This window comes from Natrix helvetica (genome assembly GCF_964273705.1).
Source record: "Natrix helvetica genome assembly, chromosome: 1".
Lineage (NCBI taxonomy): Eukaryota > Metazoa > Chordata > Lepidosauria > Squamata > Natricidae > Natrix > Natrix helvetica.
Genome location: NC_138548.1, coordinates 343,131,621 through 343,202,221, shown reverse-complemented (window position 1 = coordinate 343,202,221; position 70,601 = coordinate 343,131,621). Strand labels below are relative to the sequence as shown.

Sequence of the window (70,601 nt, the reverse complement as noted above, 5' to 3'; positions counted from 1 at the left end):
TTAGCTGGCTTTACAAACAGCATACTTTATTAGGGATTGCTGAGGGATATCAATAAACTTTGCAGTTGACCTATAAAAGATCAGGAAGGACATATAAAGTGATATGAAAGCATTTCCTTTAATAAAGTTAGTTAGGTGCCGTCAAACAAGATTATTGACTCCTCGTGATTCTAAGACCGAATGCTCAGCATCTTAACCTGCCTTTGGCAATATCTGAAAGTTAATCCAAAAATCTTCTTGATCCTGATCGTCTATTTTCTCTGTCTTCCTTTTCTGCTTCTCTTTTCACCCTTGTCAAGCATACTAACCCTATCTATCCTTTCATCCCTCACATCGCCTGTCTAAGTAAGTGAGTTTTTCCCTGTTGATCTTTGCTTCCGGAGATCAACAACTGGCTTTTGTTTGATTAATGGTTGATCAACAGCTGTTGATCAATCCATGTGCTTTAAATAATCGCTTCCAAAAACCATAATGCAAAGGCATTTATCTTCTTTCACTCATTCCTTCCCTGAATCCAACTTTCACAGCCACTCCCAAGTATGAAGGTGGACGGTTCCAAAATATAATAAATCAAAAACAAATTACCACTGGAAAAACCAATGTTTTACGTGTTCTGATCTTTGTTAATATTGAAATGTCCTCGTCCTTCATAGTCTTGTTCATGATTGGTTGTTTATGTAAACCATGTAAGACACAATCTAAAAACAACAACCAAGTTTTAATAATACCGGAGATAACAGAAGGCATAACTTACCCAGGGACAATATATGCTTATAGTTTTCCTGCATGACATCCTTGTAGAGGGCTCTTTCACTCACATTCAGCAAGGCCCACTCTTGCTCAGAGAAATGCATGGCCACCTCTTCAAATGAGACCTATTGGAAATAGGCAACATCTTTAATTCCTGATAGACCCTTCTAGCAACTTCACAGTCATACATTGCCTAGTCCCATGATGGCAAACCTATGGCACACGTGCCGCAGGTGGCATGCGGAGCCATGTCTAAGGGCACGCGAGGCGTTGCCCTGTCAGCTCCAGTGTGCATGCGCATGCTGGTCAGCTGATTTCAGCCTTGATTTTTGGCCGTTTTTCTCCCTCCGGAGGCTTCCCTGAAGCAGGGAAGCCTCCGGAGGGAGAAAAACGGCCAATGGGCAAACTGGAAGTCAGTTCCCAAACTTCCAGTTTGCGCGTTGGGCTGTTTTTCGCCCTCCAGAGGCTTCAGGAGGCTTCTCTGAAGCCCTCGGAGGGTGAAAAACGGCGCAACGCGCAAACTGGAAGTTGGAAAGTGGGCCATTTCTGGCCTCCAGTAGTGTGGGGGAGGCCTGGTGAGGGCAAAAAACGGGTCCGCTATGCCATTGCGTGCCAAAAGCAGGGGTGGATGGGGTGTCACACGCACATGCACGGGGGAGTCACACGCATGTGTGTAGGGAGGGCGCATAGGATTAATGGCTGTGGGCACGCACACCACTACCCCGCGTTCCCCCTGCTTTTGGCATGCGGTGGCAAAAGGTTTAGCCGTCACTGGCCTAGTCTGAAAACACATGGAAATTTGGAATGGGGCCCGGAACTGAAGGAACAAACGATCTGGGTAGGGTGCTCAGGGCAGCATCTTTCTCCTGCTCATAATGACTGACAGCAGAGTATGATCCAGTTTTTCTGGGCTGGAGCCTTTGAGTGATTTGGGGCCACAAAAATCAAAAACCAGTGAGGCGCACCCAAGATTCTATTTGACTGCGTTTCATGTACATATGTTCTAAATTTAATACACATATGATCAATTCCCAGTCATGTATTTAATATTATTATATACCATATTAAAAATTAAAATGTGGCTACTGGGGTTCTTGTAGTCTTCCAGTCTCAGGCTGCGCACCTCTAATATCAGATTATTACTAGAGAAAGGAAGATACCGTATTTTTTGGAGTAGAAGACGCACCATGATTTTGAAGAGGCAAATTTTTTTAAAAAAGTTTTTGCACTCTGCAGACCTCCCCAAAACGGCCCATTTTTTGCGAAAACGGGCCCGTTTTTTGTCAAAAAAAAAATGGCCATGCATAGCCTTTAGGTAGCTTCCAGAGTGCTCCTGGGGGCTGGGGGGGGGCAAAAATGATCGAAAAACCGGGCCATTTGTCGCTCATTTTTGCCCAGCCCCCAGGAGCACTCTGGAAGTCTCTTAAAGGCTATGCATGGCCATTTTTGCAAAGGGGGCGGGATTTCAGGAGGCCAAAAATGTTGTATTCAGTGCATAAGATGCACCCAGATTTTCACCCTCTTTTTGGTTGAAAAAGGTGCATTTTATACTCCTTAAAATATGGTAAATGAATACGCTCTTAACACTACTGAATAATATAGTTCAGCTGCCATATCTTTTCTTTCCTTTTTTTCCCGTCCTGCCCCACAAACTGAACAGCACCAAGAATCGAGGCTATGATTTCATAAGCTGAAAACATAGCTCCAATTAGAGTATAGGTGGATAACTATTATTTATTTATTTGGATTATTTTTATCCTGTCACAATCTTGGCAACCACAATTAAAAAAAACTACAGGATTTAAACAATTCACCATAAGAATTGCAAACACAAAATCAAAGCTAGGGAAAATAATAATAATAATAAGAAGAACAAGAGGCATGGGGGATTTTACTGAAAGTTTCCCTCCAAAAGCTGTTTTTAATCACTTGAAGTCACCCGGGAGGTAGCTTAAGTATCAATGGAGAGCCCATTATGTAGTCCTAGGGCTGCTACATAGAAAGCAGCACCTTTTAACTTTGTCTCTTCTGACATTCCAGAAATGTGGGTCAACAACCAACCCCTGGTGTAATGATGTGTAAGTTTTATGTTATATTTTAAGTGCAATTGCCGTTTCCTAGCCTTCTTAAAGAGCTAAGCACAGCAATTGCACTTAAAATATAACATAAAACGTACACATCATTACATCTCCCCTCTTAAGTATAAAATACCTGGTACACAGTTTACACAGTGAGAGTGAGTAAAAATATTAATAGCGCTTATTTTAAATAACCGCAGCCAAAATTGCCAATTAAAAAAAAAAACAATTAGTGCAAAGGAAGGAAAATATCCTCTAGTGTTCCCTTTTCAGATTGTTGAGCCTTGTTAACTGCATTTTGTTACACAGAGCACATTTCAACATTTTTCACACGAATAAAGCATATGACACACACAAACGTTTTCTTCTACATCTTGTGTTTGCATTTTTGTTCTCCCAAATACAGCCCAAAGGTGGCGTTCAGCCAGTTCTGACAGGTTCTGGAGAACCGGTAGCGGAAATTTTGAGTAGTTCGGAGAACCGGCAAATAGGCTGTCCTCGTCCCCACTGCCTGCTAGCTGATCTTCTTTTGTTGCCTTCAACAGAACGGAGCTGGAAAGCAGATTAGTGGGGTGGGAAGGGAATGGGGATTTTGCAGTATCTTTCCCCTGCCACACCCACAAAGCCAGAGTCACAGAACCGGTAGTAAAAAGAAATTGAATCCCACCACTGGTACAGCCTCACATATATAATATGCCTACCTGTCGAAAAGTCACAGAGCTAGAATAGGGTGTTACCAAAAGTAGACAAGGCGCGATTTTGCTTTCTTTCAGAGCAAGAAGGATGCCTGGAAATTACAGAAAACATTAACTTGAGACAGAGACTAGTTCGTCTATTCCTCTCTAAAAGAGGAATGCATCTAGAATTCCTGGTGTTTCATAAATTCTGTAATAATGCAGAAAACAAGAAGATGGCTCACCCAACGACATCACATGTTCAAAGTTCTCCTTCATGACATCCCTGTAGAGGACTTTTTCACCGACATTTAGCAAGGCCCACTCCTGCTCTGTGAAATGCACAGCAACCTCTTCGAATGCCACCTACACCACAAAGTAATGGCAACTTTATTTCGTAACAGAAGAGCTTCTGTTCCCACCCTTAACACAATCACAATTCACCACCGAGCTTTGCACAATTATGAAAGCTGCAAGCGAGGCTAAGCACTAGGGCAGGGGTGTCAAACTCAAGGCCCGTCGGCTGGATCCGGATGCTTAGATCTGGTCCCCGGGCCCACCCTGAAAACAGCAAAGGATCGGCCCATGTTGGCTCTGCCAGGAAAAACAGAGCTCAGGGAGGCCATGGCCTGCCCAAGCTCTGTTTTCGGCCACAACAGCCTCCTGCAGCCCTCTGCCAACACAAACGGAACCCGGGGAGGCTGTGTCTGCCCTCGCTAAGCTCCATTTTGGCTGGCAGAGGGTTGCAGGAGGCCATCCCGGCTGAAAATGGAGCCTCAATGACTCATGTCAAGTTGACCACGCCCCCTGGCTATAGGACACACGCGCGCACGCATACACACACACGCACACACACCCCAAAGTCAAATACAATCCTGATGCAGCTGTTAATGAAGTAGAGTTTGACACCTTTGCACTAGGGCTTATATAGTTCAGGCCAAATGATTGTTTGTCTTGCTCTATCCTGATACAGGCAGGATATAAGTTTATACTTTGCAAACGAACGAACTAAGAATGAAGAACTGTGGAAGCAACTGAATAACAATAGCAACAACAAAAGTCATATAATTACACAATTGCCCAGGTAGTCCTTGACTGATAACCACAACGGAGCCTGCCCATCATCATCATAAGTTGTGATGGTCGTAAAATGGGTCACTGCCATGAAGCGAACACGGCAGTAATAAGCTTATTCACTAATATTCCTATTAATTTGCTAGAATGTGAAATTAAGGGTATTGTACAATATAGGTGTCATATAATACCTGTATTGACTTATGCAAACAACTGAACTATGTTGCTAAGCAAAACAGTTGTTAAGTGATTTTTGCCCATTTTACGACCTTCCTGGCCACAGCTGTTAAGTGAATCACTGCAGTTGTTACACGGTTGTTAAGTGAGACTGGCTTCCCCATTGACCTTGCGTGTCAGAAGGTCGCAAAAAGTGATCACACCAACCCAGGACACTGCAACCATCATAAATACACGCCAGTTGCCAAGTGTGCAAATTATGATCACATTAGAATGGGGATCTTCGCAACAGTTGTAAGTGAAAAAGGATTTTCAGTGGCATTGTAAGTTTTGACCAGTCACTGAATGAATGGTTATAAACCAAGGACTCTCTGTAGTTTACATACTATATTAAGTCTCTTCTTTTGTGTGTTGACACATACACTGACTTCTTTCATGACTTTGGCCACTGTGTCCAGATATGCTGGAACAGTTTGATTAAGAATCTTTAACCGTCTTTGATAGCTTGCTATATTTCTCTAGCTTTCCAACTTGGTAACGAGTGCAATGTTGATTTAACTTTGTCTCCTAGTACTAGAGATTCGGAAAACAGGGAACATCTTGAATGTTGACATTTCTACTGTACATAACATTTCAATCAATTCCTTTATCTGACCTTCAATGAACCAATTATTATCTCTATATGAAGAGTCCTTAGGATGCCCATTCAAGGATGGAATCTTCTAAGTTCAGAGATCTTCTGGAAGGCTCTCCTTGTTTTCCCATGTATGTTTCCATCTTTGATGTTGTAATGCAGGAGTCCCCAACCACCGGGCCATAACCCACTACCAGGTAGTAGCCTATATGGGACCAGGCCGCATGAGAGGCAAGCCAATGTTTGTGCACAACTCCACTCACGTCAGTGTTGCCCCAAAAACTTCTCTTCTCGCTTATGTGACTGGAGCGGCACATGTATGGGCCAGCTCACTGCTGGTGCAGCCTATTCCCCTCTCCCCACCCCCAGCCAGGCAGCAAATCCACAAAGTTTGGGGGCCACTGTTGCAATGAACCTCATCTAACAGTCTCTGAAATGTTTTAAATTTCTTCCTGAGATCTTTGTTCTTTCTTCCCCTTCGTTTTTCTTCTCTTCTTAGCAATTTTCACTACCTATTCTGACATTGTTTGCTTTGTTTCTTTTTCTTCGACTCCCTCTTTTCACATTCAACCTTTAACAATTTATTTGATTTCATTCCATAGTTCTTCCTGTTCCCGACCAAGGAGATTGATGACTTCAAAGCAATTCCTGATGTTCTCCTTGAAAATGATAGATCAGTGATCTGGATCATATCTCAAAACTAGTTGGTTTTGTTCTTCCAATTTAGCTTGAATTGGAACTTGCACAGGAGCAGTTTATATAGATATATAGATATAGATAGATAGATGATAGATAGATGATAGATAGATAGATAGATAGATAGATAGATAGATAGATAGATAGATAGATGTATTGTTCTATTAAAGCGATAAGGCAATACATTATTTTTATATATTCTGTCTCACAGAGTGTATAAAAATATACTCTTTTTGTTGGGAGTATCATGAGACTTAATATCTGGGGTTAGTATACGCATGTCAATTTTCTTAGCTAAAAGAACATCGCCCATGAAGCCTCTGTTCTGCTCTCATACGCAAAAAGGATAAAAGAAGGACAGCCCCTGTGTTCCCCTCTTAGGCATTTTTGCTCTCCAAAACAAGGCCAAATAAAGACCTATCGAAAGCTACCTACCTGAGGAAGTTCCATCTTGCTAGACAGAAGAAGAGGAAGAATTCCAGGGAAACTTTTTATCTGCCCAGAAATTAGAGAAGAAACAATTTATTATATCATAGCTGATGAATCCCATTAGTCTTATAGTAGTACTACAATTCCAACAATCAAACTCAGATGCCAAAGGAGGATTTTTAAACAAGGGAAATTTGCATTCCCCTTAAGAATGCAAAAGAAATTAAGGTATTCGTGTACCATTAAGCCCATTAATTGGTATAGGACACTTGCTCTAGATTACAGTGTTTTTCAACCTTGGTGGCTTGAAGGTATTTGGACTTCAGTTCCCATTCTCAACACCAAGGTTGAGAAACACTACTGAAGAAGCTAATCTACAGTCCATAAGCAAGTCTTAGAGGGCAGAAGGGGCTTGGGCCCAGAGGTGGGTTTCACGTAATTTTACCACCGGTTCGCAGTACACCAAAAATATGAGCGTTTGCACGCACTCGCTCGCTGTCAGACTTGCGAGGAGAAGGAATAAACAGGTGATGGTAGGAAGGTAGAACCTGTTACTTCATCTTTAACATTTCACATCTCAGAAAGAAAACAAAGGCCTAACTGGCCACTGTTCTTGCGTCACAAGTGGAAAGAAGGAATTACAAATCAAGATACACAAAAGGATGGTAGGAAAACACTGAGCTAATTTGACAAATTTAAGCTTTCCAGAACTAGGTGAATCACTCCCTAGAATACAGAAATTAAACTGCTAACTGTGGCTCTAATGACCTCCTGTAAAACTGGTATTCCGGGAAACCGGAAGGTAGCATATATCTCTGTCCTAAAAAACAAAAAAAGGGAGAAGAGAATCTGGGAAATTACAGATCTGTAAGCTTGATGTCTATATTGGGCAAAGTTTTGAAGCAGACGAGTATTTGGATAGAAATGCAATAATTAACTAGAGCCAGCTTGGTTTGCCAAACTAGTATTTTCTTCTTTTCTGACAGAGCTATTATTTATGTATTATCCTGCCTTTATCTTTATAAATAACATCATTATATTCTCATTAATAAAATGGTCAAATATGAGCTAGGTAGATAGATGATAGATAGGTGACTTCATTGGCTGAATAATTGCATCTGGAGAGTATCTCCGCTGGAAAGGGATATCAGGTGGATTGCCAGAGGGCTCATGTCAGCCTTCAACCTTTTTATTAATAACTTGAATGAATGGGTTCAGGGGATGAGGATTACAACTGCAGATGATCCAGAGGTGCTTTTTCCAAAAGGCCACTGGACTTTCTTGGGGTTTTTTTCCCTTCGAAAACATTGCACTTCTCATCCCAAAAGCTTCTTCTTTTCAATTCTTCAAATCCTTCAGATTTAGAAGCAAAATGTTTTCAAAGGGGAAAAAAACCCACCTTGTCTTTTGGAAAAAGGACCTTTCGGACAATCCTGGCCACAGCTGTTAAGTGGATCATTGATGATTGAGAATTTCTATAAAAATATGCAGAAGACACACAAGGCAAGGAAGAATGTCTAACATTCTAGATTCTAGAAGATAATAAGAGGGGTGTGTGTGTGTGTGTGTGAAAACTTGGCTTGGTGTTAATGCATGGATCTTGGTCTTCTAGAATACATTTAATAAATACATATGCCCGCCCAGGGACTCTGGGTAGCCTATCAAAGGTTTAAGCACCTTCAGAAACAAGCAACCGCACAAGACGGACAAAAGAAAGAACCGAGAAATGCACAAAGCAGCCCTTCTCTCCCCGCCAAGCCAGCAAGCAAGTCAAGAGCAGCGAAAACCAGGGAGCGCGGAGCGATGAAAATGCTGGATTAGATCCAGAGAGACCACTTTGTGCAGTGTGACGCCCTCTTTCTTGCCCAACCGATCTCCCTCACCGGGCTGTTGTGTGCAAAAGGCGAAAGAGAAGAAGCATCGCCTGGAGGAAAGTCCACGTTTAATGCACAACCAACGCACCAAATAAGCAACCGTAGCTTCGACACACACACCCCACTTGCCCCCAGCGATCTCCCACTACATTGCACACATATAAACACAACCCCAACCAGGCTGGCTTCTGCAATCACGATCACCCCGCTGACGACTCTAAGGAGCCTTTTAACCAGCCGGCAAATCTAGTTCCCCTGAGCTCCCCATCCAGTTCCCTGCCTAAACCCGGTACCTTCGCCTCTCCTCCTTTTTCCCAGCAGCTGTGAACGATCCAGACGGGGAAGCCGAAGCGCCTCCGGCCCGGGACAACCAGGCGGCGCTGCGTCTAAAATGGTCGGTAATTGACAGACGGAGCGGTGGGGGCGGCGCCTCCTTTCGTTAGCCACGAGAGCGCGGCGCCCTCTGCTGGCCGGCTGCCTCCCTGCCATGACTTGACTCATCCCGGGCTTCTGCCTTGTACGAATCGGGGGGGAGGGGGATGCAAATATTAAATATGATATTTGTAGAAAATAAATTTGTGGACCCAGATTGGAACTCGTAATATTTGCATTTAATCTCCCTCTGCTGCATCAGGCAGCCCCAAGCCATGTTGAAATCTGGATTTCTGTATCGCATAAATTTTAGCAAACCTGTTTTATAAATGCCTTTTATCCAGTAAAGCTGTCCAAGTAGCAAGATGTTTGAATATCCCCAAAACTCCAAATGCTTCTTTCTTTTTGAGGTGCAATGTTTTCTTTTGATCTTCATCTTTCTCCATGTCTTTGAATGGCCTTAGTTTCATTTCTATCTTCTATCTGCAGGTTCAAAGGGGCATGCAAATGTATGGAGCGTGGGACACCCCATTTTTGCTGCAGGGAGGCCTACTAGACCCAAAACGGGGTGCGGGGGGGTCACACACATGTGCGCTGGGGGTCGAGGGGGGTCGTGCACACATTGTATTATGGATGCGGGCGTGGAATTTTGGCACACAACGACAAAAAGGTTAGCCATCACTGGCTTAGGATGTTAACAGTTGAGTTTGACAAACTGTCTCCAAAACATTTGCTATTAAAATGGTTGCTAGTGCCTGGACATATTCTTGCAAAAAAAGATAATACACGTACATAGAGTTTAATCCTCTTCACCTTCCAATCTCCCTTAAAGACTTAGGTTCCAGCACATTTTACAGCCTAATCTCACATAGGAATCTAGTCTTGTTCACTCACAATATCAGCTGCAATTATCAAGCATCTATATTTGTGTTATCTTAAACTGCAACTAATAATGATAGAGTGAGAATTGCTGAGTTCCTAGAAGGCTGGAGGACAGCAAATGTTTTTGTCTTTAGAAAATAGAAGCAGGGTGATCTAGGAAAGGACAGATTTCTCAGTTGACATTGCACTCGGGCAAAGCCCTTGAACGAATGATTAAACAGTGAGATAGGAATGAAAAAGTTAACAAGAGCCAGCATGGGTTTGTCACAATAAGTTAGGCCAGGCAGACCTTATCTCCTGGACAGTTACCACCTTAATTGTACAGAACATAATGTACCTTGACTTCACCAAAGCCTTCAACAAAATCACTCATTAGATCCCTACAGGCTACAGGTGGCAACTGAGAATGACTGAATGGTTGTACTCAGGAAATACCCATAAACTGATCCAGATCAAGCTGGTGATGGATACCAAGTTGGGAGCAAAAGGGATCTTTTCCTGGGCCTGGTGATGTTCAACGTTTTCCCCTGTCCAATCATGTCCGAGTCCAAGGAGCAATTGCTCATCTCCATTCCTTAGCTGAGTGAGACAGTGTTGTCCAAAGACATTTCTGTGGTCATGTGACCAGCATGACTCTATGCTGAGACTCACAGAAAGCTGTTATCTTCCCATCACTTAAGTGGTACTTATTTATCAATTCCCATTTGCTTGTTTTCAAACTACTAGGTTGGCAGAAGTTGGGGCACTCAGGTGTTGAACCCTGGGCTGTCAGCTCCAGTGTCAAGCTCAATGTCTTTAACTGTTGAGCCATCGAGCCTCCTAGAGGAGAGAACAGACTTGTTCTTTGTTGACCAGAGGGCAGAACTACAACTAGTGATGTCATCATTCCGAGTAATGAACTCAGGGTAGTCAAGACTTAGACATTTTGTTCAGGTTCAAGAGATCCTTTTTTGAGTACATCATATCGGCACTTAGAAAGACGAAACTAGCTCTGAATTATTCCCATGCTTAGGGATAGTTAAAAGAATGAAACCTCCCCACTCACCTTTGTCTCTCAGGTCACATGGGCCAATTAGACAAGATGTAGGTTCCCGCTAAACTTCAACAGATGTCCATTGACATGACCTTGGTTCTTGTGGTATATGTTATGATGTTATAGATGTTTTGGCTTAGTGGTTGAAGAATGCTGACACTTTGATTTCACCCAAGGTAGTAGACAGTGTTCCTTGTTATCTGTGATCAACAAATTTATGTATTGACCTAAAGCTATCATTTGTTGAGCAACTCAGAGTTAGCTACATTCCATTCATTGTAACTTTTTTTGTTTACTTTACATGCATTTTGTTTTTGTTTTCTATACTTTGGTGGCTGTGAGCTGCCAGGAAACTTTTTGGTCTGGCAGCACAGCACACCGAATGAACGGGGGGGGGGGGACGACGACGACGACGACTATGAATCAATGAACATTGTTTCAAAGGATTGACTTTGTTGGTTAGGGAATTCTGGGAGTTGAAACCCACACATCTTAAAATTGCCAAGTCTGAGGAACACTGGTCAGCATTCTAAACCTGGAATTTTGTGATGACCTCTCAAATTTTAATATTCACCCAGTACCAGTAGGAACCTGCTTAGCTTCCAAGGTCAGACAAGGTCAGACAAGAGCTTATCCCGCAGGCCTGCTTTTACCTAATCGGCTTTTTTCTCCCCCGGAGACCCGTGTTCGAGCCAGCGGAGTGTCTTCCAGGCCGCGACCACTAGGGGGCTCCGCACCTATGAAAACAACGGTTCCCTTCCTCCGCTCTCTCGCCTCCTCTCGCTTCCTTTGTTCCGAAGCTTCCATCCCCGACTACATCCGGTCTCTGCAGCTGTTCGGCCACCATATTGGGGTTTCTCGCCGTCCATCAGGCCTCGGCGCTATTTCTCCTTGCGGCCGCCCGACCAGGCGACTGCCCGGGGTCCGAATCCTGCTCCGACTGGCTCCTTTTCGATCCCTGATTAGGCGGAGGAGGTCGCGAACGAGGGTTGGTCTTCCGTGGGTTCCCAAACCCTTCGCTCTCCCTGCCTCCCAAACCGCAGGGCATGGGGACGGATGGGAAGCGGGTGGGAGGTCAGGGCGCGGAGCGGGAGTGGAGGGGGATCCGTGCTCCGTGCTGGAGTGGGCAGCGCAGCCAGGCGGGCCAGAGGGGGTAGTAGCCCCCTCGTCCTCTTCTCGGGACCCTCTGCCCGGTTGGCGACTCTGTGGATGGGTTGGACTACAGTTCAACTGTAGCAAGAATGAGCAAGAATGAGAAGTAGGCATACTTTTGAATGAATATCATATGAATTCAAAATAGCAATAAAGAGGAACAATAAGCAGTAAACTTAGATATTTGCAGTATGGTGGGCAGGATTTCACATAGGAAATGAGAGATGGTGTCCTGCATTATTAGCTGATGAATGGTAATTTTTGTATATTGCAAACATAAGCTACTTTTGTGCCTAAATCCATGTAATGATACCGTAATTAACAAAGACACCTTTTGTCTAACTACAATAGGCAAGCCAGCTTTTTTTTTTTTTGCTCTTTTCATGTTGTGCTAAATTGAGAGATTAAAAACTCCCTACATTTTGTTCACTACGTCCATATGCTTTATTTAGTTTTGTTAGCAACACAAGGGAAATAGGTTGCTCAAGATTCCCCCGCCCCTCTATTTCTCAATATAGTCCCTGGTCCTGTATTTTCTCCCATCCAAGTCCAGGAAAATCTGACCCGCATGAACCTTTTCAGAAATTCAAAAGAGATTGATGCTGCCATCTGCTTAGGAGAATTATAGGAATTGGTCATGGTCGACTTTTTTATTTCTTTGTTGTAGGGCCTCTCAGAATAACAGTTGGAAGGGACTTTGAGGTCTTCTAGTCCAACCCTTTGCTCAGGCAGGAAACCCCATACAGACAAATACTTGTCCAATCTCTTCTTAAAAACCTCCTGTGATGGAGCACCCTCAGCTTCCAAAGGGAAGCCATTCCGCTGGTTCTAACAGTTAGATCTAACTATCAGAAAATTTTCCTCTTATTTCTAGGTTGTTTCTCTCCTTGATTAGTTTCCATCCGTTGCTTCTTGTTCTGCCCTCATGTACTTTGGAGAACAGCTTGACTTCCTCTTCTTTTTCACATGTGTTGCCAGCCACAGAAAGAGCCCAGATTTTGTAAGTGCCAGTTGGGACACCATTACTGCAGTCATTGGTGTTTAATTAGTTTGTGGGTACAGCGTGAACAGACAGCCAGTCTGCTGACAATCATGACAGTCGGTTTCAGCCCAGTCATGCCCTATGCTCAGGGGTGTATCCCCAAGTGAGCTGTGTCGTTTTTGAGGCATTATTCACCTAGCACAGAGTTGTCTGCTTTTGCATTTGAATCAAAGGATGTGAGTTCCTCTTCATGTTGAAGATTGATGAATTCTTCTGCATGGCTGCATTAGTGCCTAGGGCATTGGGGGTTAACTGACTTTCTCCTTCGCAGGGGCTGAATTCATCTTGAGGCCTTAGCAGTGGGTGAGATCATGGAGGAAAACGGTGAAGATGTGGCTTCCTTGAGTAAGGCTCTCTTCTCTATCATTGTATTATCGTTGTAATATTGAATGCTAAGGTCTGTTGAAGAAGTTGTTGTAGCCCTGGTTGTGAAACCCCTCATTGTGACTAAATTACCCCTTTCTGTAAAAACAAATTGTAAGAACTTCAGTAGACGCAGATGAAGTGAGTGTAGCATTGACTATGCTATGACTGGGCCTTCTTTTTATGGGTCCTTTGGGCTCTTTTAAGTTAAAAAGGAACGTATTCTCATTTCATTCAGTAATGTACTCCAAAAATTGGGAACAGGAAAATATGTCGGGGGACGACGACGACAAATTCTGTGACAATTGTGTTTGTGAATAAGTTATTAAATAATATTTAATTACAAACTAAATATGAGCCAGCAGTAAGATGTGGCTGCAAAATTAGCCAAGATAGGTTTAGGCTGCTTCAGTAGGAGTATACAGGAATTTGGGATGGAAGATCCAGAGGGGCTGAGGACATGAAGTCGATCTGGAGAAATACTTTAGTAGACTTTCAAGATCCTGCCACTTTATTAGCAGTGAAGTTGTTTCAAGAGAGCTAAGTAGTTCTTGTTTCCTGAATGAGCCAGCTCAAGGGTTAGGCAGAAGTAAAAATTCCACTATTATATTGGGTTGGTTGAATCCATGTTAAATATTATGGAACTGTAGTTCCAGAATTACAGTTTTTGGATAATCTAAAGGTCCATTGGAAGTCTTAAATTAGACCAGAAGTCAGTTTTCGTTGTGCTAACATTGTTGCCCCTTAATATTTCTAGAGAGTTGAGCAACTGCTTGCCATTATACATTGATCCCTGTGGTTCATGTTGTGCCAACCTTGGTGTCCCTTTAGCTGCAATGGACATTATGCTTGCTTGACATTGAGAGCAGGGCAAGTTGCTTGTCTGTGTGTTTTCAAGGTCTGTGTTGGTCCAGAGTTTACATAAATAATGATTGAATATCCCATCATTTATTCAGTTAAAATAACTGAAAGTTAGAGATAGTTCTGAAATAATAGTCTATCTCCAGCATCCTCCCTTGGGCCCCGGGTTTTGAGTGCAGTTTCTTGCCCCAAATTTATCATTTCTGTGGGCATCTGGTTCCCATTCCATTCTTTGATTATGCGGAGATGAGCTTTCAGCCTTAGTTTGCCTTGGCCATTAATTGGCTGGAGCAGAGACAGAGAAGATGGGTTCAAGGACAGCAAAGATGTCCATTGCTGTGGAATTCTGAGTCTTTTCTGTTGTATCTAGGACTCTGAATTACCTCCGGTAAACGAAATACAGTACTGAATTAGAAATCTGGTTGAGAGGCTGGCTTGGGAAAGTAAACTGAATCCAAAGGTCTATGGACTTCCACACTGAATGAGGAAAATCTGAAAGGACCACCATAGAATGCCGTAACCTTGATTCAGTTTGTCAAAACCTGGCCAACTTGTTGAAGTCGTTTCAAAAGTGAAAATGGGGAGAGTGCAGCATGCAGATGAGAAGGGCAAGGGCTTTCCCTAAGGTTGTAAGTCACTTTTTCCAAGGCTGTCGAACTGTTGTTAAAAACAAACTGCTGTAGAAACAAAAAATCAAGGACTACCTGTAGAGAGATTGTCTGTAGGAGGGAGGCAGCTTGGCCCATAAAAGCTCTTTTTTTAAAAAGAAAGAAAGAAAATGAATATATTTATGTCAATCATTTATGGCGCATAAATGACTTACAAGGGAAATAAAGCCTACATAAGTCACAATATTACCGTATCTGTTTCTGGGGGCTAGCATTTAAAGTAGTTTCAATCTAGCTTCAGAATCTTTTTCATCTTTTTTTTTAAAGCCAAGTTTCCACTTCTCATGGTTTAATGGGTACAGAACTTCATCTTTATCCCCTCCCCCAATGAATGCACTCCTCTTGCAATTAAGGCATTTAAAAATGACTGCCTCTAATTTTGTCTGTTTTTCTTCTCTTTGAGCAGCCTACATTTCAACAGATGGCAGCTACACAGGTAAATAATAGTTTTGTATGTCAATCCATGAAACTAAATCTAGTTTTTGGGACTATTCATTGAATTTGTGATTGTACACTTATGGTTCTTGCCACAAAATTTTGGCATTTTTGACTCTTGATGGGGTTGAAGGTGAGGTGTAGGTACGGGGAGAGACAGGTAAAACTGGCGGAAAGATAATTTGATCCCTCTTATTCTTTTCAACCCCTTGGCTCTCTTATCTCTGAATGCTGATTGGGAAGAAAGACGTGCCTCCCCCTTTTTCCCCCCTCTCAGGGCAAGTGAGATTTATCTCAGTGTCTTGGATGCTTTTTAGTTTTGCTCCAAGTGGGGGAAGTTGTAGATCTTGTATTCTTGAGGAAGTTCAGCTAAAACATGGGAGCTACTGGCTGTGAAGAGGGACATTCCTTCTTTCATTATCTGATATTTTCCTTGCAGTGGGTTTTTAACCTTACTTAAGCCCTGATCCTTTTTTGTGCGTTAACTTGACTAGGGGATAAACGCAGTGATGGTAGCAGCTGAGGAGGATAGAAGAAAATGGGTGTAGAAGTAGATCTTGATAGGTAGATCCCAATCACAATTGGGACCAGAATTTCAGTCGCTAAGCATTGTGGTCATTGAGTGAGTCATCATGGGACTCGAGCCAATTTTTTATGACCATTTTTATCCTGGCTTCTGAGTAAGTCATTGGAGCTCTTAAGGAAGTCATGTAGTCAATAAACGAACCATGGAATCTTTTAGCAAATTCACCTACCTCAATTGATTTCGCTGGTCAGAAGCCTGCAAATTGCCACCATCATAAATGCGAGCCAATTGCCAAGCCCCAAAATGCAATCATGTAAGTGAGGGGGACATGTCACAATGGTAACTTTGAATCGTAAGGTTGTAAGTCACTTTTTCCAAGGCTGTCGAACTGTTGTTAAAAACAGACTGCTGTAAAAACTATCAAGGACTACCTGTAGAGAGATTGTCTGTAGGAGGCAGTCAGCTAGGCCCATAAAATTCTTTAAAAAAAAGAAAAAGAAAACGAATATATTTATGTCAATCATTTATGGCACATAAATGACTTACAAGGGAAATAAAGCCTACATAAGTCATAATATTACTGTATTTGTATATGAGGGCTAGCCTGCAAAGTAGTTTCAATCTAGCTTCAGAATCTTTTTCTTTTTTTAAACCTAAGTTTCCACTTCTTTAATGGGTACAGACATTCAGCTTTATTTTTCCTCCATGAATGCCCTCCTTTTGGAATTAGGGCATCTAAAAATGACTGCCTATAATTTTGTGTGTTTTCTTTTCTCCTTGAGCGGCCTACATTTCAACAGATGGCAGTTACACAGGTGAGTAATTGTTTTGCATGTCAATCCATGAAACTAAATCAGCCATGTCTATAAATCTACTCTGAAACCTTGCAATTGGAATATATTATCCAACAGTGATGTATTTTCTTTAAAAGTATATCTTTGGTCAGCGGCTAAGCTAGTGAAGGTTTAAGGAGGGATGGAAATTTACAACTGCTTCACACATTACACTAGACATGCGCATTGCACCATTGTCAGCTCTTGGTTTTTTTTTTCATATGCAGACCATCCCCCCCCCAGTTATTTTTGCGGTCACACAAGCTTTCTTTGCAGGCCAACGCATGAGAGGAAAGATGTGAGATGTGTGTCTCTTATAACATTTGTGTAAGATGCAGTGTCTCAGGGGAGGGGGGAAGATTTGCCAGCATTACCATAGAGTACATTGTAGAGAGTGTCCCATCCGTCTCTATCCGCACTCTATCATTAGGAGCGTCTTTGTTGCACCCTCCCCACTAGCACTCCTGTTCCTGCTACCATTGTAAAATTCCCTGCTCCCAATAATATCATCTCTGCAGCATACCATGTTGTCTGATACCCTTCCAGAGAATGTGCCCATGCCAAATCATGGCACACTGACAGCTTCCTCGCAGGGCTCTTCCTCGGAGGGCTCTTCCTCTGCCCCTAAATCAAGCCGCCAGCCAGTTTGGACTGACGAGGAGACCCGGGCCTTCATTCAGGTGTGGGGTGATGACGCGGTGCAGAGTGCCCTGGCATCGAACTATCGCACAGTTGCACAATTCCAATGGATATCGGATGAAATGCAAGCCCGGGGTTACAACAGGGATTGGGAGCAATGCCGCGAACGTGCAAAAGCCCTTCGACGGGGCTTCAAAGTGATAGTGGATGGGAACACCAACGCTCGCCATGGACGCCGCGTGTGGCCTTATTTTGAAGAACTTAATCGATTTCTTTGCATCAAGCGAAATCTGGTCGTTCCACGGCTTTCAGGCAGCAACCAGAAGCCTCCTGTGAACTTCCGGCATCGCGACCACAGAGAAGCGCAAGGTGCCCCCTGTAAGCCATCCCCAGTAGGCAAGAGCAACAAAGGGACTTTTGAAGAGCCCGACGGGGACTGCCTGTTATTGCCCAAACCAGGATCTCAGCAGAGCAAAACCAACATGGAAAACCATGGATACAAAGGCAGGTGACTTAATGTTGTATTTGAAATATCAGATAAATGTCAGAGTTCCTAAGAGAGACTTGAGTAAAACTGCATCATTCAGGGCAGCAGTCTCTGAAATGTTTTAAGTTTCTTCCTGAGATCTTTATTCTTTCCTCCCTTTGGTTTTTCTTCTCTTCGTAGCAATTTTCACTACCTATTCTGACATTGTTTGCTTTGTTTCCTTTTTTCTTTGACTCCCTCTTTTCACATTCAACCTTTAACAATTTATTTGTTTTCATTCCATAGTTCTTCCTGTTCCCGACCAAGGAGATTCATGACTTCAAAGCAATTCCTGATGTTCTCCTTGAAAATGATGGATCAGTGACCTGGATCATATCTGAAAACTAGTTGGTTTTGTTCTTCCAATTTAGCTTGAATTGGAATTTGCACAGGCGCAGTTGAGCTGTTTCACCTCTTCGTAACAAAAATACACCCAATCTTTTTCCAGTACAGGAATCATATTGAAATCGTCTCCAGTGGATGACTGGCTAGCCTCTAGTGAATGTTAAGTCTATTATCTTTTGGCATTATTCCCACTGTTAAACTTCACTGGAATACATCTGCAGGGTACATGCAGCTGAATAAAAAATAACAAGACTCCATATTGTCATATTCAAGCCATTGGATTTATTATTCTATTAAAGTGATAAGGCAATACATTATTTTTATATACTCTCACACACTTTGCTTGTGCACACACCTTCTGGGCATCCATGCATGCACAGGGCTTACAAAATGTAGCTAAATAGGGTGCAGGTCGCGATTACCAGTTTAATACAATACAATACAATAGAGTTGGAAGGGACCTTGGAGGTCTTCTAGTCCAACCCCCTGCCTAGGCAGGAAACCCTATACCGTTTCAGACAAAGTTTGCCTGAACCAGTCCCAACTGGCTGAATACCACCACTGCTTGGGCCCCAGTAAACTGAAAAATCCTTTACAGAAGAATTCTGGTGGTAGCTAATTCTCTAATGAGAGGGAGCAAAGCTGCAGTACAGACTTGCCATGACCCTGCAGCCAGGGTATTGTCTTCCAAGATGTGACGGACAAGATGCCAAACCTCTTCAATCCCCTCTTTCCAATAATTCATATGGGGATGAGCAGCCCTGACAAAAGAGGCCCCAAACAGATCTCCAAGGGCTACACAGCCCTGGGAGCACAAAGTATAGTAATCCTTGATTTAACAACCACAAATGGCACCAGAATTTAGCACACTACTACAGTAGAAGGGAAAAATATGAGAGACATCTAAAGAGATCTGTGGGCATTTTTTTTAAAGGTACATTTATAGGAAATTGGAAGAAGGACATAAAACCAAAGGATACAAGGCAGTCAGCAAATAGTGCTGGAAGTACTTCAGCTAAATTCAGAATGTGCTGAAGTTTGGGAGAAAGGCCAAGAGGCTGTCAGACTTGCTAGGAGAAGGAATAAACAGGCGATGGTAGGAAGGTAGAACCTGTTACCTCATCTTTTACATTTCATATCTCAGAAAACAAAGGCCTAACTGGCCACTGTTCTTGCGTCACAAGTGGAAAGGAGGAGTTACAATTTAAGGTACAAAAGAGGAGGGTAGAAAAACTCTGAGCTAATCTGACAAATTTAAGCTTTCCAGAACCAGGTGAATCACTCCCTAGAATACAGAAATTAAGAACTGCTTGAAGTTTTGAAGCAGACGAGTATTTGGATAGAAATGCAATAATTAACTAGAGCCAGCTTGGTTTGCCAAACTAACCTTTTCTTCTTTTCTGACAGAGCTATTATTTATGTATTATCCTGCCTTTATCTTTATAAATAACATCATCATATTCTCATTAATAAAATGGTCAAATATGAGCTAGATAGATGATAGGTGACTTCATTGGCTGAATCTGGAGTGTACCTCCATTGGAAAGGGATATCAGGTGGATTGCCAGAGGGCTCATGTCAACCTTCAACCTTTTTATTAATAACTTGAATGAATGGGTTCAGGGGATGAGGATTACAACTGCAGATGATCCAGAGGTGCTTTTTCCAAAAGGCAACTGGACTTTCTTGCCCCCCCCCCCCCCAAAAAAAAAACACATTGCACTTCTCATCCCAAAAGCTTCTCCGGTTCAATTCTTCAAATCCTTCAGATTCAGAAGCGAAATGTTTTCAAAGGGGGAAAAAACATCTTGCCTTTTGGAAAAAGCACTTTTGGGACAACCATGGGCCAGATGATTGAGAATTTCTATTAAAATCTGCAGATGACACACGTGGCAAGGAAGAATGGCTAACACTCTAGATTAGAAGATAAAATGGGGAAAACTTGGCTTTCCCCATTTAAAAGGATCTTGGTATCCAAGTAAACATTTAATAAACTTTAAGCTTATCAAATAAGCTTATCAAAGGTTTAAGCACCTTTAAAAACAAGCAACCACACAAGACGGACAAAACAATCGAAAAACCTGGAGATGACACAAGCAGAGGTGAAATTCAGCAGGTTCTGACAGGTTCTGGTGAATTGGTAGCGGAAATTTTGAATAGTTTGGAGAAATGGCAAATGCCACCTCTGGCTGGTCCCAAACTGGGGAGGGAATGGAGATTTTGCAGTATCTTTCCCCTGCTGCACCCACCAAGCCACGCCTGCAGAACCGGTAGCAAAAAAGAAAATTGAATTTCACCACTGCACACAAGGCAAGGAACAATGGCTAACACTCTACTTTAGAAGATAATAAGATGGGGGAAACATGGCTTGGTGTTAATGCATATTAAAAGGATCTTGGTGGTCTAGAATACATTTAATAAATACTAGCTGAATACCTGTGCTCCGCTATGAAACTATGTGATGGAGGTTGATAAATCGACAGTTTGAAAATTAATGAGTAGTTATGATCAGCCTCTCCCTTCTCTCCCTCAGGCTGGCCCCACAGAAACCTCTCCTATCCCCTTCTCTCCAAACTCCCAGCCAGCAGGCGGGAGGAGTCACCCGCTGGCCACGCCCAAGTGGCAGTTGGGACAGTTATTTTCAGGTAGAGAGGGAGGAGTAGAACTCCTTAACCTCAGAGCGCGTTCATCTGTCTTTTTAACTACTGTATAAGAAATACTAATGATCTGATGGTCATTTCAAAAAATAATTTCTAAGCGAGAATCTAGAAGCCAAGGGGAACATAGTGTCAAATTTCATGTTTGTAGGCTTCACAGTTCCGGAGGTTTCATGATGCCGCGAGTGGTTTTCGCTTATATATATATATATATATATATCGGCCAGGGGCTCTGCGTAGCCTATCAAAGGTTTAAGCACCTTCAAAAACAAGCAACCGCACAAGACGGACAAAAGAAAGAACCGAGAAATGCACAAAGCAGCCCTTTTCTCCCCCCCAAGCCAGCAAGCAAGTCAAGAGCAGCGAAAGCCAGGGAGCGCGGAGCGATGAAAGTGCTGGATTAGATCCAGAGAGACCAAGTCCACTTTGTGCAGTGTGACGCCCTCTTTCTTGCCCAACCGATCTCCCTCACCGGGCTGTTGTGTGCAAAAGGCGAAAGAGAAGAAGCATCGCCTGGAGCAAAGTCCACGTTTAATGCACAACCAATGCACCAAATAAGCAACAGTAGCTTGGACACACACACACCCCACTTGCCCCCAGCGATCTCCCACTACATTGCACACATATAAACACAACCCCAACCAGCCTGGCTTCTGCAATCACGATCACCCCGCTGGCGACTCTAAGGAGCCTTTTAATCCAGCCGGCAAATCTAGTTCCCCTGAGTTCCCCATCCAGTTCCCTGCCTAAACCCGGTACCTTCGCCTCTCCGCCTTTTTCCCAGCAGCTGTGAACGGTCCAGACGGAGAAGCCGAAGCGCCTCCGGCCCGGGACAACCAGGCGGCGCTGCGTTTAAAATGATCAGGTAACTGACAGATGGAGAGGTGGGGGCGGCGCCTCCTTTCGTTAGCCACGAGAGCGCGGCGCCCTCTGCTGGCCGGCTGCCTCCCTGCCCCGAGCTTGACTCATCCCGGGCTTCTGCCGTTGTACGAAGCGGCTCTCGGAGGGAGTGGGGGCTGGGACGCATTCGAGCTTACGGACAAAAGGGTGCATTTACCTCAGCCTTCCCTGTATGGGGGTTAATTAATAATGGCTACAGTAACTCTATATGCTTTATTCTAAAGGACAGCCCTATATTTCCGAAAACTGTCCTTTACGTTTACTTGATTCCATTATTTTGTTTTTAGGGTTTGCCCTCGAATTTTCTCTTACAAAACAAATATTTTTTTTATCCTAAGGAAGTTCTTTCAGGTTTGACCTTTATTTTTTCCCAAGAAGATTTGGTCACTGTAGTTGTAGCTGCTATATTCTATAGTTTTCCCTCTGATCCGTTGACTAGGGGGCGCTGTCCTGGCTCCTGATTGGTTACCTGTTTGACAGCCAGTATATATAAAGAGCTGTCAAACAGGGCTCAGCTGTTGCCAGTTAGCTGAGATGCACGAATTGTGAAGTGCCGCATTTGGCAACCTGTTAGCATTAAAACTGTTAGCCTTTTGAAGTCCTGGCTCGCCTCCGTTTATCCTCCCACATTCTCCTAACTAGAACATTAGCGACGAGGATTGGATACTGAGGCGGAGCCCAGGCAGAGCTGATAAAAGTCACTAATCACAGAGCTGAGTCACGAGAGCTGAATTCCCTCAGAGGAATCACTTGAAGAGAGGTCGAGCAAAGTCACAAAGCCTACGAGTACTGCCGTCTGATTATCGACTGAGCAAACAAGTTACCTCAGAATGGCTTCAATGAATACGCTAGCAGTTTTTAACGGGGCCACAGAAACCTGGGACGCATATATTTCCCGGTTTGAATGTTTTTTAGAAGCCAACGATTACACGGAAAAAGTTGTGTTTTCTAATTTTGGGTGGCATGGAGATGTTTAATATTGCGGGCACGCTAGTGGCTCCCCAATCCGTACAAACTGTGTCATGGGATGTGTTAATGGCAAAAATAAAGAATAATTATGCTCCAACACCATTCTGCACAGCGCGCCGGCATGCCTTTTATAGGAGAAGCCAGGTGAGGGAGAAACAATTAATGAGTATGTGGCTGCTTTTAGGGCCGCTGCTCTACATTGTAATTTCAGAGATTTAGATGATGTCCTTACGGACCAAATTGTCGGTGGTGTACGAGACCTCCGCATACAGCGCCGCCTCCTGGCCAAACCTGAACTAGATCTGCAGACTGCGCTAGACGAGGCCAGAGCAATGGAACTGTCAACACGAGCGACAGAAGCCTCAAGTCGCAGGAAAACCTCTTGACGTGCATCATGAAGATATCAGCAATGAAGAGTTGGCTACTGAGGACGACTGAAGGCGGAGCAGGCCAGAGGTCGGCAGGGTAAGCCCCCAATTACCTCGAGTAATTGCCCTGGGTGCGGAAGTAAACACGATGGAGCGGAGTGCCGCTTTAAAAACACAGTCTGCCTCGGTTGCGGGAAACATGGTCATTAGCCAAGGTCTGCAGGGCAGCTGCGCCTTGCACTAGTGCACCTCACCCAACAATAGTCAATATTACAGGAAGCCATCCAAATACGTTAAGGGGGCTACGTCCAGTAAAAGGGAATCCTGTTTCTCTATCAATGAGAGCAGGGAAGAGACTGGAATTGACCAGATTACCCATAGTCCGAGGGGAAAAATTTTTATAACAGTAAAATTGGAGGGGCAGTCCTGCTCTATGGAGGTAGACACAAGATCAGCTGTCTCCATAATTTCTTGGACGACTGCTAAAAGACTCATGCCCAATTTGATTCAGACAAGGTTGACACCGTGCCTGTTAAATCTAAGGGATTTCCAGGGAAATCCCATTCCGGTTTTAGGTAAATATTTTTGTAGGGTACAATTTAAACAATTTTGCAGGGAGTTACCTTTAATTATAGTCAAAGGACCACAACCAAGCCTATTAGGGTTGGAGTGGTTCGAAGCCCTGGGATTGAGAGTGATGGGAATTGACCAGATTCAGTGTACCCCATATCTAGATATGTTGATTATAGAGTTCCCAGAAGTTTTCGGGGAAGGTTTAGGAAGATACACTGGCACCCCAATTTCAATTAATTTAGATCCGCAGGTTCCTCCACGGCGTCTTAAGCCGTGCAGGGTGCCTTTTGCGTTAAAGCCTAAGGTTGACGTGGAAATAGATAAGTTACTGACTCAAGGGGTGCTAGAACCTATTGATCACGTCTGTTGGGAAACACCTATTGTGACCCTGATTAATAGTGATGGGGTCTGTGCGCATATGCACTGATTTTAAATGCATTTTTGAACATGGGTTGCAACAGAGCGCATACCCTGTACCGTGGTGTAGCATCTGCTGCATTCTCTGGGGCGGGGGACAATATTTGCTAAATTGGACCTAGCACAGGCATATCAGCAGTTGCCTGTAGATGAGGCAACTGCTGAGGCCCAGACTATTGTCACGCATAGGGGCGCATTCAAGTGCCACTGACTCCAGTTTGGAGTCAGTGTGGCTCCTGGACTTTTTCAAAATCTCATGGAAGGATTATTGCAGGGCATACCAGGCATCGTCCCTTATTTCGACGACGACCTGGTCTCGGCACGTTCCCTAGCCGATCTACTGACCCGCCTCCGTACCGTACTTTGCCGGTTCTGAGACGTTGGTTTGAAGTTAAAGACAACCAAATGCCAGATCACGGTGCCTCAGGTCGAATTACTGGGATTTTTTAATAGACGCAAAGGGAATCCATCCTACCCCTGACAAGGGGCAAGCTATATGACAAGCTCCGACGCCAACCACTAAAGCTGAGCTACAAGCTTTTCTAGGACTTTCAAACTTTTACAATATTTTCCTACCGCATAAGGCATCACTGGTAGAGCCCCTACACGTTTACTAGCTACATCAGCAAAATGGGTGTGGGGAAAGCAGGAAACCGCGGCTTTTCAAGCTGTATAAAACTTCTTCATGTCCAAAAGCGTTCTCCTGCAATACGATGAATCTCTACCTTTAGTGTTGGCATGTGATGTGTCCCCTTATGGGGTTGGCGCAGTCCTGAGTCACCGAATTCCGTCAGGACTAGAGGTTGCATTTTTCTCTCGCACTCTTTCTTCGCCAGAAAAGAACTATAGCCAACTTGATCGTGAAGTATTGGCTATAGTGGCAGGAATGAAACATTTTTACGGCCGCCATTTCCACTTAGTGACTGACCACAAACCGCTATTAGGCATCATTGCTGGGGACAGACAAACTCCTCAAATTCTGTCTCCACGTTTCACCAGATGGACTGTCTTCCTGGCGGCCTATAACTATACTTTACATTACAAGCCAGTAAACATATTTGCCACACCGATGCTTTGAGCAGGTGCCCGTTGCTGACGACCCGACGCCAGCCTCCACAGTTTTGCTGATTTTGCAACTGAGAATGACTGAATGGTTGTACTCAGGAAATACCCATAAACTGATCCAGATCAAGCTAGTGATGGATACCAAGTTGGGAGCAAAAGGGATCTTTTCCTGGGCCTGGTGATGTTCAACGTTTTCCCCTGTCCAATCGTGTCCAAGTCCAAGGGGCAGTTGCTCACCTCCATTCCTTAGCTGAGTGAGACAGTGTTGTCCAAAGACATTTCTGTGGTCATGTGACCAGCATGACTCTATGCTGAGACTCACAGAAAGCTGTTATCTTCCCACCACTTAGGTGGTACTTATTTATCAATTAACATTTGCTTGTTTTCAAACTGCTAGGTTGGCAGAAGTTGGGGCACTTGGGTGTTGAATGTAAAGTCTTAGGCAAGAAAAACCAAAAGTATACATATAGATTGGGTAAAACCAGGCTGAATAGCAGTAATTGTGAGAGGGATCTTGGAGTCTTAGTGGACAACCAGTTAAATATGAGCCAGCAGTGTATTGCAGTAGCCAAAAAAGCCAATGTAATCCTAAACTGCATTAACAGAGGAATACAATCAAGATCAAGTGAGGTACTAATGCCACTCTATAAAGCCTTAGTAAGACCACACCTAGAATAATGCATCCAGTTTTGGTCACCACACTATAAAAAAGATGTTGAGACTCTAGAAAAAGTGCAGAGAAGAGCTACCAGGATAATTAGTGGCCTGGGGACTAAAACATATGAAGAACGGTTATACAGGAACTGGGCATGGCTAGTCTAGTGAAGAGAAGGACCAGGGGAGACATGATAACAGTGTTCCAATATTTGAGGGGCTGCCACAGAGAGGAGTGGGTCAAGCTATTTTCCAAGACACCTGAAGGCCAGACAAGGAATAATGGATGGAAACTGATCAAGGAGAGATTCAATCTAGAAATAAAGAGAAATTTTCTGACAGTGAGAACAATCAACCAATGGAATAGCTTGCCTTTGGAAGTTGTGGGAGCTTCATCGCTGGAGGCTTTCAAGGGGAGATTGAACTGCCATTTGTTGCCGATGGTGTAGGGTCCCCTGCTTGGCCAGGGGGTTGGACTAGAACACTAGATGACCTACAAGGTCCCTTCAAATTCTGTTAATCTATGTAATCATTCCAATCTAACAATGAAGGGAAGAAGGATTGAGACCTGAAGTTTGAAAAAAGCTTGTCAGCTCCAATGTTAAGCTCAATGTCTTTAACTAGTGAGCCATCACGCCCCCTAAAGGAGGGAACAGACTTGTTGTTTGCGGACCAGAGGGCAGAACTACAACTAGTGATATCATCGCTCCAAGAAAAGAACTCAGGGTAGAGAGGCGGGGCCTGATGTCACTACGACACGACATGCAATCTTGGGGCTTCAGGATTGCTGTCGATATCTCTGTTGCTGAACATCCTTTTGGATCTAAACCGTTCTGAAGGAACGGTGATAGAGAAGGGCATGTACTGCTGATCTCAGGGGCATTGCAGAGCCTCTGATCGATCCAGGAAAAAGCTCTTTTTGCCAGCTACAAGAGAAGCAGCCAAACTGGCTGCAGAAGGTTGGGACAGACCCCTGAAATGGAAGCAGAATAGGAGAGACAGTGTGTCGGAATGGTGAGAAAAATCCTTATCATTAGAGAAGAGAAAACCCAAAAGACTTAGAATTAAAATAAAATTGAAGACAGAAGGAAGCAAGCAGCGAATTAGCCCTGGTTTAAAACTATCATGTTATCTTTTTCACTTTAATTTTGTTTGTTTTCTATGGATGAACTTTTTACAAATGCCTCTTACTTTTAAACTGGACTGGTCTTTTTTCCCCCTTCTTCCTCTATACTTTTTCCATTTTTTGTATTTGTGGATTAAAAGTTTCTTTCCTCGCAAGGCTTGGCTGGATCGTAATCTTTAAATATTTTTTTTCTTCTCTTCCAGAGTTTGGAGCTTAGAAAGAGTGGCAAAAACAGAGGGAAAGGATGTAACACTGCCATCTAGAGGCTAGAGGCTTGCCAACATCTGATAATACAAAGCTATTGGCTTTGTTTACTGAAAGGGTCAGTGGAAAACGTCTTATTTATACAGGTGTTTCTTTGAAGGAAAGAGAAAGCTTTGACCTGAAAAACTTTACTGAATTTGTTTGAAACCTAGCAAAAGCCTTGGATGTTTTAGTGGCAGTGTTTATAACCTGGAAAAATGGCCCAATATGAAGAAGAAAAGGGACTAACATTGCAAAGAATTATGCTAGAAATTCAAAAAGTCTTAATAATCACAGAGAGAATTGAAAATAGACTTGAAATTATAGATCAAAATACAGAAAGTACGGAGGGAAGAGTAGAGAATACGTATAAAACAACAGTGAAATTTGAGGACAGAGTTCAAAAAACCACAGAGACATATGAAAATGATAAGAAAATTATTGACACTGACAGCAAATCGAGAGTGGAGGGAAATGATAAGTGCGAAATACGGAAAGGAGAGATCGATGAACTGGAACTCTATCTCAGATGTCAAAATATAGATGAAGAAAGGGGAGAAAATTGGCAGAAACAATGAGAGTAATTTCAGCAGAAGCACCTGTGATAACAAAAGTCAAGCTGATGAAAGGAACAGATAGAGGGTTTCAAATCTTTATAAGATGTGCAATGAATAACAAGTTGTCAAGAGAAATCCACATAAGACTTATCAAGAAAACACTTAGAATGCAGATTCTACAAATGGCAAGAGATATTGGACTGTATTATTTCTGGAAGGATACAGGATGATGAAATGAAATGTCACAATAAAATTTAGTTAAATGTAGTTAAATTCTGAGTAGTATGTGTAAGACAAAGTCTTAGCTATAGTCAAATAAATGATCAATAATGATAATAAAGCATTTATATATACTAGATTGATAATATGAAATTTTATACAAACTGTAAGTGAGGATGATGGAGATGATGTTGAAAAACCTTTTTATAAAAGATAAATAATTCTATATAGAATAGAATATAAAGATGTAATATCATTGGATGATTTCAGGATGATATAATGAAATGCCATAATATAAATTTTCTTCAAATTTAATATGTTTCATATAAAAAGGATGTAATAATAGCTATGCTTAATGGATGTTTAACAATTATAACAATTTGTATACATGTATATTAGATTGATGATACTAATAATGGAAAAAACATAGAATTGAAAATTATTAAAGAATGTTATCAATGTTAAAATAATAGAGTGACTTAGAAAAGGATATAAAAATTCTTTATTATTGGATATATTGAAGATGATATAATGAATCATTATAATATAAATGGATACATATTTAGAATACCTTGTTTAAAATGGAGAAACAATAGTGATAATCAAGTTAGATATTAGGAAGAATCTTTGAATGGGAAGAGGTATTAATCAGTGGAACAGACTGACTAATGAAGTGGTATGTTCTCCTTCCCTGAAAGTCCTCAAACAGAAACGGTCCAAATTGCATTACCAAGTATTGCACTGAATGGAAGGTTGGATCAGATGACCTCTGAGGCCCCTTCCAACTTCATGAGTCTATGATTAATACAGGTGTAAGCGAGGGAGAACAAAAAAGCTTTAGAGGCATTAAGTAGATTGACAAGAAAGCTGCTTGTCTGACAGATTTAAAAACAACCTTAACCACGATGGTTGCTAGAAATCTCCATGGATTTGTCAGAAAGAATCCTCCCCTTTTTATTTTATTTTACTTCCTAATTGGATTAGAGGCTTAATGGTTGGTTTGAAGAATGCTGACACTTTGATTTCACCCAAGGTAGTAGACAGTGTTCCTTGTTATCTGTGATCAACAAATTTATGTATTGACCTAAAGCTATCATTTGTTGAGCAACTCAGAGTTAGCTACATTCACAACATTCTCCAAGGCTTTTTTGAGTTGTGGCTGTGTCTTCATCCCTCACTTGAAGGTTGGTCCAGCCTTCAGGATGAAACATATTACACTGTTTAATAAACAGAGCAGGACGGGGTGGTAATTTTACATGGAAATAGCAGATAAGAAGAGAAAAAGGGAGGCCAAAAAATGGGATCACCCAAACTTGTGTAGTCAACAGTTTTGTCAATGGGAGTGAGGGAATTCTGAATGAATGAGTAAAATTCAGATTCCTGGTGTTTTGCATTTCTGAATGTAATTTCCATTGCAACTTGCAAGCTTTAGACTGATGAACTACATCTCTGAGAAGGAAGATTGGCTCTTTGTCACATACAAATGTCAGAACCCCCCCCCAATAGCTCTGAATGTTATTTTATTTTTGATTTATTTATATATCAAACATCTTAACCATCCATCTCCCTCCTGGAGGGGTTCTTGCCCTCGCTCTGAATCCTTTATACAGAAAAAATGTTTTTTTTAAAGCTAAAATCTATGGAAAGTGGCTGGGTAGGGAATAAGGTCTCCATCTTCCAAATAGTTGCTGATGGGAACCTATTTCAGTCCATTGAAACCCACACAACTTAAAGTTGCCAAGTTTAGCATTCTGTCAGCATTCTATGATCAGCTGTCAAATTTTAATATTCACCCAGTATTAACTTCCAAGGCCAGGCAAGGTCAGCCAAGAGCTTACAGGCACACATCTTCTTTACCTAATCGGCCGCTTTCTCCGCCGGAGACCGTTGTTCGAGCCAGCGGAGTGTCTGCCTGGCTGCGACCACTAGGGGGCTCTGCACCTAGGAAAACAGCGGTTTCCCCCCCCCTCCGCTCTCTCGCCTCCTCTCGCTTCCTTTGTTCCGAAGCTTCCATCCCCGACTACATCCGGTCTCTGCAGCTGTTCGGCCACCATATTGGGGTTGCTCGCCGCCCGTCAGGCCTCGGCGCCACTTCTCCTTGCGGCCGCCCGACCAGGCGACTGCCCGGGGCCCGGATCCCGCTCCGACTGGCTCCTTTTCGATCCCTGATTAGGCGGAGGAGGTCGCGAACGAAGGTTGGTCTTCCGTGGGATCCCAGACCCTCCGCTCTCCCTGCCCCCGAAACCGCAGGGCAGGGGGACGGGTGGGAAACGGGTGGGAGGTCAGGGCGCGGAGCGGGAGTGGAGCGGGACCCGGGCTCCGTGCTGGAGTGGGCAGCGCAGCCTGGCAGCCCAGAGGGGATGCCCTCTTCTCGGGACCCTCTGCCCGGCTGGCGACCCACAAGGCGGGGAGACGAGTGGGTTCGTCCAGGAGAGTCGGCCGGGGCTGGGAATTGGGGGAACGGGGTGTCCTGCCCTGCGGGGAAAGGGGAAGCTTGGGTGGGCCTTGGCTGCCTCTCCCCCCGGGTAGGATGGTCACTTTCGTGCCCTCCACCCTCACTTCCTGCTTTTCGGGAGGCTTTCCTGGCCGTCCCCCCTTCCCCGGTGGCGAGGGGAGAGGTGGGCCGCCGGGGGCGGGCGATGAGTCATACTAACCGTCCGCCTTGGCATCTGGGTTCAGCAAGCGAAAACGATGAGAACCGCTCGATTGTCGTTTCCCTCGTTGGAGGTTCAACAAACGGAACGGGTCAGCGTTGCAAAAAGCTACGAGCCGTTTTGACATCTGGAAACGACGGCTTAGCCTTTCCGCAAACCGTCTTCCTGCCTCTACCCTGTGGATGGGTTGGACTACAGTTCCCCCTGATTGCGCGGCCCAGCAGTGTTCGGGTTAGCTGGGTTATGTGAGTCCCAGAATGGGAGCCAAGTTAGGACAAGGCGCCTTAAACTGGCCTGGAGTAGAAACCGCTTGATCAAGGCAGAACTAGAGAGAGCTAGAGAATGGGTAATTATATATATGGCCTTTATTGTCATTGTATGCAATAAAGCAATGCAGAAAGTGCAAAAGAGAAAGGCCATATTATCAGCACTCATTTAGGAAGCAATAATAGGTAATGATCCCGCAGTAGTGAGTCCAAAAGTGTATATTTGATCCAAGTTCGGATTGTCCCCAAACTCCTTCCTAGTTTGCTTAGTTTTGCTTAGTTGCAGCCAGATCTGGCCTCGGACATTTGAGACCTACAATGGAAGTTAAGTTTAGAATTCCATGTAGTGGCAGAGAATAAAAGTCTAGTTGAGTTGAGCAACAATGAGAAGTAGGTATAGTTTTGAATGAATATCATATGAGTTCAAAATAGCAATAAAGAGGAACAATAAGCAGTAAACGTAGATATTCGCAGTCCGATGGGCAGGGTTTCACATAGGAAATGAGAAGTGTTCGCAAAGGAAACGAGAGGTGGTATTCTGCATTATTAGCTGATTTTTGTATATTGCAAATATAAGCTACTTTTGTGCCTAAATCCATGTAATGATACCGTAATTAACAAAGACACCTTTTGTCTAACTACAATAGGCAAGCCAGCTTTTTTTTTTTGGCTCTTTTCATGTTGTGCTAAATTGAGAGATTAAAAACTCCCTACATTTTGTTCACTACATCCATATGCTTTATTTAGTTTTGTTAGCAACACAAGGGAAATAGGTTGCCGTTGTCTTTTTCCAAGATTCCCCCACCCCTATTTCTCAATATAGTACCTGGTCCTGTATTTTCTCCCACCCAAGTCCATCTGACCGGCATGATCCTTTTGAGAAATTCAAAGAGCTTGATGCTGCCATCTGCTTAGGAGAATTACAGGAATTGGTCATGGTATTTTTTATTACTTTGTTGTAGGGCCTCTCAGAATAACAGTTGGAAGGGACTTTCTCGAGCAGGAAACCCCATTCTCTTCTTAAAAACTTCCTGTGTTGGGAGGTCCCAAAGGGAAGCCACTCCACTGGTTCTAACAGTTAGATGTAACTGTCAGAAAATTTCTCCTTAGTTCTACCTTGCTTCTCTCCTTGATTAGTTTCCACCCGTTGCTTCTTGTTCTGCCCTCAGGTGTCTTGGAGAATAGTTCGATTCCCTCTTCTTTGTGGCAACCCCTGAGATATTGGAACACTGCTATCATGTCTCCCCTAATCCTTTTTCTCATTAAACTACTAGGCATACCCAATTCCTGCAACCAGTCTTCATACATTCTCCTTTCAATGTTTCCCTTGAAGTACATTGAACTTAGTTTACATTTTGTTTTGTAACTGTTTTATCACTCTACTGATTACCTGCATGTTAAGTAAGTTTTGGGTACTTATAAGGATTTAGTAATCAACATTTTCACATGTGTTGCCAGCCACAGAAAGAGCCCAGGTTTTGTAAGTGCCAGTTGGGACACCATTACTGCAGTCATTGGTGTTTAATTAGTGTGTGGATACAGCGTGAACAGACAGCCAGTCTGCTGACAATCATGACAGTCAGTTTCAGCCCAGTCATGCCCTATGCTCAGGGGTGTATCCCCAAGTGAGCTGTGTGGTTTTTGAGGCATTATTCACCTAGCACAGAGTTGTCTGCTTTTGCATTTGAATCAAAGGATGTGAGTTCCTCTTCATGTTGAAGATTGATTAATTTTTCTGCATGGCTGCATTAGTGGCTAGGGCATTGGGGGTTAACTGACTTTCTCCTTCGCAGGGGCTGAATTCATCTTGAGGCCTTAGCAGTGGGTGAGATCATGGAGGAAAACGGTGAAGATGTGGCTTCCCTGGGTAAGGCTCTCTTCTCTATCATTGTATTATCGTTGTAATATTGAATGCTAAGGTCTGTTGAAGAAATTGTTATAGCCCTGGTTGTGAAACCCCTCATTGTGACCAAATTACCCCTTCCTGTAAAAACAAATTGTAAGAACTTCAGTAGACACAGATGCAGTGAGTGTAGCATTGATTTTGCTACGACTGGGAGGGAAAAACAAATTCTGTGACAATTGTATTTGTGAATAAGTTATTGAATATTTAATTACAAACTACTTATGAGCCAGCAGTAAGATGTGGCTGCAAAATTAGCCAAGATAGGTTTAGGCTGCTTCAGTAGGAGTATACAGGAATTTGGGATGGAAGATCCAGAGGGGCTGAGGACATGAAGTCGATCTGGAGAAATACTTTAGTAGACTTTCAAGATCCTGCCACTTTATTAGCAGTGAAAGTGTTTCAAGAGAGCTAAGTAGTTCTTGTTTCCTGAATGAGCCAGCTCAAGGGTTAGGCAGAAGAAAACATTCCACTATTATGTTGGGTTGGTTGAATTCATTTTCAATATTATGTACAGTTCTGGGCAATCCAGTTTAAAAACAATGAAGCTTTTAGATAATCTCACCACATGAAAGGTGTCTTAGGGATGCGTGGGGAGACAAGACTCCTTCTTAAGGATAAAAAAAAGCCACATGAACAGATTGTTGTGCAATCTGTTAAGAGTTCTTAAAGATCCTGTCAGCTTCTGCAGCTGCACAAGATTAATACAGTTCCAGAATTACAGTTTTTGGATAATCTAACGGTCCATTGGATATCTTAAATTAGACCAGAGGTCAGTTTTTGTTGTACTAGCATTGTTGCCCCTTAATATTTCTAGAGAGTTGAGCAGTTGCTTGCCATTCTATATTGATCCCTGTGGTTCTTGTTGTGCCAATCTCCAGATAATGTTGGCGTCCTTTCTAGTTGCAGTGGAGACTATGCTTGTTTGACATTGAGAGCAGGGCAAGATGCTTATCTGTGTGTTTTCAAGGTCTGTGTTAGTCCAGAGGTTACATAATTAATGATTGAATATCCCATCATTTATTCAGTTAAAATAACTGAAAGTTAGAGACGGCTCTGAAAGAATAATCTATCTCCAGCACCCTCCCTTGGGCCCCGGGTTTTGAGTGCAGTTTCTTCCCCCAAATTTATGATTTCTGTGGGCATCTGGTTCCCATTCCATTCTTTGATTATGCAGAGATGAGCTTTCAGCCTTAGTTTGCCTTGGCCATTAATTGGCTAAAGCAGTGATGGCTAATCTTTTTGCCATCACGTGCCTGAGAAGATGGTTTCAAGGGCAGCAAAGATGTCCATTGCTGTGGAATTCTGAGTCTTTTCTGTTGTATCTAGCACTCTGAATTACCTCCTGTAAACGAAATACAGTACTGAATTAGAAATCTGGGTGAGAGGCTGGCTTGGGAAAGTAAACTGAATCCAAAAGTCTATGGACTTACACACTGTATGAGGAAAATCTGAAAGGACCACCATAGAATGCCGTAACCTTGATTCAGTTTGTCAAAACCTGGCCAACTTGATGAAGTCGTTTCAAAAGTGAAAATGTCTTCACAAAGCCATTGCCCTGCTTAAGTATAAAAATCTAGAGGAAATGGCTGCTAGGCTTTAGGCCCCTGATGATGAACTTATGACACAGGTGGCACGCGGAGCTCTCTCTGCGGGAATGCGAGCTGTCCCCCAGTTCAGTTCCACTCCTCATGCAGGCGTGCCTCCCGCCGGCCAGCTGTTTTTCAGGTTTGGCGCAAGAGTGGGGTTCATGCGGGAGACGCACTTGCATGCGGGGGAGGGGGGAATTGCATTATTGTTGTGGGTACGCATGCGTGTGACCCCATTTTGGCACGTGATGGCAAAAAGGTTAGCCATCACTGCTTTAGGCCATTCTAAAGGGGAGTCTCCACACTGTGAAAGATATTTTCAAGATGAAAAGGCCAGGAAGGTTTGGCCCTCTGCTCCTTGGCTATTATGGTATCCATCTTCCCCATCCCTGCCAGATTGTTGCAGTCTTGTAGTAATTTCTCCATTGCAGAGAGGAGCATTCTTTTGGGTTTATGGGAGTCACTCTTTTTGGGGAGCCCAGGCTATAGGAGTTGGGTTGCAAAACGGGTGGAGCGCAGCACGCAGATGAGAAGGGCAAGGGCTTTCCATTTCTCTAGTTTTTTTTTGGACTATTCATTGAATTTGAGATCGTACCCTTATGGTTCCTGTTGTTCTTGCCATTTTGGCATTTTTGACACTTTCAGGTATGGTGGGGTGGGAGGAGGGGCGTAGGTAGGGGGAGGGACAGGTAAAGCTGGTTGAAAGATCACTTGAGGCGCCAGGGCCTCCTCCGTCTGCCCATCCTGGCTCTGATGCAGCCATTTTGTTTTGTTTCATTTGCCTCAGTAGGCTAAAATTATATTGCGTTCCTTCATCCCCTCCCAGACCTGAAGTTGCATATTTCCCCTGCCAAGAAAACAAAACAAAACACAAAACCGTGTATTTGGGGGAAAGAGAGGATTATGTCCTTATTACCAACATTTTAAAAGTAACTCACTGAAGGGATAAGTCTTTATAAGTAGTTAAGTGGTAAACGGCTCCTTTGGCATCCATTTCACAGAGAGAGAGAGAGAGAGCCAATTGCCAAGCGCCCAAAATGCAATCATGTAACTGAGGGGGGTGGATGGTGTGACAGTTGTAACTTTGAATCATAAGGTTATAAGTCACTTTTTCCAAGGCTGTCGAACTGTTGTTAAAAACAGACTGCTGTAAAAACAAACGATCAAGGATTACCTGGAGAGCAGTGTCTGTCAACCTTGGCGACTTTAAGTCCTGTGGTTGAAGTCCATAGGACTTAAAGTCGCCAAGGTTGACAAACACTGCTGTAGAGAGATTGTCTGTAGGAGGGAGGCAGCTAGGCCCATAAAAGTTCTTTTTTTAAAAAAGAAAGAAAGAAAATGAATATATTTATGTCAATCGTTTATGGCGCATAAATGACTTAGAAGGGAAATAAAGCCTATATAAGTCACAATATTACCGTATCTGTTTCTGGGGGCTAGCATGCAAAGTAGTTTCAATCTAGCTTCAGAATCTGTTTTTCATCCCTTTTTTTTTTTAAGGCAAATTTCCACTTCTCATGGTTTAACGCATACAGACATCCAGCTTTATCCCCCCACCCCCAAATGAATGCATTCCTCTTGCAATTAAGGCATCTAAAAATGACTGCCTCTAATTTTGTCTGTTTTTCTTTTCTCCTTGAGCGGCCTACATTTCAACAGATGGCAGCTACACAGGTGAGTAATTGTGGTTTTGCATGTCAATCCATGAAACTAAACCAGCCATGTCTATAAATCTGCTCTGAAACCTTGTGATTGGAATATATTATGCAACAGTGATGTATTTTCTTTAAAGGGTTTTAGTCAGGGGCTAGGTTAGTAAAGGTTTAAGGAGGGATGGAACGTTACAACTGCTTCGCACATTACGCTAGACACGCGCATTGCACCATTGTCGGCTCTTCTTTATTTATTTTTTTCATATGCAGACCCCCCGAGTCATTTTCTTGCGATCACACATGCTTTTTTGCAGGCCAACTTGTGGGAGCAAAGATGCGAGATGCGTGTCTCTCGTAAAATTTGTGTGAGTTGCAGTGCCTCAGTGTGGGGTAGGGGGGGGGGATTTCCCAGCATAACCATAGAGTACATTGTAGAGAGTGTCCCATCTATCTCTATCCGCACTCTATCATTAGGAGCTTCTTTGTTGCACCCTCCCCACTAGCACTCCTCTTACTGCGCCCAAATCAATTAAAACGTTTCCTGCTACCATTGTAAAATTCCCTGCTGCCAATAGCACCGTGTCATCTCTGGAGCACACCATGTTGTCTGATACCCTTCCAGAGACCGTGCCCATGCCGAATCACGGCACACTGACGGCTTCCTCGCAGGGCTCTTCCTCTGCCACTAAATCAAGGCGCCAGCCTGTTTGGACTGACGAGGAGACCCGGGCCTTCATCCAGGTGTGGGGTGATGACGCGGTGCAGAGTGCCCTGGCATCAAACTATCGCACAGTTGCACAGTTCCAATGGATATCGGATGAAATGCGAGCCCGGGGTTACAACAGGGATTGGGAGCAATGCCGCGAACGTGCAAAGGTCCTTCGACGGGGCTTCAAAGAGATAGTGGATGGGAACAGCAACTCTGGCCACGGACGCCGCGTGTGGCCTTATTTCGAAGAACTTAATCGATTTCTTTGCATCAAGCAAAATCTGGTCGTTCCACGGCTTTCAGGGAGCAACCCGAGGCCTCCTGTGGACCGCCGGCGTCGCGAGCACAGAGAAGCGCAAGACGCCCCCTATGAGCCATCCCCAGTAGGCAAGAACGACAAAGGGACTTTTGAAGAGCCCGACGGGGACTGCCTGTTGTTGCCTGAACCAGGATCTCAGCAGAGTGAAGCCAACATGGAAAACCAAGCGGTGTCGCCAGCAGCAAATTCTGATATTTCCATGGATGGTAGTATTGGTCCTGGCACTCCCACCGATCCTTTGCCATCCAATGACTCAGTTACTGGTGAGTTTTGCTTGGATTTGCCGTGTGTCTTTAAACGGGTTTTGTATAATATGTTGTTTCAGCCCTCTGGATTTCTAATCACCTTCTTTTCAGTTTGTTTGGATACAAAGGCAGGGGACTTAATGTCGTATCTGAAATATCATCAGATAAATGTCAGAGTTGCTAAGAGAGACTTGAGTAAAACTGCATCATTCAGGGCAGCAGTGTGTGCATTCTCTGCCTAACTCTTCCTCCTACAGACAACAGAACATGATTGCACTAAGTAAATGTTGATATACAACGGTACAATTTCAATAATACTTTTGGGTTCCAGTTTCTCACTCTTCCTTTCCCATAAATGGGGCAACCTTGGTATAAAACCTGGATTTCTTAGGGCAAAGGATATTCTTTTATAAGCATACCCGCTGACTCTGGTGTTGGCCTCCACAATGCCCCATCTCTCTCTCTCACTCTCTCCTTTGTTTTGTTTTTTAATTAAACACTCTTTTTGACCTTTGTTCCTGCAGCGCCAAATCTACGCCCTCGGCCCCTGACCGCTGCAGAGAGGATGCGTAATCTTCGTTGCCGGCAAAGAAAGAGAAGGGGGGATACTTTGAAAGAGCTGATGGAAGTCACCTCCCAGGCTACCAGTGAACTAGTCCGGACATTGTCTGACCTCACACATAAAGAGGTAGCTTCTTTTGAGCGTGCTTACAAGGAGGATCTCGCGGCCCGGAAGGACGAGATGGAGCAGAGCGCTGAGGACATTGGAAGGCTTGTAAGCGCTTTGGAATCAAGCGATCAAACTCTGAAGGAGCAGCTAAGCAGCCAGACCAGCGTACTGCAGGGCATTTTGGAGGTTATGAAAGACATTCGGGGTAGAACATCGTACAGTCCTCCGTACCCGTCACAGTATTACGATTTCCCAGGCCCTAGCATGATTCACACAAGTGGTACCTCCTCAAACGGCCAAGAGATGCCATGCTCCTCCCCTTCCAGCCTTCCATTTCCTTCCCAGCAGTCTGCCACCAGCAACGGAGATGTCTCTCCCAGGAAGCGGATGAAATGAAGCCATCAGGCAGAAGGGCACTCCTGATTTAGCGTCCTGGTGGAAAACCAATTCTCCAGTTCTTTGTTCCATATTAGGACACATATATTGCTTTCCTTACTGCCTTTCTTCTTGCATAGTTAGAACATGTTCTCATCCCCTTACGTGTGTCTCCCCACAGCGTTAATTCCAGCGTTGTGGAAACAGCCGCCAGCAAATGTACATCTAGATTTATTATTCCTCTTTTTTTTTTAGCATACCTATGTTAGTTTTCCTCCATCTTGTTTCCAAAGGAATGCAGTGTTTGATGTACAAGTATAATTTTTTTTTAAAAAATACACACTTAAAACACCTTACCAGGTACCTGTAAGAAGGTAATATATTTGAAAAGTAATAAAAACTGCACTGTTGTTCCAAGTTGTTCAACATGTGTTTGATGGTGGAGTTTTCAGGCTTTTTAGGGTTGCTAGGCTGGGTCAAACTGGTGTGCTCCGATTCAGCTTTCTGACTTTCAAAAAAAAAATGTCCACAGAAAGCTTCATATGACAGTGATGGTGAACCTTTTGGGCTCAATGTGTCAAAAATTTAAGAAAATGCCTAATTCTGCTGATGGTTCGCACACATACACATGGACAAAAGAAAAACAATTCTTTGCATAACCATTTTTTAAAAAGTGCAGTCCAATCGTATGTTAAATACAGGTAGTCTTTGACTTACAACCATTCGTTTAGTGACCTTTCGAAGTTATGACACCGAAAAAAAGCGACACCAGTCCTCACACTTAAAAGTGTTGCGGGATCCCCAAGGACACGTGATTGGAATTAAGGTGCTTGGCGACTAGCATGTGTTTTATAGCAATAGTACTTATATATCGAACCATAGTGTTTCGCGGGACTCTTTGGGCAGTTTACAAGGTCCACAATTTGCCCCCAACAATCTGGGTCCTCATTTTACTGACCTTCAGAACGATGGAAGGCTGAGTCAACCTCAAGCCTATCAGCATTGAACTGCAGGATGTGGGCAGAGTTAGCCTGCAATACTGAATTCTAACCACTGTGCCACCAGGGCTTCTTAATGACAGCTGCAGAATCCCAGGATCATGTGATGACCATTTGCAATCTTACCAGCTGTCTTCTGACAAAGTCGGGAAGCTGGATTCGCTTAATGACCTCATGATTCCCTTAACAACTGGTGATTTGCTTAAGAAGCACTGCAAAAAAAGTGGTACGGTTGGGTGGGACACATTTAACCTTATCAACAAATTCTGGCCTTAATACGGTCATAAGTTGAGAACTAATCCATATTACCTAAACAAACAATAAATAATAACAAAAATATAATCCATGTAAAATAATGAAAAAAATCTAAAAGAAAATAATACACACCCTGATCATTGGGCTTAGAATAGTGCACTAAAAATAACTTTTATTAGTCATTTTGATTGGAAGTGGGGAAAAATATCAAACACGCATTTAATTTGATTGACATCAGTGAATGACTTTTGTTGCTGAGTTCTAATAGATAAGTCTGAAATTGAAGGTAGATATTTTGTGCAGTGTAAATCCAAGCAAGCAGCACTAACTTCATGTTACCCAGTTTCTTTTATGTGTTTTAATGTTCAATGCCAAGATTAATGTCCTGCCAAAGTAGGTAGGGACACACAGAAAAACTGCCCGTTTTTCGCTCATTTATGGCCTTCCCAGCCCTCTGCATGTCAATTTTTGCAATGGGAGCAAGGTTTCAGGAGGCCAAAAATGCTGTATAAAGTGTATGAGATATGCCCAGATTTTTACCCTCTTTTTTGGGGGGGAAAGATGCATCTTATACTCTGAAAAATACGGTAATCATCAAAACTAGTTACAGGTTTTAGTCCCCACATGACATTTGAAAATTTGAAGTTTAGTTTCAAAGGCTTTTATGTATCCAAACATAACATCGATAGTTTTGCCAAAACCTTGCCTAACTTTAGGTCTGTAAAAACATCAATGTGCTGAGTCATGTACAGTCCCTGAGCTGATGAAACACTTTCAATTTTTATACTCGACACATAACTTAATTTCTTCATAGCGCTGCACAAATCTTTTCCTCAACCACCTCAGGTTGTGCATCAGCAGTCTGCTATAAGTTGGTTCAACTTCCTGCAATAGTGTAGAAAATTCTGCTTGTGAAGGGATTAAGCAGCTATAAAATTGGCTATTTTTGTTGTCGTTACATCATGTAGTTCTGTGAATCTGGCCTTGGCACACAACACCTTCTGGTGGATAATGCAATGAAACGACACATCTTGCTGTCCAAAATCTTCGGTAAACAGTTTCATGGATCCATCCTCCCCCCCCCCCCCCAAATATTGGGTGCCCCATCTGTCATCACAGAAACAACTTTAGACATAACAATGAACTATTTTTACAACATTGCTTATTTTACAAGTATTTGTAAAAAAAGTATTTTTATAACTGCTTATTTTGTTCCTGGATATATTTATTAGTACTGTTTGTAGGTTTACCAGCTCTTCTCTCATTGTTTGAGCATTGGAAAATTGAGCTGACATCAGTAGTTTCATCAAGATAAATTGAAACATTTATAAATATCTAAGCCTCCTTTTAATGGATATTCTTTGGAGATTATTGTCATCTCTCGATCTTTAATGGTATTTCTGCTAACTGGTAAATCAGAAATATGTTTAATAATACCACCTTTATTTTGCAAATCTTGAAATAATAAAGGTGCACATTTTAGAAGAGTTTCTTGAATAAATTTTCCTTCACTGAGGACCTTTCCATGCGGAGCTATGGAAGGAGCAATGCTGAATCTTGCTGATGTTAAATTCGTAGGACGTCTTAAGAATTTATGGGATTTAATTTGATTGAGCCTCTTTGAGGTGGAGCTATTGAGAAAATGTACTTCTTTCTTTCTCACTTCTTTCCAAAGACCAATGATGATTTGTTTCAAAATGTCTTTTTTGCGTTCCGCATTCTGCTTACTACTGTTTTTCAGAACACAAAAAGCAGAATAATTTGCCATTTCTGTTAATAGCACCATAATTCTTAATCTATTTATTTTGAAAGCTTCGGCCATTTTCTTTATCACTCCATCCTGATTATATTTTGAGATTTCCCCCATAACAGGGTCTAGGACATTAAAGAAATAAAACGTTCATAATTTCACAAATTATGAATTTCACAGGAAATGAGAAATATTAATGTGATCAAAACTCCGGCACTTGGCACTTACCGGTAGCTTTGCCAAAGATGCAGACTTGTTCAATAGTAAAAATCATTTTTTTTTACTACCGGTTCTGTGGGCGTGGCTTGGTGGGCATGGCAGGGGAAGGATATTGCAAAATCTCCATTCCCACCCTACAATCGGGCCAGCCAAAGGTGGCATTTGCTGGTTCTCCAAACTACTCAAAATTTCCACTACTGGTTCTCCAGAACCTGCTGAATTTCACCCCTGGACTTGTTTTATGAAAGATTCTCCTTTGTTGTCCAAAGAAACAAAGCAGGAAAACTGAAAAGGGACTGTGATTGAGCTCCACCAAAACCAGTCTCCCCCCAAAAATCTATTTTCAGGCTGTAAATACTTAGAATTTTTTTTTTTAACCTTGTGCTCTTTCAAACTGTTTATTTTAGATGGATCTGTATGTTGTATATCTAAAAAGCTAAATATAAAGATATTTGTGATGTGGGAATGGGGTATATATTGTTTTCAGGAAGAGGAGGTTGACATGTCAAAAGATACATTTCTTTTTTTCCCCTTGCCTGTCCCTTTTTCAGTTTCATGCTTTGTAAGCTCAGTCTGGTCTTCTTTCCCTGTGTTGGAGTACTTACATCCCATTTTTAAAAACTTTAAAAATTGTATTTTTCAGTTAACCATAGAACTCTTAAGGAAAGTATGTTAAAAAGAATGTTGGTCTTACCTGAACGTGTCTTTTCTGGGGAAGAGAGGTAGTGGTCACGAGTGGGTATTCTCAAAGCCTGATTGGTCCAAAGACTGAGAGTAAACTTCTTAAATACTCCTGCCTTCCTTTCCTGCCCAGTTTCCTCGAAGGCGAACAACAGAATTGGAACAAAAAAACACACAACACAACACAACACCACCGGAACCACCCGGCCTCCCCTTGGTCCCTATAACCCAAAAACAGGGTGGGTCGTGACCACTCCCTCTCTTCCCCAGCAAAGACATGTTCAGGTAAGACCAACGTTCTTTTTCCAGTGGAAGAGAGGGAGTGGTCACGTGTGGGACATACCAAAGCTCAGTCCCAAGGGAGGGAACAAAACGCAACCACCAGTTATGGCCCAAGGGGAGTATCCGCTACCACCCTCTGTAGGACCCTCCGACGAAAAGAAGCATCCGCTGAAGCGAACGAATCCAGACGATAATGTCTGATGAACGGGGTCGGAGACGCCCAAGTGGCGGCCTGGCAAATGTATTCAAAAGGAGCCCTAGTGGCCCATGCCGCCGTGGTTGCGGCACTCCTAGTAGAATGAGCCATTATTCCCTACGGAACGGGGCGCCCCGCCGCCCCATAGGCCTCCCCGATGGCCTGCCGTAGCCAACGGCCAATGGTAGCCAAGGACACCCTAGCTCCCAAAGTCTTAGGTTGAAAGGAGACAAACAAGGCCTCCAATCGATGAATCTAAAATCGGGCAGGACAACTTCCTGTGCCCTGTGAAAAGGAGTGGGAGGAGGAAGGTAGGGTCGAGTCGAAGGACCACCCTATCCTGATGAAAATGGCAAAGATCATCCTTGGATGACAGAGCGCCCAGCTCCGAGATACGCCGGGCCGAGGTAATTGCCACTAGAAACACCACCTTAAGGGACAAGAATCTTAGATGAACCGATCTGAGAGGCTCAACCAGGGCCCCTGTCAAGGCCCTGAGGTCCAGGGGCAGATCCCACATAGGAGGAGGCCGGAGATTAGCTGCCCCCTTAAGAAACCGCTTGATCAGGGGAACTTGAGAAAGGGAAGAAGACCCTACACCCCCCAGAATCGAAGACAGAACCGCCACCTGACGACACAAGGTGTTATGTGACAGACCATCGTCTAGTCCTTTCTGTAAAAAGTCTTAAGACGTTGGGAATAGTGGCCCTAGCAGGGGAAATCTGATGTGGGGCGCACCACCTCACGAACGCCTCCCAGGTCGAGTTGTAGACCCGGTTCGTCGAAGGCCACCTGGAAGCCTCGATGGTACAGATGACTCCAGAAGACAGATCGGCCACCCTCTGTAGTCTCCGTTCAAAAGCTAGGTGGTCAGATGAAGCCACTGGGGCTCCGGGTGAACCAGGATCCCCTGGCGTAAGACCACTTCCTCCCATGGAATCCTCCAGGGGGGGGGCTATTGACAGCTGAACAAGATCCACGAACCAAGGCCTCCTGGGCCAAAAGGGGGCCACTACTATGACTAGTGCCTTCTCCACTACCACCTTCCTGAGTGTCCCCGGGATGAGGGGAATTGGAGGGAAAGCATAGAGCAGGCCCACTGGCCACCCGCTCCTGAGGGCATCTGTGCCCTCCGCCGTCCATGACTGAAAACGTGTGAAGAATCGGGGCAGTTGCGCATTCGCCGGAGACGCAAAGAGGTCTACCAGGGTTGTGCCGAACCTCTGACAGATCCTCCGGAAAATGGTCGGATGGAGTTGCCATTCGCCATTGTCCAGGGTCACCCGACTCAACCAGTCCGCCTGGTGATTGGAGAGGCCGGAGATGTGTTCCGACACCAAGGACAACAGGTGCCTCTCCGCCCAAGCGCCCAGTCTCAGAGCCTCTAGCCAGAGGGCTCAAGAGTGAGTCCCCCCCTGACGATTGATGTGGGCCTTGGTGGCCACATTGTCTGTCAGAAGAAGCACATGCCGGCCTTCCACCGAGGTCTGGAAGTGCTGGAGAGCGAGGCAGGCAGCCTTCAGCTCTAACCAGTTGATATTGTGCCGGAGATCCGCCTGTATCCATCTGCCCTGAGCCAAGCGAGAGCCCATCAGGGCCCCCCAACCGAACAAGCTCGCGTCTGTGGTGACGGTCACCCTGTCCGGCTCCCAGAAGGAGCAGCTCTGCTGAATGGCCGGTGAGGTCCACCACCTGAGGGAAGCTCGGACCCCCACCGGGAGGCGTAGGGTTCGGAGTGAGTTGCTCCTCCGTCCCCTCTGGAATGGAATGAGCTCCCACTGCAGAGGCCGGAGGTGAAGCCTGGCCCACGGAACTATCCCTATGCAAGACACCATCTTGCCCATTAACTGTGACAACGTGAGGACAGAAACGAACCGATCTCTGCGGACCTTTTTTGCCAACTGTCGTAGACTGCTCCGCCGGTCCTGGGACAGATGGACCACCCCTGCCACGGAGTCTATGACTGTCCCCAGGTGAAGTATGCTTGTGGTGGGGGACAGCTGGCTCTTGGGAAAGTTGACCGAAAACCCCAGGGATTGGAGACTTTGAATGGTAAGATGAAGGTCCGCAACCGCCTGAGGAAGGGATCCCGCCTGAACTAAGACATCGTCCAGGTAACATTGAAGCCTTACTGGGATGTACCAGAGATGTGCTGCCAGTGCTGCCAGCACCTTCGTAAAAGCGCGGGGAGCCGAAGCCAGCCCAAACGGGAGTATTGGTAATGGTGGTCCCCGTGGGAGAACCTTAGGAACCTGCGGTGAGCTGGGAAGATTGGGATGTGAAGGTAGGCCTCCATGAGGTCTACCGATGCCAAGAAGTCCCCTTTCCGGATGCCCTGAAAGATAGATTTGAGGGAAGACATTTTGAACCGCCTGTACACTAAGAAGCGATTCAGGGGTTTGAGGTCCAGAATCACCCTCCAGCCCCACGAACTCTTTGGGACCACAAACAGGTTGGAGTAGTGGCCCAGTCCCCATTACAACTGGGGAACCATTTCCACCGCCTGAATGTCTAGAAGATGTTTGATTGCCTGATCCATCAGGTGGCGGCGTTCCAGACTCCGGGATGGAGGGAACGACCTGAAGGAATTCAGGGCTCTGGAGAGAAACTCTAACCTGAGACCCTGACAAACTGTGGATGTGACCCAAGTGTCTCACGTGATGTCGTCCCAACGATCCACATAGAGGGACAGGCGGCTGCCTATGGGACGACTCGGGTTCGAGTCACTTCCCTCTGTGGTACAGGCGACTGCCGCCCCCTCGAAAGGGCCGCCGGGACTGATGCTGAAACCTATTCTGGTCTTGATATGATGGCCGAGAAAACTGTCTGTCGGACCTGAAGGAAGAGAAGCGTTGTTTATGGTCATACTCAGAGGCCCTATAAGATTGCCTACGGTAAGGATGAGACCGAGCTTCGGGCTTTTTAGTGTTAGACGGGAGCACCTTCTTCTTGTCATTATTCTTGACAAGAATGTGGTCGAGGGCCTCCCCAAAGAGGTTAGGACCCTTGAATGGGGTGGCCGCCAGATTCCACTTGGCCTTGTTATCCATCTGCCAGTTACGAAGCCATAACAGGCGGCGGGAAGTAACAGAGGTGGCCAAGGTGCTGGACGCAAATTTCACCGTGTCTAAAGTGGCATCAGCGGAAAATTGGGAAGCCGCAATAATTTTTGTCAGGTCTTGATGTAATCGCTCGTCCTGGATCGGGATGCGATCCTGGAGTTGGCGTAGCCACATGACCGTAGCGCGGTTGAAATACGAGGCCGCGGCTGCAGACTTTATGGCCCAAGCCATGGCATTAAAATTCTTCCGCAAGGTAAGCTCCGTGCACTTATCTTTGGGCTTCAACTTATCCGCCGCATCCCCGGACACCACTGGGGAAGATGAGACTAAAGTAGCCACCGGGGTGTCAATGGAGGGCAGTTGAACGGCCTGAGCAAAAGTTTGCTCCACATTGTAAAAGCAGCAGTCATTATTCCCAGTGTTAGAAAAATTTGAGGGGCGGGACCACTGGTTGGTCAGGACCTCCATGAACAGGGGAGGGGCTGGAATCTCCTTGTTCGTGGCCGTGTTTGAAAACGTTCGAAAAAATGGTCATATCTGGATCCCTAGGTGGGGGAACTGTGGGATCCCCTGTCCCCACCTTGGTGGTCTTCCTCGCCTTGTTCAGGAGAACTTTGAACATGGTCAGAGGAAAAAGACCTGAGGAAGAAGGAGGATCGGGTTGGGTTGCATCCTCGTCTTTCGAGAACCCCATATCCTGTAGATTCTCTTCCCCCATGGCAGAAGTCTCGCTAACTATGGAAGGAGATGATGCCCTATACTGAGATCTAGCTGAGTGTGAGCTCCTGTCCCCTTGGGCAATGCCCCTAGAAATGGCTGCAGAAATAAGTCTCTTAATGCCTTCAGGGAGATGTTCCAAATCCTCCCCATCCCTATAAGCATTGCCAGACCCCTGGGGCGCCAACCTGCGTGAGGTATAATGTCCCCTGGATGTCCCTTCCAAAGGGTCCCCCAGATCCCCCCTCGCCAAACCTGGAGAGACCGAAGGGGAAGGGGAGGGAGACCCCCTCCGCCTGGAATACCTGCGGGACCTGGCAGGAGAAACAGAAGGGGAGGAAGGGCTGAAGCCCCGAGGCGAGGATTGCTCAGACGGAGGCCTGATGGGAGATTGTGACCTGCTGGCAGAATCAGGCCCTGCAGACCTGGCCTGCCTCTCGGCTCTGGCAAAAGTCTTTTGCAGGGCCCTATGCCTCCTAGCCTCCTCTCTGGTGGAGGTTCTAGAGGGATGCTGAGCCGCCGCTGGCCTTACTGGGGGATCCCCAGTTCGATACCCCTGTCCCCGGACTTCTTCCCCCCTCACTGGGCCCTCTGCCTGGCCCTGGGGAATTTCCGAGCCCTCCTCCATAGCCCCACTCATGTGTCCCGATGTGTGGAGGCAGAAGAAGATAGGCCACTGTAGGCCCTTCCGGAACCTGGGCCTGGGCTGGAACTGGAGCCGGTCGACTAGGCCGCATTCCTCGGCCTAGGCCTCCCAAGAGGCCCTGCAAGCCAATAGAGGCCACTCGCACTTGGCGCTATTCAAAATGGCCGCTAGGACTCGTGCGAGGCCAAGGTAGGCCGAAATCACGTGTCCTGGATCTCCTGGCCTCTTGCGGCAGCGGAGACAGCCTGGCAGTGCTGGGGGCCTTGCAGCAGTCCTGCCCGCACTCCACCCTTCGCTCGCTCGCTTTCACGCTCCAAAGATTAATACAAAGCAAGCAGCCACCGCCCAAATCAAGCGGCGGCTTCCCCAGCAGCTCGTGTGCACCTCGTGGTGCCGACGCTGCCTCTCCTAGCTTCCAGGAGCGATTGTCGCGTCTGCAGTTGCCTGAGAGCTGGCACCCCCACGGTCCCGGGGATCGGGCTAAGGCTCCGCGCCCACGGATGGGAGGCTGGAAGCCCCACAGGGCCCTCCCCAACCGCCCAGAGGCAGAAGAACTGTCCCTTGGGCCACAGCTGCAAATTTAGAATTGTTTATAATTTAAAATGCTCAATTAGCCAAATCAAAAACCAGATTGAATAAAAAGCAAGTATCTTTAAACTATTTCCTACCTAACTCAATTCTCAACAGTGCCTGGGCCCAGAGACTGAGAGGAAACTGGGCAGGAAAGGAAGGCAGGAGTATTTAAGAAGTTTACTCTCAGTCTTTGGACAAAATCAGGCTTTGAGAATACCCACATGTGACCACTCCCTCTCTTCCACTGGAAAACTGCTGTGATGCATACAGCGCATATTGAATTGTTGCAGATTATCTATTTCTCTAAAAGTAACTGAGATAGGGCATGGCTGAATCTACATGATTTAGTCATTTAACTATGGTTGATCTCACTTTCAATTAACCATTTAAAAGCACAATGGTTTGTAAACAGCTTGTAAACAGAGCAAGTGCCTCAGGCCACGTTTCTGAAGTATTCATTATTGTTTGAAATGATTAGTTTAAAAGTGTTGATAGTCCTCAACTTATTACCACAATTAGGCCCAAAATTTCCATTGCTCAGTGAGACAGTGTGCTTATCAGATGGTTGTAAAAGATAATTACATCACCCCGGGACACTGCAACCATCATAAATACCGGGCAGTTGCAAGCGTCCAAATTTTGATCACATGACTGTGGGGATGCTGCAACAGTAGTAAGTTTGAAAATTGATAATAAGTCACTTTTCAGTACCGTTGTAACTTAGGTCACTAAGTGAATGGCTGAAAGTCAAGGCCTATCTGTGTTGTTTGAAATGGTACAGTACTTTGTGAAATAAACATTCTTTCCCAGCCCCCAGGTACCTCTCGGGGGGGGGGGGGAATGCCTATGGAAGACAGCTCCAAGTTACAAGAGGCCTTCACTCTGGAAACTTCAAAAAATACTCCTGCATGGGCATTGCAGCCTCTGAAAAATACTGGAAAGCATACAGTGGGACCTCAGGTCACGACCGTAATCCGTTCCAGGACTTCGGTTGGCACCCAATTTGGTTATGACCGGAAGCAAGACTGACTGCGCATGCGCGCGCACACACAAAAAAGGCACAGAAGGGGAAATCGCTGCGGCTGTGATTGATCGCCACCTGAAGATGTGTTTGTGAACAGAGTGAGACATTTAGCGGATATTTGGGTCGGCACCCAATTTCGTCGTGGTCAGAACTCTTTCGTGACCAGAGGTCCCACTGTATGTGCTTCCTGGAAGCTCCAGAGGCCACTCGAGAGCCTGGCTCCCTTGTGCGACTTCCAAAAGGTCCGAAGGCTGTCCCGAGAGTGCGCCACGTTCCCCTGTGGCCTCTGCAACCTCAGAAAACAGGCAAAATGAGGCGTGCTGGCATGTCACTGAAAATAACGTGGCTCATCACCTGTAACATGCGTGTCATAGTTTCACCATCGCTGGTATAGGAGGTGATGCAGGAGTCAATAATTTTTTTAAAAAACGTACCACAATGGACCAAAGGTGCTTTTTCAAGAAGCAACTGGACTTTCTTGTGTTTCTTGAGAGACGTTTCGCTTCTCATCCAAGAAGCTTCTTCAGCTCTGACTGGATGGTGGGGCTATCCAGTCAGATCTGAAGAAGCTTCTTGGTTGAGAAGTGAAACATCTAAGAAAAACAAGAAAATCCAGTTGCCTCTTGAAAAAGCACCTTTGGGACAACCATGACCTGGATGACTGACTCCGTCAAGGTTCCAAGTAATATACCCACGGCGAACAAAACTGAGGCAGGTAGATTCCTCAAAGAATAGTTTTATTTGGATATATCTTATTGGCACCGTTCCAGTGAAAACCAACTCTGAAGCTTCCTGTGGTTTTCACCTAATTAAAAGAAAGTTTCCCCCCTCCCCAAACAATTAGTCACATGGTCCAATCAAGGCTGGTTGCCTGGTGACATCACTCCTCTTTCCTCTGACCAGGTGTGAGAATGTCCTTGGTTCCCAAGAGAAAGTATTTTGTTTTGGCTACAAAATCCCAGCTATCTCTATTCTCACCTCCCTATCCCTCAGCTCCAGTGTCGCAACACTGAAGCTCCAAGATGGTTTTAGGTCATGTCAGCTTCAAGGTTGACAGACTTGAGAATCTCCATAGAAATTTAGTTATACCATAGTGCAAAACCAAGCCTGCATTTTAGGCACTTTTTACTTTTCCTGAATAGTTGGGAGTTTATGTTCTTCACCCATGTTTTTACTGCACTCGAATGATGAAGGTGATTGTAGTGATGGGAATTCTGCAGTGTATCGCTGGAGGTGACAAAATGTTATTTTGAATTGTACGAAGTTGGCACCCACCCCTCTCCTAGAAAAATGAAGTATTCTAGGAAATATTAAAAAGGCCGAATGCTATATTTCCCTGGATGAGAAAGGGAAAAACATGTTTTTTAAGGCAGGACTCACTCTTAATAGCCCCCACTGTCCTCAATAGCCCACAGCAGATGTCAGCACTTAAGAGATAAAGAGATAGCTAGGTCTATTCATAGGCAAATGCCCTCACCCAAGATCCAACAAAGGTAGGATTAGCCCTCTACCCATCTAACAACAGAACTCATCACATGGCACCTGGGGAGATTGCATTACCCAAGCCTGGGATACACACAGCCTACAAAGTTAGCTGAGACTCCCACCCCCTGGGAGTTTGACAGCCAATGGGATACATTTCTTATACAGGAATAGGAAACTCTGAGGTGGGGCTCAACAGAGGGCTTTATGCCTAGAGACTCTCAGCACCTCTTCCCTTTTTCACCCAGGAGCTCCAAGCCATGTGGTTCTGTCCACCATTAAACCATCTTTCCAAACAGCCTCCATGTTCCCAGTGTCTTTTTCCCCACTGGGAACTGAACCCAGATGGACATTTCTTCCAACAGAATGATTTAAAGTGAAACAAAATTGAGCCCCACCCCTCTGATTGCTGAGAAGGATATGTTTTCTCCTTGATGTAGAAAAATAGCCTGGTTCAGATCTGATTCACGCCCTGCCGTCTGAAGTGATCTTCTACAACCGTGCCTCCTCTTGCAATGATCAAACTGGAGACAACCAAGGGTCTCAGCAATTTAAAGACTAACAGAAGGATCATCGTGGTTTATGGATTCACTTCATTGGAGGCAGGGAATAAAATACTGCACTGGATGAACCAAATTTATTTATTTTACTTATTTTTTAAACTTATTAGTCGCCCCCTCTCCCCACAGGGACTCGGGGCGACGTACACAAGCAAATGGCAACCTGTGAAAGTGTATGTGAAGGGGAAACCTGCTGTAAGTATTTAAGACATCGCTGGAGCCTGCACCTTTTTTTCCTACTAAAGATTAAGATAACTGCCTCTCTGGAAACGGTTACTTAGGAAGTGGTTAACGAATTGGTTGCCTGCTTGTCTGCTTCCTCAAAATTCAATCTAAATGTGTCCGGACAAGCTTTCCTGTTGAAGTCTGCAATGCCTCTATCTACACTTGGCATTCCACTTGTGGGAGTGGTCTGAGATGAGAGCGGGTGGGACCTGATTTGCAAACAACATTCCCCTATTGCTTGTCAGCTGCTTCGTAGCTGTCAGAATTGAATGCTGTAATTGTGGGTGCTTAACAAATGTTTCTGCCTGGACTTTTTTGGCTGTTCTGCAACCTTGTTGTTAGTTGTGAAGTCGTGTCCGACCAAACACGACCCCATGGACAATGTTCCTCCAGGCCTTCTTGTCCTCTACCATCCTCTGGAGTCTATTTAAGCTCATACTGACTGCTTTGGTGACTCCATCCAGCCACCTCATTCTCTGTCGTCCACTTCTTCTTTTGCCCTCAATTGTTCCCAGCATTAGGCTCTTCTCCAGTGAGTCCTTCCTTCTCATTAGGTGGCCAAAGTGTTTTGAGTTTCATCTTCAGGATCTGGCCTTCTAAAGTGCAGTCGGGGTTGATCTCCCCTAAGACTGACCGGTTTGATCGCCTTGCAGTCCAAGGGACTCTCAGGAGTCTTCTCCAGCACCATAATTCAAAGGTCTCAATTCTTTGGCACTCAGCCTTCCTTATGGTCCAACTTTTACAGCCATACATTGCAACTGGGAAAACCATAGCCTTGACCATACGCACTTTTGTTGGCAGGGTGATGTCACTGCAACCTTATGCCATACATAATGTGAACTATAAATAGAATATAGGAAGTCCTCAACTTATGACCACAACAGAGCTCAAAATTTCTATTGCTAAGTGGGGCAGTTGTTAAGTGAGCATTGGCCCATTTTACGACCTTTCATAATGTTGTTAAGTGAATCACTGCAGTTGTTAAGTTAGTAACACAGTTGTTAAATGAATCTGGCTTCCCCATTGACTTTGCTTGTCAAAAGGTGATCACATTACCCTAAGACATTGCAACCATCATAAATATGAGTCGCCAAGCGTCCAAAGTTTGATCACATGACCATGGGGACGCTGCAATGGTCGTAAGTGTGAAAAACTGTCATAAGTCTTTTTTTTTAAGTGCCATTGTAACTTTGAACAATCACTAAACAAATTGTTGTTAAGTCAAGGACTACCTGTAATTTATAAAATGTATAGGCTGGCCAATTTCCAGCAACCTGGGTGGTTTACACTTGTTAAAACATTTTAAAACAAAGAACAATACAGGAACAGCGCAAGACCAAAGAATGATGGCCAGAAAATAAGGGAATGGAAGGAAGAAAGGGTGTCAGTCGTTCTCTCCAAAGCCCTGGGCAAGGAGCCAGGTGTTTAAGCCCTTTTGAAACACTAGAGGTGTGGGAACCATTCAAATTGGGGAGGGGGAAAATCTTATTCTAGAGGGCAGACACTGCTACAGAGAAGGTGTGCTCCTGTTTAATTGATGGAACGTGGAATGCACCAACCCTGGCAGTCAAGAATAATATATTGTATAAGTACTAAATTACATTTGCTAAAAAAAAAAAGTGATTGATGGATGTGTTTTCCCACTCCCCATCATCAATTTTTAAGGTAGAGGAATCTGAAAATAAACCCTGATCTAAACCCAGCCCCAGCTTTATCAGAGATGCTGTGACTGTGATCTCCTGTTGACTAACTGGACTAATTTAACGAGAATTAACTTTAAGGGGAAAGAATATTTGTTAGGGATGGGCTGCAGGGGGTTTGCAGGGGTTCAGGAGAACCTCTAGCTAAGATTCTGTGCAGTTCGGAGAACCTCCAAATCCCACTTCTGGCTGGCCCCGCACTCCCCTCCCAGGAGTTCCCCCGCGGCCTGTTTTGGATGCAGGCAAGTGCATTGCGCGCATGGAGGCTTAGAGAGGGCAAAAAACGGGTCTACCAGAAACTGGCCCGTTTCCGCTCTCCAGAGGGCCTCTGGAGCCTGGGGAGGCCCTCCCAGAGGCTTGAGGAAAGCCTCATTTCTATGTGTATGCTGCATATGGAGAGAGTATAGAACAGTGATGGCTACCCTTTTTGCCATCCCATGCCAAAAGTGGGGGATCGCAGGGGGGTCATGCGCGGGCGTACCCACACCCAAGATTCTATGTGCGCAACCCTCCACACATGCATGTGTGATCCCTCCCCTCCCCCCGCTTTTGGCGCGTGATGGACCTGTTTTTCGCCCTCCCCAGGCTCCAGAGGCTTTCTAGGGTTCAGGAACGGATTTCCGGGTTGCCCGTAAGGCTGTTTTTCGTTCTCCGGAGGCTTCAGGGAAGTCTCTGGAGGGAGAAAAGCCTTCCCTGAAGCCTCTGGAGGGAGCAAAATGACCCAACACACAAACCAGAAATCTGTTCCCGAAACCTAGAAAGCTTCTGGAGCCTGGGGAGGGTGAAAACAGGTCCATCATGCGCCAAAAGCGGGGGAGGGAAGGGGTCACACACATAGAATTTTGAGTGTGGGTACACCTGCACATGATCCCCCTGCGATCTCCCGCTTTTGGCATTTTTTCAGGGAAGCTTCCGGAGGGCGCAAAATGGCTGAAAATGAAGGCTGAAGTCAGCTGGCCTGCGTGCGCGTGCACTGGAGCTGAAAGGGCAACACCTTGCATGCCCTAACAAATGCCTCCGTGTGCCACCACGTGTTCACCATCACGGGTCTAGAAAGGGCGTTGGTACTTAATAACCACGCTGCACTCGCCCGCCGTTTTTGAAGCCGATGGGAGCCGATCGCGCTGCTGTCACTCCTCTTTTGCCTTCCGCGGCCAAAATCACACTCTCCAAACTGCTGTGCTTTGCACTGTAGCTGCTAGCGCCACCGAGGGCTCTGAGGAAGCCGATCATGGCCGCCGTTTGATGTTTTGGCTCCATGGTGCGGCAAGACAAGCCTCACAGTTAGAGCTGCAAATGCAAAGTCCACGTGCCTCGTACAGACTTTTAATCGCGCCTTTTGTGTAGTAACCAAGGCCGAGTTCGAGGCTACGCCAATGGTGTCAAGGAGGCACGGGCCTGTGGGCAGAAGCCCTTCAGCCTATGGGCCCAGTCTTTTATAAGCGTACTCACATCGAAATCAGATGATAGAAGCCAATATTCCAAATCAATTTGTCTGAGATTAACCAAATCTAGAGAGAGCAATTGGATAACACGACCGTCCCAGAGTGGACTGAGTCAGAAAGCTGGATGGATCCACTCACAAGGGCAGGTTATAAAGGATGTTAATTATTAATCAGACTCCGTCCAATCAGAGAGCGGACAGTGTCAACCCATGCATGGATGCTATCTCCACTTTATTGAGAATATGGGAAGATTACACTCATGTAGAGCAATTTTTTCATCTTACTGTCTGGAAATTTTTGAGTAAAAAACCCAAGATGTCTTGACAACAACCACATTGGCAAAGGTGGATCCATTGTGAAAGCTGCTAATGTAATATCAGAATGCATTTTAAATACAGCAGGTGGAATGTGGTTTTTGTGGTTTCTGCTTAAGATGGGTGAAATTTTGCCAGTAAACCCTCAGCCTTTCAACTTCTGATGAGAATTGCTGGGTGGAATAGAGGATTGCAAAACTACAGCCTGTTTGGTATAGTGGTTAAGGTACCAGCCTAGAAACCACAAGACTGTTGAATTCTAGTCTGCCTTAGACATAAAAGCCAGTTAGGTGACTTTGGCCCAGTAACTTTCCTTCAGCCCAATCCATCTTACAGGGATGTTGTGGGGAAAATAGTAGGAAGAGGAGTTATAAAAAAAATGATAAAAGCTAGGATAAAAATATAAAAATCAAACTACAGACCGGTGGTGGGTTCTGGATCCTGTCGCAACCAGTGTGCTGCACATGGGGCTGGGTGTCCTAGTCGAGCATGCCACCGCCCTGCGACACCCAGCTGCTTGGCGGAGGTCGCGCAGGCGCCGCACGCTATGCGCAATTGGTCAGTCGCGTTATAAACAGCTATGGAACGCGGGCGGGTGGATGGGCCAAATGAGCCACCGTATACCGGTACAGTGACCGCTGCTCCCGGCTACTACCGGTACAGCCATACTGGGCCGTACCACCAGGAACCCACCACTGCTACAGACAGTAGTTCTAAGCTTTTAAGCTTCAATAAATAAAGAATTATTATAATAGAGGAATTATTTAAGTATCTAAACAAAGTCTTGCTTCTTGAACATAAAAGAGTATTTATTTTACAATATTTAAATGGTCTTTAGTCATTCGGTCAGGCAGGAAAGACAGGATCACATGTGAAATTCCAATTAAACTATGCACAGGAATCGACTCATCTAATGGTTAGCACTATTTTGGACCTAGATAAGGGTCAACGGAATTGGACTTTTTGTGGCTATGTATTGACTCTAGGCTGAGTCCTCCTTTGACTCTGCCCTCAGGTTCTGCCCAGTGGTGGGTTCCTACCGGTTTGGACCGGTTCAGCTGAACCGGTAGTAGTTTGGTGGCCTGGGTCACTGGAACTGGCAGTGACCCAGGCCTGCCGTGCCCTTGAACCGGTTCTCCCTACGGCGGCGCCATCTTCTTTTTTGCTTCTGTGCATGCGCAGAGCAATTTTTATTGCATTTATGGTCAAATGCACACACGCGCGGAGCAAAATTGCACGTGCACCAAACTGGTAGTAATGTCGGCAGCAACCCACCCCTGGTTCTGCCACTCCTTTTTTCTAACCATCCTTGCATGTGGCTTCCGATTAAGTTGGAACGTGAGACTTCTGTGGTTGAGGTAGAAAAGTATGAATACAATCTCTAAATATGTTGAGGTTGCATTGAAGAGAAAGCTGTGTGGAACATCTTTGAACTTTGGTATCAGAGAAGACTCCCGAGAATACCACCAACACCCAACAAAACAAACAAACAAACTATTAAACAAATCAACCTGAGTTCCACTTGAAGCACAAATGACCAACTTGATTTATCCCACTTTGGACATATTATAGAAAGACCAGCCCTCCGGAAAAGGCTGTTGTCAACTCGCAAAGCATCCCTGGCCTGCTCTTGAGTTGCCATAGGATAGAGGGGATGGGAAACCGATGAAATGGCAGCAAAAGACAGGTGCACATTCCAGACTTATCTCTCTCAAGGCTGTATCCCAGGGTTACTTACAGCAGCCTGGAGGGGAGTGATTTCTACAACCCGGGAAATTGCCCCGTTGGTGAATGTGATTGATTACACACCCTGGGGGAGAGGGGAAAACAGGGTGATGATTGGGGTTAAGGGCTTGAGATTTAATTTAGATTTAATTAAATCTAATGATTTAATCAGAGCATCTGTTGGAACCCTTGACAGTTGTAATGCTGAGGTGGGTGGTAGGAAAGCAAAGATGAGAACAACCAGAAGCAAAGAGGTTGGACTCGGTTATAGTGGCAAGGAATGCATCCTTGGGTGACATGAAAGAATGGATTAGGGATAAATCACCACAAGGAAAATCGATGTGGTTGCTAGGAGTCAGAAACGACTTCATGGCATGCCATCAATCAAAGGAAAGCCACACTGAATCAGACATATTCCGCTGCAGGCCGAAATCCCATTTAATCCAAGTGCCACAGTGATATTGTAATATTTCCTAAAACAAATACAGAGTGAGGAATCACCAGACACAGATCTGGATAACAGCTTTAGGCCAAGCAAATAAATGGCACTTTTAAGTCTACCTACCACTCATGTTTTTACTTGTTTGACTGCTGGTTGGGAAGTGTCCCCCCCCCCCCTGAAAACGGTTGCTGCAACAACAATGGAGTCATTTTTTTAAATGGAATGCCCTGGTACCCCAAATACATGAGTGTGAATGTGGCTCCTCTTACTGCTTTCACTTTTTGTCTGTCATGTGACTCCTATATTTTTCAGTTGTGAGAATGGAAGTTCCCTATAGCATGTTGAGTGGCCATTCCAGGAAGTGCAACCACAACATTTCCTGAGGATGTCAGGCATCAATTTGACATATACCGGCAGTAGTGCATTTCTTTGTCGTGGCTGGCTGATTTTGACCCAAATGTAAAAATGGCAACAAGAAACAGGGTTATTATTAAATGATTAAATTATAGTGCCCTGCAGTGCTAGCTTAATGATAGTTCTGAATGCTTTCATCTGTGCATGAAGGACAGCAATGCAGGTCAATAGGCTTCCTAGTATATAGGTAATCCTTGGCTTATGAATGGTTGCTTAACAACTGTTTGAAGTTACAATGGAGCCAAAAAAAGCTACCTTACTTTTCGGAATATAAGATGCACTCCCTGCCCCCAAAAAGAGGGTGAAAATGTTGGTACGTCTTATACACTGAAAACAGCCTTTTTTGGCCTCGAAACCCTGCCCCCGTGTACCATTTTTTCCAAAAATGGCCCCATTTTTCGCAAAAACAGGGCATGCAGAGGGCTTGGGAAGCCTGCAGAATGCTCCTGGGGGCTGAGGAGGGCAAAAATGGGAAGCGTGAGGGTGTTGGGAGGCCAAAAATGGACCCATTTTTTGCAAAAATTGGATGCGCATAGGGTTTGGGAGGCCTGCAGACTGTTCCTGGGTGCTGGGGAGGGAAAAAAACTAATTTTTTCTTGTTTTTCTCTTTGAAATCTTGGTGTGTCGTATACTCAGGTGTGTCTTATAGTCCGAAAAATACTTACAAGCAAGCAAAGCAAACCGGTTGTTTAACCGGTAGGATCCCACCCCTGGTCAGATTGTCAGAAATATTCCTGCCTCCTTCAATGAGAAAAAGTGATTGGCCCAAGGTTATTGCATTCTTATTGCATTCTTTGACAAAGTGACAAAATTAGTGGACCAGAGGAATGCTGTTGGTATAGTTTAGACTTCAGTAAGGCATTTGATAAGGTAAACCATAACCTACTACTAGATAAAGTAGAAGAATGTGGGTTAGACTGCATCACCACCAGATGGATTCGTAACTGGCTGACTAACCGCACTCAACGTGTTGTCCTCAATGGAACTGCATTTACATGGAGGGAAGTATGCAGTGGAGTACTCCAAGGCTCTCTTTTAGGCCCAGTACTCTTCAACATCTTCATCAATGATTTGGATGAGGGAATAAATGGGGAACTCATCAAATTTGCAGATGACACCAAGCTGGCAGGAATAGCCAACACTCCAGAAGATAGGCTTAAGATAAAGGAGGATCTTGACAAACTTGAACATTGGGCACTATCTAATAAAATGAAATTCAATGGTGAAAAGAGTAAGGTTCTACATTTAGGCAAGAAAAACAAAATGCACAGGTACAGTATAGGTCAGTGATGGCGAACCTATGGCACGCGTGCCACAGGTGGCACGTGGAGCCATTTGTCAGGCCATGCGAGGCGCTGCCCTGTAAGCTGGCCAGCGTGAATGCGCGCGCTGGCCAGCTGAGTTCACCCTTTTTAAAAGCCAATTTTCACCCTCCCCAGGCTCCAGAGTCTTTATAGGAGCCTGGGGAGGGCGAAAACAGCCTCCCCCGCCCCCCGGAAGCCTTCCGGAGGTGTCAGGGAAGCCTCAGGACAGTCCCTGAAGCCTTCGGAGCGCTCAAAATGATCATCCGAGCAAACCGGAAGTGACTTCCGGTTTGCTCGGAGGGTCGTTTTGAGCGCTCTGAAGGCATCAGGGAAGCCTCCGGACGGTCACTGAAGCCTTCAGAGTGCTCAAAACGACCCTCCGAGTTGCTTGGAGGATCATTTTGAGCGCTCCGAAGGCTTCAGAGACTGTCCGGAGGCTTCGCTGACACCTCCGGAGGGCATCCGGGGGGGCGGGGGAGGCTGTTTTTGCCCTCCCCAGGCTCCTATAAAGCCTCTGGAGCCTGGGGAGGGCGAAAAAAGCATCTAAAAATGGGAGGGGGAGCGCCTGTAGTGCGCGCATGCGCACTGGGGGTCGTGCACTGCATTATGGGTGCGGCACGCCCGCACACAACCCCCCTGCACTCCCCCCACTTATGGCACGCAAGCCAAAAAAGGTTCGCCATCGCTGGTATAGGTGGTACCTTGCTGAATATAGTAACTGTGAGAGGGATCTTGGAGTCCTAGTTGGCAATGATTTAAATATGAGCCAGCAGTGTGCAGCAGCTGTCAAAAAGCCAACACAGTTCTAGGCTGCATCAACAGAGGGATAGAATCAAGATCACGTGAAGTGTTCATACCACTTTATAATGCCTTGGTAAGGCCACACTTGGAATACTGCATTCAGTTCTGGTCGCCACAATGTAAAAAAGATGTGGAGACTCTAGAAAGAGTGCAGAGAAGAGCAACAAAGATTATTAAGGGACTGGAGACTAAAACATATGAAGAACGGTTGCAGGAACTGGGTATGTCTAGCTTAATGAAAAGAAGGACTAAGGGAGACATGATAGCAGTGTTCCAATATCTCAGGGGTTGCCACAAAGAAGAGGGAGTCAAGCTATTTTCCAAAGCACCTGAGGGCAAGACAAGAAGCAATGGGTGGAAACTAATCAAGGAGAGGAACAACTTAGAACTGAGGAGAAACTTCCTGACAGTTAAAACAATTAACCAGTGGAACAGCTTGCCTCCAGAAGTTGTGAATACCCGAACACTGGAAGTCTTTAAGATGTTAGATAGCCATTTGCCTGAAACGGTATAGGGTTTCCTGCCTAGGCAGGGGGTTGGACTAGAAGACCTCCAAGGTCCCTTCCAACTCTGCTATTGTATTGTATTGTATTGTATTGCATTGTATTGTTACCCAGCTGGCTTTGTACCCAAGGCAGGACTAGAACTCATGGTCCCCAGTTTCTCTCCTGATGCCTTATAACTCTTACAGCAAACTGGTCTCTACTGGCTGCTTATCTAAGCACCAACCAGCCCAACTCAGCTTGGCTTTTGTGAAGAGCAGCCACTCAGGCAAACGTCTGCCATCTGCTGTGACTTTTGAAGGCCTCTGGCTAGATATCTTGGGGCAGATAAGCAAGGCAGTGGATTAAGTTGTAAACCTGCAATCCTATCTGCCTTTACTTGTAGGTGAGCTGCAATATAATCCACCTGTTGACAGGATTATTTACGGGTTGCCAAAATGCCTGATGCAAGCTTTCTTATTGTTGGAAGAAATGTCCTTCTGGGTTCAGTTCCAAGCGGGGAGAAAGACACTGGAAACATGGAGGCTTCTTGGAAATATGGTTTTTAAGGGTGGATAGGACCACATGGTTTGAGGTCCTGGGGGGGAAAGAAGGGGGATCATATGCCATGAAGATCTTGAAGAAAAAAGGGGCAGAGATGCTGAGAGTCCCAGGGTTTTATGTCCTCTCTGGGCTTTTGAATTTGAGCTTGTATTCTGATTGGTTGTCAGACTCCCATGGGGCCATGCAGGGGCAACTGTGTAGGTTGGGTTTTGAGTCCAAGTTTGGTTGAGCCTTGCTGGGTGGTGATGTAATGAAAGGGCTTTGGGATTCCTATTATGGCTTTGCCTGAAGGAAGTAGATGTTTGTTATGTAGAATAGACTGGCTCAGGCCTTAATGGCCCATTGACAAAAAGGGGGGGGTGAGTTTCTGTCTCCCTTTAGGAGGAAATATTCTGCCCTTTTAATATTTCCTAAAATATCTCATTTTCTTAGGAGAGGGGTGGGTGCTAACTTCCTACATTATTCTGAACTCTTACTGTGCGAATGAGAATGCTATGGATACTGGCTTGTGTAGATGGGCACAGCACTGTCTATTTTGCACTTACCAGTTTCAAAAGTCAGGTTAGAGCAGTGTTTCTCAACCTTGGCAATTTTAAGATAGTGGACTTCAACTCCCAGAATTCCTCAGCCGGCATGCTGGCCATAGAATTCTGGGAGTTGGAGTCCACCATCTTAAAGTTACCCAGGTTGAGAAACACTGAGTTAGGGATAGACAGAGAGGGAGAAAGGGAATCCTGCTTTTGACTCTTTCTTTCAGTTTCATGATTTTTTAAAGCACTGTCCAGCTCACTCCCCTACCAGTAAGTACAAGACTGGCTTTTTACTCCAATTTTCTTACAAATCCAAATTGCTGCTCCATTAGTCCCTTCTGTGATGGTACAGAATAACCAGAGTTGGAAGGAACGTTGTAAGTCATCTAGTCCAACCCACTGCCCAAGCAGGAGATCCTATACCATTTCTGACAGATGGCAGTCCAGTCTCTTCTTCAAAGCTTCCAGTGATGAAGCTCCCACAACGTCTGAAGGCAAAGCTGTTCCATTGGTTGATTGTTCTCACTGTCAGAAAATGTCTCCTTATTGCCAGGTTGAATCTCTCCTTGATCAGTTCCCATCCATTATTCCTTGTCTGGCCTTCAGGTGCCTTGCAAAATAGCCTGACCCCTTCCTCTCTGTGGCAGCCCCTCAAATATTGGAACACTGCTATCATGTCTCCCCTGGTCCTTCTCTTCACTAGAGTAGCCATGCCCAGTTTCTGTATAACCGTTCCTTGTAGGTTTTAGCTTCCAGTCCCTTAATCATTTTGGTTGCTCTTCTCTACACTCTTTCTAGAGTCTCAACTTCTTTTTTTATAGTGTGGTGACCAAAACTGGTTGCAGTACTCTAGGTATGGTCTTATTAAGGCTTTAATTAGTACCTCATATGATCTTGAATGGTAACTGTGGTTCATCTGTTACAGTAATAGAAGCCGGGCGTGGTGTGCTAAGAAAGGCTTATTGCAAGAAAGCTATTTAACATGAAGAATCCCTAAGTCTCCGTTTCGTGGTTTCTGTGGACACATTTTGGCAGATCCGCGCATGTGTGAATTTTCTAGGATGGCAGCTTGGAGGTTGGGCTTTAATAACTTTCAGGCATCAGACAGTATGTTCCAGTGTGATTTATTTCAAATTTACTGGGATGCGGGGGAGCGAACTTAAATCAAGGTCCTCGATCCCCCCTAGACATTTAGTGTAGGTGACTAAGACATTGAGCTTGTCCATCAGAAAGGTCGGCTGTTCAGTGGTTCGAATCCCTAGCACCACCTGAGTTAGCTCCGTTACTTGTCCCAGCTTCTGCCAACCTAGCAGTTCGAAAGCAAGTAAAAATGCAAATAGAAAAAATAGGGACCACCTTGGGTGAGAAGTTAACAGAGTTCTGTGCCCCTTTGGCGTTGAGTCATGCCGGCCACATGTTCACGGAGATCTCTTTAAACAGCGCTGGCTCTTCGGCTTTGAAATGGAAATGAGCACCGCCCCCTAGAGTCAGGAACGACTAGCACATATGTATGAGGGGAACCTTTACCTAATTGTGATGTGCGGCATGCATACCCGTATCTTCAATCCATTCCAGGGCCGATATCCCAGAACTGGAAAATGGGCATCATTTACTTTAAAAAAAAAAATCCAAATGGGTTTCTTAAGAACTATCATACTCTAGTGGCAAAGTCCCATTTCAACACGAGGGAGAAACTGGCGACCAACGGCAGGCTAAAAAAAAAAAAATCGAACCAGTGTTGACTTTTGCTGTCTTCCCGCCCGTCAAACCAGGAGACCGAATAAACCTTGGCCAAGATCGCAGGGAGACTTGGGTCCTCTTCCCCCCTCTGGTGCCAGGGAAGCGTGGAGCGGCCGCCTCGCCGCTCTTTTCCGCAGGGCCGCCAGGGGTCTCCGCCTGCTGCGCTAGCCCGGCGGAGGCCGCCTCTTGCGCGCAGAAGCCTTTCCGTGGCGCAGCTTCCTGTGCCTGACTCAGCCTCTCAACCAGGCGAGGATTGGCTGAAGCGGCCGGGAGCTCAGCCTTGCCTTGGGAAGTCCAGCCTCGGCGGTCAGGCAGTAACCCCTGTGCAGCCTCCTCCTCCTCCTCCGATTGTGCCCGATCTGCTGCTTGCAGTGCCCGGGTTTGCTCTGGCGCCGGTGCTTCCCCTCCGCGGGTGCTCCGGGCGCCGCTTTCTGCTGGCAGATCCGTCCTGCTTGCATCCAGTCTCTCGCCCGAGCTTAGTAAGTTAACGGGGACGTGGGGGAAGCTTGAGCTGTCCTCCCGCGCGGTCACCGCGCTTGGAAGGCTGCAGTGGGTCTCAGTCCCGCTCGATTCCTTCCTGCGGGATCGCCGGAGGGAAAGCGGGACCGAGTGTCGCAAGATCCTCCGCGCTTTCGCCTAATGCTCCGACTGGGCTTGGGTGGCTGCCGTCTGCTGATCTAGGCCGCTATTGTTTTTTTTGGGGGGGGGGGCTGCCCGCAGGATTAAACACCATTACACAAAGGAGATCCTGCTATTTTCCTCTCCCGATCAGTGGATCTCCTTCCCTCCCTCCCTCCCCGAGAGGTCAGCGTAAAGCGTTTTATCTGAATCAATGCAAGGAAAAATGGTTTGCGCTTTCCTAGTTAGCAACTTACCTAGTTAAGGTAAGCCTGACTGCGGGATCCGGGCTGTAAAAAATCCCGATGGTCCATTACATATAGTAGCAAAGAATCCCGTTGGCCTCTTGCTGTTTGCTGCACTTGGTTTTCTTCCTGCAGCCCTTTCATTGCATATCTAGGTAACCTTGTAGCTGTACGAACGATTTAAAGAAGCAGGCAAAAATTTTAAAAGCAAAAGAACAACCTGAAGCACATTTTCCCCTTGTTCTAATTAGAATCTAGAGAAGGGAGAACTAGCACAATAGGCAGGCAGGAATCGTTTAAATCGTTTTTTTAAATCATCTTTGTCATTGTGTGGCAACTTGAAAATGTGTGGACTTCAACTCCCAGGATTCCCCTGCCAGCATGTTGAAAAACACTGTTTTAGATGAAACAATACAGGCAACCAAACCAGGTATCCCAGTCGGAAACTGGTTAGGAAACTCCACTCCCTTACGTCAATTGTCCCTGTTGGTTAATGAAATATTTGCAGGAAGAAAACCAAGGCACTGACACCCCCCCCAACATTTTAACCCTGATTTACCCTTTGTAGCTAAAGGTCACTTCTTGTATATTCTCCATTATCTATCATTTGCAGCTTTCCAGAAATAGAGACAGAGAAGATGATAGATATACCCATAGGTACATATAAATGCTCTTTGTTTGTATCTACATATATCTTCATAGCCACTCATCTCTCTCTCTCCCTCCCTCCCTCTCTCTCTCATTGAGCCCATGTTGCTAAGTGAGAAATTTGTTAAGTGACTTTCACCCCCATTTTACAACCTTTCTTGCCACATTGGTTAACTGAATCACTGCAGTTAAATTAGTAGCATGGTTGTTAAGTGCCTCTGTCTTCCCCATTGATTTTATCACTGCAGTTAGATTAGTAGCATGGTTGTTAAGTGCCTCTGTCTTCCCCATTGACTTTGTTTGTCAGAAGGTTGCAAAAAGGGATCACATGACCTCGGGACCTGCTGCAACCATCATAAATGTGAGACAGTTGCCAAGCATCCGAATGTAAATCATGTGACCCTGGGGAGGATGCAATGGTCATAAGTGTGAAACATGATCATAAGTTACTTTTTTCAGTGCCGTTGTAACTTCAGACGGTCACTGAGTGAACTGTTGTAAGTCGAGGACTACCTGTACTCTAACCCACAGTTCCCCAACATTTCTGACTTTGCGGACCAGCCGGGGGTGCAGGGGGGGGGGGATGGAATGGGGATAGTTCCACGCAAGCGGCTGGCAAGTGTATATGCGTGCATCTCCATTTGTGCGAGCAGCATGCACGCGCCCCTAACGCTTGCTTATTAAGTGGATCATTGTGACCATGCTCAATTTTATGACCTTTTCTGCAGTGGCTGTCCATTGAATGCCACAGTCATTATATGAGCACAGCAGTCGTAAAGTGAAGCCATTATATCCAAAGGCAATCCAAAAATAAACACCAGCTTCTGGCAAAATCCACTGAAAATGATACATGATTATGGAACCTGCAAAAAAGGCCGTAAATGTGGGCCAGCTGCCAAGTGCTCAAAATGTGATCATGTGACCGGGGGTGGGGGTGGCGGGTCAGGTGTTAGGACTCGAAAACTGGGTTAGTAAGTAGCTCTGGGGAGATCCGTCATAATTTCAAAAAGTCGCTAAGCCACACGTTTGGGACTACCTGTAATATGGCTAATTTTCATGTGGATTCTATTTCCATCCAGTCGTTGAAAAGATGGTGAATGAGGAAGAGGAGGGTACTTCCAAGCAAGGCGGACCTAAACCAGCAGAGCCGCATGGGATGCTGTCTGAGAGCTGCCAGAGTCATGGGTCTCCAGACGTCGAACCGGAAGGAGGTGAAACCAACGAGACGGAACCGAGAAGCTCAAAGCACGACCAGGAGAGTAATTCTCTCGCCGTCAACGGTGACGCTTCTGACGGTGAGAAGGTTTATCCCTCACAGACACAGTATATTTGCCCTGTTTGCGGGGAATGTTTTAACGGGAGTTCCTGTCTCGTGGAGCACCAGAGGGTTCACAAAGAGGAGAAACCGCGCCCCTGCCCTGTCTGTGGTAAAGGTTACATCCAGGAAGCTGACTTGGTGGCGCACATGCAGAGTCACACGGATGAGAAGCCATTTTCTTGCCTCGAGTGTGGGAGGAGCTTCCTTTTCAGCTCAGACCTGGTGGCCCATCAAAAGGTCCACACTGGGGAGAAACCTTACATCTGTCTGGAGTGTGGGAAAGGCTTCTCCCAGAGCTCCCAGCTGATGTCCCACCGCAGAGTCCATACCGGGGAGAAGCCCTATGAGTGCATTATCTGCGAGAAGAGCTTCCGGTCCAACTACGACCTGGTCAACCACCAGAGGAGCCACACCGGAGAGAAACCTTACATATGCTCTGACTGCGGGAAGAGCTTCACCCGCAGCTCCCACCTTATTTCCCATCAGAGAGTCCACACCGGCGAAAGACCGTACCCTTGTGGGATCTGCGGGAAGCGTTTCCGCGACTGCTCCCATCTCATTCGGCACCAGAGGGTCCACACGGGCGAGAAACCGTACGAGTGCTCCATTTGTGGGAAGAGCTTCCGGGTCAATTACGATTTAGTCACTCATCAGCGGAACCACACGGGAGAAAAACCTTACGAATGCCCCGATTGTGGGAAAGGCTTTAAGCGGAGTTCGCATCTCATCTGCCACCAGAGGGTCCACACTGGAGAAAGGCCGTATCCCTGCGGCATCTGCGGGAAAAGCTTCAGCTACAGCTCAGACCTCATTAAGCACCAGAGAATCCACACGGGGGAGAAGCCTTACGAATGTCACATTTGCGGGAAGAGCTTTCGGATCAATGCTGACCTGGTCACGCACCAGAGGATTCACACTGGGGAGAAACCTTACACTTGCTCTGATTGTGGGAAATGTTTTGCCCGGAGCTCGCGTCTTGTGTCCCATCAGAGAGTCCATGTGAAGGACGGGACCTTGGGAATGTCTTTTTCTGAAACTGAGTCGTCCCAGCCAGGAACAGCTGTTGTGTCCCCAGCTCCTGAGCACCCTTGGGCCAAGGAAGAGAAGCTGGACCCAAGTGAGCCTCTGGCTCTGACCAGCCTGGGAACTTCTACTCCGTTCGTCCTTGGTGATACTCCACAGGCTGGCCATGTGAGTGAAATAAAGACAGAATTCAGGAGCTGAGAGGCAAGAAAACTAAAAGGGAAACACTTACTTTCCAGTAACAAAATAGTGTACAGAATCCGGAGTCCCTTGCCCATTTTAATTAGCCTTCATGGAAAGTTTGCTTGATCAAACAAGATGCTATCCATGGCTCCCGCCCACCCCCACCCCAGTGTGCATATTGAAGGATGAATGGGTTGATCCAAGGAAGAATAAAGTGTCTGCGCCCGCAGCGTGGTCTCGCCGGCCGTATTTAAATTAAAAGCCATTTTGACATGGGCTGGCTTTGCTTCCCCAAAGAAACTCTTGGAAATATAATTTGTTGAGAATTCTTGATTAAAAATTTATAGCGTAGAGGTGGGAGGGGAAGTGTACAAAAACGGATGTAACGGAGCCCCTTCAGAAATATATTTATTGATGCAAGCAAAAATGCCGCTGCTGTGTATGGGTTGCCTTGAAATGACAAATGGAGCAAGACAATTATATCTGAAATTAGTGTTTATTGTAGGAAAGTGTTTTCTTTAAAATAATGCAAAGTAATAATCTCTTATCCATCATGGCTGTTTCTTAAGAAATCCATACAACCTAGGGGTTTATTTGCTCTGTTCCTCAGTGGAAAGCCATGGCTTTTTAAGAATATATTGAACACACACAGTTCTTTTAAACCAGGGGTGTCCAAACTTGGGAACTTTTGTGGAGTTCAACTCCCAGAATTCCCCAGCCAGCCATGTCACTCAGCGATGTCACTCAGTGACATGCTGGCTGGGGAATTCTGGGAGTTGAAGTCCACAAGTCTTAAAGTTCCCAAGTTTGGACACCCCTGTTTTAAACGCAGTCTTCTGCTTCACGGAAACATTCTGTTGCTTATTATCTTCTAACAATTTCTCTCCTACGTTTGTGTGTGCGTATTTTTTAATAAAGACACTGTTGCTATAATAAAAATGCTTTAGTTGGGTAGAATAAAGCTTTAAGTCATTAATAACATTATTTAACTTAATTTATAAGCCATGATCTTTTTGTACAGCTCGACCACTCATACAAAGAGAGGGATGTATGGGGCAATTTTGCTTATTTCTCTCCCTCATTTCTCATGGAGCAGCTGTATAGGCCTCCACCTTTAGCCTTTCAACTAGGCATGTCGCTGTATCTGTCGAAAGGAAGAATTCGGGTGGATTTTTTTGTAGTAGTGCAGTGAAAGCATCTCTCCTTTGGGTCTTTTCTCAAGGTGAATTCAAATAAAACTTGAGGAATTTCAATCCAGCTATATAAAAACATAAACCAAGTATGACGCAAAGGCTTGTTGTGTCTAGTATATGTCTGAAATGTTTATGCTGTTCCCTGGAGGTTCACCGCTCATCTCTTCTTGTTTATTGTATTCCTTCTATTCATTAATCTTTCTTTTTTTTTTTTTTTTGCCTGAAATCTCAAACGTTCACTCACAGTTCTTCCTGAAGGGAAAATGGGATGCTGGTAACAGATTTAGTCAACTTTGGGTGCAGTCATATCTGGGCTTGATTGTGAGTAGATGTGCTTGGGACTATACCAGTGATGGCGAACCTATGGCACGCGTGCCACAAGTGGCACGCGGAGCCATTTGTCAGGGCACGCGAGGCGCATACGCGCTTGCCAGCTGAGTTCACCTTTTAAAAAGCTATTTTTTGCCTTCCCCAGGCTCCAGAGGCTTTATAGGAGCCTGGGGAGGGTGAAAAGAGCCCCCCCCCACCCCTCCGGAGGCTTCAGGGACCGTTTTAAGCGTTCCGAAGGCTTCAGGAAAGCCTCCGGACGGTCCCTGAAGCCTCTGGAGGGCCTTCGGGGGGGCAGGGGAGGCTGTTTTCGCCCTCCCCATGCTCCTATAAAGCCTCTGGAGCCTGGGGAGGGCGAAAAAAGCATGTAAAAATTGGGGGGGGGGGTTGTGCGCGCATGCGCACTGGGGATCGCGCATTGCAGTATGGGTGCGGCACGCCCGCACACGACCCCCCCCGCGCTCCCTCCATTTGTGGCATGCGAGCCAAAAAAGGTTCGCCATCGCTGGACTATACTATACTTGGGACTATACTTACATTTGGGACTATACCTATATGTTGATAGCTGCTAACCAAACGATTGTGAAAACTGTCAGTTGTTACAGCTGTGTGTCCCACCCCATAGCCATAGGCCAAGAGTCGGCAACCTTAAACACTCAAAGAGCCATTTGGACCCATTTCCCACAGAAACTCTTCTGGTGCCTGACTGTTTCCTGAGCGGCCACAAAACTAACATATGTAGTTGAATTAAAGGTTCTGTTTCCTTCTGAAACTTTTCTTTTCTTGGATTTATCCATGGTTGGCCTATTGAGGGGGTCGAAAAGCTCAATAAATCACATGCCGGCGGGTGTCACACATTGGCGGTTGTGATGCATATTTGGAGTGACAGGGAGCCGCGGCAGAGGGATGAAAGAGCCACATGTGGCACAAGAGCCACAGGTTGCTGACCCCTGCCGTAGGCCATGAAGAAATCGCATGCAGACCAGCAAGCAAGGCTGATAAATGGAATATTTCATTTATGCCTACAATTTTTTTTTTAAAAGTCAGAGAAAGAAGCTCGGAACAATGTCCTGATCTATGGTGCCTAGGTTCACACATCTCTCTAAGCTGCAATTTTATTGAACAATTTTGTTGATGAAGCCATAGCCCACTGTGTTCACACCTTGTGCAGTCTTACACCGTGGTTCAGAAACCGCAATAAAATAATAAGACAGTTTCGCAAAATGTACTGAAACAATACCACCTGCATTACTCTTCCTTGTTGCATACATTCCCAATAATTTAGCTAGTGGTTTTTGTGGTCTTGCTTATAGAGGTAGTCCTCAACTTACGACCATAATGGAGCCTGGAATTTCTGTTGTTTGTCATGACAATTATAACTTGAGGCAACCATGTGGCTGATATGATTTTGCTACATTTTTTTACGGCAGTCATTAAGTGAACACCAGTGTTGTTAAGTGTACCCATTGTCCACAGTGGACATTTTTATTTGCCAAAAAATAAAAGTAAATGTCCATAAAAAAATAATTGTAAATTACTATCCCACAAGTATGGGATACTGCAAATGGGCATAAGTGCATCCATAAATGCTGAGGGCCAAAATGTGATCACATGACTTGAGGTCACGTGGCCATTGGAACTTTGAATCTGATCTTAAATACGCTCTGGAGGGTCCATGATAACTTCAAATGGTTGCTAAGCAACCGGTCTTGACAAGGACTAACCAAAACACCACTAAAGACCAAGGGCAGAAATGGGGTTTGGAAGTAGCGAGAGAATGTATAAGCCTTGGCAAAACCCAAAAAGCTGGTGATAAAAGATCATTCAATGCATTGTTTATATTTGATGAATTGCACCTCCCAGAATTTCCTGTCATTAAAGATAATTTTGACTAGAGAATCTGACAAGTAGCTCAAAGTATCTGAAGAACACGTTGGAGAACGCTGCCCCATTGCTGCGCATGTGTGTGCCGGAAACCGGAAGAGCAGGCGCACCAGCCACCTGGACTTGCGGTTTCTGGCGCGCATCCGTGCATGAAGAATAGCGTGTGCGCTGGAAACCGGAAGAGCAGCCGCCCTTTGCACATGCGTGCACCAGGAAGATGATCTGGTTTCCAGCCCGCACATACGCACTGGCCACCTGTTCTTCCAGTTTCTGGCACACATGCACGCACAAAGACCAGCAGGCTGGTGCACTGGAACCCGGAAGAGGAACGGGCAACAGCTTGCGTTCCCTAAGAGATGGCTCTGCTTGCCACATCAGTCACGCATGCCATAGGTTCGCCATCACACTAGACTATCAATGATGCATTTGCCCATATCCGGTCGAAGAAACAGCTAATTTGAAAATGTGCCTCTTTGAGCTAATATAAAAAGTTGGTTTTTACCAGTGTCATAGAAGATGTTCTGAGTTAATGTTCGGCCATGCGATGTGAAAAATGTACAGTTGATAAAAATGTTTCCCTCTTACTGGATGACACATCTTTCACATAGCTTTAATAAGGAGCAATCTTAGATATAGATGACCATCTCACATTTAATTGCATATCCCAAGAATACTTTTTCCTGAAAGGCAACTGGATTTTCTTGGTTTTCCTTGGAGATGTTTCGCTTCTCATCCGGAAGCTTCTTCGGTTTTAACTGAACCTTTGGAATAAAATTCTGTCTTAGTTTCACAGAAAACAGTTATAAAATTTAAATACTATATATATATTTAGGCATAC

At 45.1% G+C, this 70,601-nt stretch overlaps 4 protein-coding genes across 7 annotated transcripts in view; 3 read left to right on the top strand and 1 right to left on the bottom strand.

Annotated features, from left to right (window-relative positions):
- The window catches only part of LOC309389307 (uncharacterized protein), an 18,841-nt gene extending 10,044 nt beyond the window's left edge, over positions 1 to 8,797 (bottom strand). The window contains exons 1-5 of one of the 2 annotated variants that reach the window (XM_081947519.1): positions 8,680 to 8,797; positions 6,519 to 6,578; positions 3,748 to 3,868; positions 3,530 to 3,615; positions 755 to 875 (exon numbers count right to left, since the gene is read on the bottom strand). In XM_081947519.1, coding sequence (XP_081803645.1) covers positions 755 to 875; positions 3,530 to 3,615; positions 3,748 to 3,868; positions 6,519 to 6,533 — 343 coding nt within the window. In that variant the 5' untranslated portion in view covers positions 6,534 to 6,578; positions 8,680 to 8,797. Of the gene's footprint in view, positions 1 to 754; positions 876 to 3,529; positions 3,616 to 3,747; positions 3,871 to 6,518; positions 6,579 to 8,679 lie in introns of those variants that run through there. The other variant, XM_081947520.1, reaches the window with a different exon arrangement.
- A 2,670-nt stretch (positions 8,798 to 11,467) lies between these two features.
- MSANTD5 (Myb/SANT DNA binding domain containing 5) lies at positions 11,468 to 18,320 on the top strand. Its single transcript, XM_081947717.1, has 6 exons — positions 11,468 to 11,661; positions 13,139 to 13,212; positions 15,166 to 15,195; positions 16,503 to 16,535; positions 17,100 to 17,696; positions 17,965 to 18,320. The coding sequence occupies exons 2-6, from the start codon at positions 13,179 to 13,181 to the stop codon at positions 17,994 to 17,996; spliced, it is 726 nt and encodes a 241-aa protein (XP_081803843.1). The 5' UTR covers positions 11,468 to 11,661; positions 13,139 to 13,178; the 3' UTR covers positions 17,997 to 18,320.
- An 11,493-nt stretch (positions 18,321 to 29,813) lies between these two features.
- Positions 29,814 to 38,637, top strand: LOC309389337 (uncharacterized protein). Its single transcript, XM_081947594.1, has 5 exons — positions 29,814 to 30,006; positions 32,525 to 32,598; positions 35,865 to 35,897; positions 36,498 to 37,166; positions 37,673 to 38,637. The coding sequence occupies exons 2-5, from the start codon at positions 32,565 to 32,567 to the stop codon at positions 38,212 to 38,214; spliced, it is 1,278 nt and encodes a 425-aa protein (XP_081803720.1). The 5' UTR covers positions 29,814 to 30,006; positions 32,525 to 32,564; the 3' UTR covers positions 38,215 to 38,637.
- A 23,645-nt stretch (positions 38,638 to 62,282) lies between these two features.
- Positions 62,283 to 67,067, top strand: LOC309393507 (uncharacterized protein). 3 transcript variants are annotated; one of them, XM_081955806.1, is made up of 2 exons: positions 62,283 to 62,803; positions 64,915 to 67,067. In XM_081955806.1, the coding sequence occupies exon 2, from the start codon at positions 64,926 to 64,928 to the stop codon at positions 66,375 to 66,377; it is 1,452 nt and encodes a 483-aa protein (XP_081811932.1). In that variant the 5' UTR covers positions 62,283 to 62,803; positions 64,915 to 64,925; the 3' UTR covers positions 66,378 to 67,067. The 3 variants fall into 3 exon arrangements, with proteins under 3 accessions (XP_081811932.1, XP_081811933.1, XP_081811931.1); XM_081955807.1 differs by lacking the exon at positions 62,283 to 62,803 and adding an exon at positions 63,086 to 63,208; XM_081955805.1 differs by lacking the exon at positions 62,283 to 62,803 and adding an exon at positions 63,811 to 63,844.
- Positions 67,068 to 70,601: the final 3,534 nt, after the last annotated feature.

Excerpts from the sequence above, each read along its gene's own strand:
- LOC309389337 (XM_081947594.1), top strand. The coding sequence starts at position 32,565 with ATGGAGGAAAACGGTGAAGATGTGGCTTCCCTGG. Across the intron at positions 35,898-36,497 it reads AACAGATGGCAGCTACACAG|AGACCGTGCCCATGCCGAAT; the intron begins GTGAGTAATTGT and ends ATACCCTTCCAG. Across the intron at positions 37,167-37,672 it reads ATCCAATGACTCAGTTACTG|CGCCAAATCTACGCCCTCGG; the intron begins GTGAGTTTTGCT and ends TTGTTCCTGCAG.
- MSANTD5 (XM_081947717.1), top strand. The coding sequence starts at position 13,179 with ATGGAGGAAAACGGTGAAGATGTGGCTTCCTTGA. Across the intron at positions 16,536-17,099 it reads AACAGATGGCAGTTACACAG|AGAATGTGCCCATGCCAAAT; the intron begins GTGAGTAATTGT and ends ATACCCTTCCAG. Across the intron at positions 17,697-17,964 it reads GGAAAACCATGGATACAAAG|TTCTTCCTGTTCCCGACCAA; the intron begins GCAGGTGACTTA and ends TTCATTCCATAG.